Consider the following 63,088-nt stretch of genomic DNA (forward strand, 5'->3'; position numbering starts at 1 on the left):
ATTTATTTATTTTTTATTTTTTACCTTAGATTTGATATTTTGTTTTTCTCTGTTATATATATATTATATTAATAATTTTTCAAAATTCGATTACAAGTACAAGGAATGTACCACTTCCAGTCTTCCTTGTAATCAAACATAGTATCATAGTTGTACTTTCCGGCTTCATTACGGCTTTAATATTTCTCATTAAAAGAACTTCATTTATAACCGACAAAACTCAAATTTATAGAAATTAAGTTAAAGATGAAAAAAAAAAATTATAAAATAGGAAATCATATCGGTAGTCTCATTTTTTTTTTACCATTGTACTTCAATTTTAAATGAAATAATATTTTTAACCTTAACTTTATAACTATATAATTAATTTTTCTTTAACGTTTTCGTCGCTCACTCTCCAATCTTAAACCTTTTTTTTTTTTTTGGGTAAGATTTAAGAGAGAGAGTATATAATGTGTGTGTGTGTGTGTGTGTATTTTTCCTGGAAGATTAGGCAACTGTTTAAAAAATGAGAAGATTATACAATGGGTCTTCGGCCGAAACCCCAGAAATGAAGGTGACAATACAAGCCCAGAAAATGAGCAAAACTAAGGACAAAGTACAAGCCCGGCCCATGAACAAATCAAATTACCTGATTTAATGGACCAAACCTTTATGAAAAGATGGTATTGTCATAAAACAAGAAACATTTTTAATTTTTTATAAATGTTATAAGTTATAACTACATTTAAGAAACATTAATGAATTCATTTAAGTTCTTAACATTTCGTTAAAATAAAAAGAGAAGTGAGTGTAAATAATGTGTAATAGTATAAAAAAGAGGAGAGTGACTATCATCTCTCTAAAATTATTATGCATAATCAAGACTTCGATTGTTTAGATGTAAAATATTTTTTAAAAAATATTTTTTTAACTGTTTGGTTGTCGTGAAATATTTACGAATAAAAAAATATTAAACACTCACAAAAATAATTTACTCATAAATTTTTAGTAAATTATTTTACATGTCCTAAATGATGGACTCGACTGTTTTTGCCGAATACCAAAAAAACAAAAATAAAAAAAATATTTTATTTGAAAATTTTTTTTTTAAAAAAAAAATATTTTAAATCGAAACAAACTAAATAAAGAAACAAATATGATTGTAAGATTATGCCTTAAGGTATTATTATTGATTAGTCCATACTCAACAACTAAACCCCATAAGAAGGGTTCCACGTTCCAAAATCAAAAGTCAACGAAATTAAAATTATTTTGGCTGTGATCATTAATATGTAGAAAGTATGGTACCCTTTATCGTAAAAAAAAATAATAATAAAAAAATAATAAACATGGAAATATGAGATATGTTATAATTGCGATATGCTTTTCGACTTTTGTGTAGTCAAATCATAGTTTACATTTAAGATATTTAAAAAAGGGTAGGCCACGTCTCCTCTTTATCGACATAAACGCATCTTAATAAGGTCAATACAATTAATCAAGCTTGAAGGAAAAAAATTATACAAAAATCCATTTTCATAGGGGTTTTCATTATCGCATTTAATACATTAGCACCATACAATTATTGTGTGTTTTAGAATCCTCAAAGGTGTGTTTTATGGATTTATGAAAGTTCGGATTGAAATGTCAAAATTATACTCTCTCTTTCCAAATTAAATGTTTATTTTTTTAATTTTGAATGTTTCAAAATAAATGTATCATTTAAAAAGTTAAAGTAATATTTTTTTTTTATAACATTATCAATTTAACATTTTTTGCAGTGAACTTATAAAAAGTAAATTATTATATTACGTGGATCCACGATAGAGGTAATAAAGTAAAATTAATAATAAAAGTGTTTTAAGTAACATTATTACCAAATAAATTTAAAAATACTTCAACCATAAAAAGATATTTTATATAATATATTACCAAACGCGTAACTACGCATATGCTCATCATTATATCAAAAACACAAGAACGTTAAATTGGGATATAAAAGTAATTGAATATTGCATGTCAATACAAGGTGGTGTGTGTATAAGAGAGGATCTTGATTCTAATGCTACCCCTATTCATTATTACCTCACCTTATTGTTAGTTTTTCTATATGTTTGATTAATTTTAACAATTTCACCCTCACTTTTTTTAGTCATTATTCCAACTAGTCATACACTTGTGTTATCACCTTTTACTAAAACAATATTCAAACTTTCAACACCGGCTATTACTACCAACACTTAAATCATGAATTTTTAAAAAATACGAAATATGTATTTATTTTATAATTGATTCTTTAATATTCAAATCTAAAGAAGTGATTATTTAATTTAATGTGTTTGATAAGAAAATTTAAATATTACTTAAAAATAATAATAAATCTTACATAAAATGAGATAAAAATTCAAGTGAGTTGAATAATTTTTGATAATCAAATTAGAATTTTATTTTAAATTGATTAAGTAATTATCTAATGAATGGGATTTGATAATCTTATTTGGTATTAATTTATTAAAATAAGTAGCATTTTAAGTGGGAAATTAATGAATACGTTAAAACTTAAAATAATTATCAAATAAGTCATCAATTTACAATAAATACTTACAATTTAACTCTCAAAATTGTTAGTACTCTATTTTGATTTTACCAAACAACACCTGAGTTTCCACCAAAAAAAAAAAAAAAAAAAAATACTCACAAATACTAGTATTAAATTGATTCCTAATTTGCAATGGAGTGCTAAAATTTCAAATTTATCGTGAAGTACAGTTTTAACAGGAACCAAAAACAGCCGGACTCAAATAAAATGCCAGCTCATTCCTACGCCTTCTGGCGTATGCATATTCTTATTATTGGCCCCGATCGGAGGTAATCTTAACTCCTCTACTATTATTTTTCTTAACTGATTGTCGGATGTCTCTCTCTTTCTCTCTCATCAACAATTTTACGATCTATCTCACATAAACTTCAAACGAATTCTTTTCTTTATGTATATATATATATACACACAGTTATACACATATACATATATGATATATATCTTCGTTGTAAAATTTGGCCGTGAGTCTTGAGACACTCTCACGCGCTTGACACTGACATAATTGAAATAGACTCCAAAAATTTAATCTGAATCCCCGATCGGTGGTGATCGGTTTCAATTTCGATTCAACAATCGCTCCGAAGAAGAGTGGCGCTTAATTGGTGCTACTGAGAATGACCTCTAATTCGAAAAAGGTCTGATCATCCAATCATGTGGTTTTCGTTCTGGAGATCCAGAAATCGACTCTCGTTGGATGAACTAAGGTACTGCCTTTTCTTAACTCTTCTGTTTCAGTTTGTAACTTTCTAGGGTTTTGAGAGTTGTTAGGTATAAATTGATGCCAATTCAAGGGCAATTAGATGTTATATGGGACTTGTTGCTTGTGGACGGACTGGAGAGTCAGTTTTGATTTAATTTTTGGATTATTACTCATATTTAAGTTGTTTTTAAATTTTTAATATTTTGATACTGTTTTCTTAACTCTCCGTTTTGTTTAATGAAAAAAGTCTCAAAGAAACCGAATGTATTACTAGTGTATGTCCTACGCGGGGTGTATTAGATATGTTTTTAGGTTTAATGACCGTCAGTGCTCATACAGGCGCAACACTTGCGTATATTGTGTGCCCAGATGATAACATTTGCTTCTTTAATATGAAATATAAATATGCTTTAATAGTAATTTAATTTTTCTCTTGTGCACCTAGCTTTCACTCAGATGCGTGCCTCATCTTGCGCCTAGGCTCCAAAGGACCTCTGGCGCCTTCATATTGTGTGCCCAGATGATAACATTTTACTTCTTTAATATGAAATATAAATATGCTTTAATAGTAATTTAATTTTTCCCTTGTGCACCTAGCTTTCACTCAGGTGCGTGCCTCATCTTGCACTAATTGGATGCAAAATTGATTTGTTGTTGATGTTTATCAGCATTTTTAGCCAAAATATTTTACACATACCCGATGCGGTAATGATATGTTGTTTCAGACTTCCTGTGAATAAGCATTTAAATCTTAATATGATACTCACAAGGATGAATCTTGCATTTTGTACTCGATTATTTTGGTTTGGACTTCTTTATATTAGGTTATGTTTAGATGTATCATTCATCAATGTCCTCTTTGACATATGAATCTCTTTTTCTTCTAATTTTTTGGTGGCAAAGAGGTTGACATATGGTAAAATGCTCCATATTCGTCATTTTTAAAGATTACTTTTTTCAAATACCGAGGAAGATATTTTCCTAATGTCCTCTTGGGGTATTCGTTTAAAAGATGCTGAAGATGTTTTAGTTTAGATTTATATTTTGTAACATGGAGGTCTTGGCATGTTGGAGGAGAAGAAGCTAATCCTGTTGGATCTATTTAGGAGGCTAACAATCAAGCAGGATGTGCCCTTTGATGAGCAGTTGATGGGAGGCTGGGGCTCGGGAAGTTCGCTATTTTACAGATAGTTTATGGTTTTAATCACCTCAAGTTTCTTTAATATTATTGAGGTAACATATAAAATGGTTTTTCCTTCGTTTTTTCAGTGCAATTGTTGATGCATGTATGGAGGTGATATATGGAATTGCTTAAAGATTTTGGTTAGATTGTCTTTTAATGACTTAGTGGGATAAACCTTACCACTGTTTGTGGGTCTAGATTTTATGGAGATAAAAGAGATATACGGTGGTTTATAGATGGAGGAATGTTAAACTAGATGGGTTCTGAAAGCTATAAGTTATTTGATTTATGAAGATTGTTCTGCCAGCAATTGTTGCAATTATTTAGTGTTTGTGGTGATTGGTCTATGCGCTTACAATTTGTTTTGGAAGGGTTCAATCTTTGCACATTGAAGAGAAAGAAAGCTGATTGTGGTTCTTTTGGGTTAAAAGTAAATATGGTGGTACACAGGGTAGGAAAGGAGGGGAACTAATGGTATTAATAGTCTTTGAGAATTTTGTTTTGACACTAACTTGGTTGCTTAGTCTAGAACCAAAGGAAGAAGAAAGTAGGAGACCAAATCGATAAAGTTGGTTTCAGTTTTGATAATGGTATAGAGAAGCTTTGATTAAGTTATGTGCATATAAGAATTAACGCAAAAGGGAAAAATGAGAGATTCAGTGATATTTTAACAGTATCAGCGAATCTTCAGCCTTGTTGATGATGAAGTTTGATTTTTCAATTGATTGAGGGGGTGAAAGGGGATTCTTGGACTCTGGTTTGAGTTTGAGGCTCTCAATGGAGGAGGTCTCATAGTGGTCATTGATTGGCCTTGAGCATTCTGCAAGATGTTTGCCGGTTGGGGCTCGCTGGTACTACGAGTCAGTGAGGGATTCATATAGGGCTCTTACATTCATCTTGGATGAAAGCTTTCGGAAAAGGTGACCTTCATCTCCTTTCCTGAAGGAACCTTATTGTGGCTGGTACATAAGATTTGTAGAATCAAAAACCACGTTTTAGACAACAAACTTATTTACTGGTGGTGGACATGAGTTTGTGGTTGGAAGGGCAGGCTGACATACGTTTTTGCATAGGTAGCTTGGGCTGTGTTTCTGATGTGGATAGAGCTTCTCTTGAGGTTTGAATGAATTCTAATGAGTGAAGTCAAGTGTTGTGAACCCCAAGGGGTTGGCTCAAGTGAGTAAGTCACTTGGCTTGGCCCTGGTGCCTCAGGAAGCATCAGGTTTAAGGTTTGACTACTCTTGGGTGCAAACAATTACGTGGGTGGGGGCCGGAGTACCAAGTTTCCCGGTTTGTTGATTTGGGGTCATAGGAGCGGTGGGTATAGCAGGGTAGGGCCAGGTCATTGCCTGGTTGGTCCCATTAGAGGAGTGGGCTCCCTAATAGATAAAATTTTATGGGAGGAATTTGCTAAAATGAAGGTAGAGAATTCTTGTTATGGATTCAATTTCTCTTACACCCATCAACAACTGTTGATTGTGGGGTCATATTCTCTGTATTCCTTCTGGAAAACTATCAAACGGAAATTTTCTAGTTCTTACATTCAGACTTCTTGCTAATTATAGTCTTTTCTTTTCTCCTCAATGAGGGTTTTGAGATGATAATTTTCTTCCTTGATGTTGGTAGATTCCTCTTCCGACCCACTAACACAGCCACTGAACTTGGAAACAACCACTTCATCCAATTATGTTGGAATTTGAAGAATCTCAAGCATTTAAATTACTTGAACCACCATATTATATTATTATGCTTTATTAGGTATGTTGGAGAAACCCCTGATCAAAATTGTGCTAGGGGTGTGAGTTAATTTACCTATTTTTTAAAGTGAGGAGCTGGCTATCTGTCTGAAAATTGAACTTTTATGATTCAAATGTCTTAGATGAAACTTAATGTTCACTGATGCACCTAAATTATCGGGATTAGAGCATGCCTGTCCAAGTAAGGTTACAAAAGAAGTTTGAATCCACTTCAAGAGGTTAACCCAGACTTCTTTAATTTGTAATTTGTTCATTCATTTGATCTTATATTAAAAAAATTATTTTATTTATTTTATTATTATTTTGCCTTCAATAATTTTCAACCCTAGAGGTCTTGCAAGTGTATTTGTTTCTTTTGTAGCACCTATGGGCATAAGACATGGTGATCGCTACACTGCTTGTGTCCCTTCATAATTTTCAACCCTAAAGGTCTTGTAAGTATATGTCTTTCTTCGGTAGCACCTCTGGGCATAATTCATGGTACTCACTACTACACCATGATTTCTATCTGGTATCATCCAACGTAGCATCCTCATTTATGCTACATGAATGCGTTGTATTTGTGTCTTTCTCAATGCCCAACACTCCGCTCCATACAACATTGCTGGCTTTGGATACGTGATACTTAAAATTTCCCGACCCTTCTTGATTTTAAGATTAATTATTCTTTTATCATGTGTAGATATCTAACTGATCAGCTGACAAAGGTTCAGGTTGTTAATGAGGTTAACAAGGTAAGTGATATCTATTTTTTCATTCTGGTTAGCTGCTGCTTTCATTTGCCATTATTTTGTCCTGTAATTTTTTTTTTTTTGCTATGACTCTTCATTCTGTTCTGAAGGATTTTGTTATTGAGGCATTGAGATCGATTGCAGAGTTGATAATATATGGGGACCAGCATGATCTGAACTTTTTTGAGTGAGACTTCTCAATACTTTTTGTTCCTTACATATGCTAGTATATGTATACATTTCATCAATTTGATGTCATTCTGGCTTTTCTGCAGATATTTCATGGAGAAGCAGGTCATGGGGGAATTTGTACGTATGCTGAAGATTAGTAGAACTGAGACCGTTTCACGTCAGTTACTGCAGACAATGAGCATCATGATTGCAAACCTCAAAAATGAACACTCTATATGTAAGTTGGTGTTGTTAAGTCAACAGCTTTTCAGCAAGCTGTTCTGTTAGATGATCTGATATTCTCTCCTGTGGACAAATTTGCAGATTATCTCTTCAGTAATGAACATATTAACTACCTAATAACTTATTCCTTTGATTTCTGCGATGATGAGCTATTGTCTTACTACATATCATTTTTGAGGTTTGTTGTTTACTACCTTGCTTATTCTCACGTTATTATTTTATTTAATTATATTTATATTTATATTGATTAATTTATTTGAACTTTCTTTTCTGCAATGACCATATTGCATCATCCTTTTTTTTTTGTTGACTGTGATATTCTGATCTTGTTTGTTCTGGTCTTTGAAGAGCAATAAGTGGAAAGTTGAACAAGAATACTATTTCTCTGCTCATCAAGACTCAAAATGTAAGTTTAATCTTCTTCATTTATAGATTTTTACTTAAGTCAGTGCTTTGTTTACATTTTGTTTCCTATCAGATATTTATTTGGTAGATGTGATTTTGTTGCTGGTCGTTCTATTTGTGATTTATAGAAACTAGTCAGATACTTGCATTACCACTTTTAAATTGTGTGCGGTGTTAACAGTCACATTTTGGTGACTGGGCTAATGTTTTTGCTCTCGTGCTTTCCAATTTTTAAAGAAAAGAGAAGCAATTAATTTTATTTTGTACTGATCAGGAAACATTTAATGGTGGAATTTACAGAGTAGTTACTTATTTTCTTTTCTTTTCTTTCTTGAATGTCATATAAATCTTCTTGGTTTCTGTTAGTTTTTGTTTTGCAGTATTACAATCAAATTCTTTGACCAGGTATATGGAAATCAATTTGTCATGACAATCACAAGTTTTAATTCTATATTTACATCTGAAACATAATTCTAAATTTTCTTGCTACCAAACCAGACTTATAGGTGCCACACTTCAAACCTGTTTGATGCATGACAGCCGGTAACAGTTGAATAGGTTTTTATAACTAGACAAGTCAAGCCATCTGCTGGTTTGGTAGTTTCACTTTCCCTTCAAAATGGGACTTGAAACATTTTGTAGCCATCCAATTGGTTCTTCTGAGGCTTTTGTTGGATCATATTCCAATTTTTATGTGTCATGTGGGTATGAGAAGACGAAATGGCTTCCACATTGGAGCCTATGTGGTCAAAGGTTGAGGGCTTTGTTGACTTACTAAAGGGGTCCAAGGAACTCTTTTGATTTCTAAGGTAATCATGGTGTTATGTAATTGAAAATAAATTTAATGCTTCAAAAGGTTATTATTAAAAACAAAAAGAAAATATCTTCCACATTAGAGCCTTTGTGTTCAAAGGTTGAGGGCTTTGTTGACTTAATAAAGGGGTCCAAGGAACTCTTTTGATTTCTAAGGTAATCATAGTTATGTAATTGAAAATAAACTTAATTTTTGAAAAGAAATTATCAAAAGCAAAAAGGTGATATAGGATGTGCTTGTTAGCTTAGAGGTATTTGAAGCTAAGGTATTGGAAGGTCTTAAATGTTGAGATGAGAAGGGAGGGTTTCTTTAATTGGCAGAATAGGAGATGGCTAGGAGTGCCTGAGCCAAGAAGGAATTCACTGGTACCTTTATTGGTAGGTGGTGTTGAATGTGGGGTTTTATATTCATATCCTTTTGTTTTGGTGGCTTATGTTTTGATTGGCTTTGGATGTCCTTTTTGGCTTGGTTGATTTGTGCTGAGAACATGAGAAGTTGAGTCGTAAAGGAGGTCCTCGGCATAGTTATTTGGTGCATATGGGGTGAGAACTTAGAAGGTTTTTGAATATCTTGAACTTCTACTTAGGAATCTCTTATTTTCTGGACCTCGGAGGATTGCATTGCTGGACTTTAGTTGTTTTTATCTGTTGTCTTTCTTTGTTTTATTGGGCTGTTTTTGTTTAATACTGTATCTAGATTGGCTTCGGTCTTTCCCTTTTCCTAAAAAAGTATTTACCTTATAAAAAAAGTATTTACTTTATTCCAGAGAGGAGTTTGGAGAATTCCATAAATGAGGTGGTCTACTATCATGTAATAAAGGTGGCTTTCAACATGCATGATCTTCTTGGTGAAGACTACCATTGGAGTCATTGTTGATAAATGCTCAAGGTGAACTAAGGTGCTAAGGTCTCTTAAAGTCTCTAGGCTCAAGGTGCAACACAAGGTTCCCACCTGATTGAAGCAATGGATGTTGTATCAAACACGCAAAACAAAAAAGAAAAATAAGAAAAAAAATAAAATATAACTGCAAACTTGAAATAGTGGAATTATATAATTATCTAAACTTCGATCATATATTTATAATCACAAACATTAAGATAAAAATCCTGGCATATGCATGGGACGGTTTGCTTCTTCTTATAATTCTTTTTTCTGTACTGTGCGTGTGTGTGTTTCTTCTTCTTATAGTTCTTTTTTCTGCATCCATTTAGGATGAAGTAGTTGCTTTTCCACTGTATGTCGAGGCAATGCGGTTTGCTTTTCATGAAGAGAGATTGATTCGGATTGCAATTCGTACTTTGACACTAAATGTTTATCACGGTGAGTTGCTATCTTTTAATATTTATCTTGGCATATTTTTCCTTCTTTTACTCCTCACAATGCTAAATATGTTGCAAAAGGACCAAATACTAATTTTGCAATATTTCTTGACTGTTTTCTCAGTTGGAGATGAATGTGTGAATAAATATGTTAGCACTGCTCCTCATGCGGATTATTTTTGGAACTTGATTAAATTTTTTCGAGAACAGTGCATCTGGTTTAATGGGTTAGTCTCGGATGCCTCAAAGTAAGAGTTACATTTGTCTTTTTTTTTTTTAATAAGTAAGAGTTACATTTGTCTTTTTAACGTGACAATGTACAAAAAAATTTACTTTCTAAGATCTATCATTTGGTTTACGAGACAGGAACCTTTGCCTGGAATCAACATGTACTATTCATTCTGCTGTAGAGGAAATTGAAGACTATCTCTACTATTTCAGTGATGTCATTTCTGCTGGCATCCCTGATGTTGGGAGGTTAATAACAGACAACATTTTGAAGCTTTTGATATTTCCATTGCTTCTTCCTTCACTGAGGATGGAAGCCATTGCTGTATAAATCTTCGCTCTTCTCTTTCTGTTTTCTTTTTCAAATGTTTTCTTGCTTCATTCTTGGGGGAGGGGTGCTGATTTTTCGAGTTTGTTACTTCAATTGTTCAATTGCCATTATTCAAGAAGCTTGCTTTTTCTGACCTTTCTATCTTGTTAATCCAGGTAACAAGAATTGGTGCTGTCACTTCTCTCTATTTACTTTGTAGCATTTTGCGCATAGTTAAATTGAAAGATTTGGCAAATACTGTTGTTGCTGCTCTTTTCTGGCCTTTAGAAGCCTTTATACCAACATCTGGTGCTAAACTTAATGGCCACGTGTCTGGTTCTGGTTTTACACATGAAGGCCAACAACTAGACCTTGATAATCTTAATTTGGAGGTGGACTCGGGAAGTTTAGGAGTAACAGTTTCAAATGTGTGTAGTTCCACACAAATCCAATCAGAAGATGATATCTTGCAACATGATTGTAATGGTTCACAGTTGGTTTTAAGGTAGCATAACGTCATTACTTGTAGCTAATATCTGATTTTCCTTCCCATGTTGCTATTATACAATTTCTTAGGTTGGACAGTATTACAAGGTCTGCTAGGGACCTGATTTTTCAATGGCATTTCTTACACTATATCAAAGCATGGGTATTGTGCTTTACAAGAAACGCTTTGACTCTACTTCGGTAATTATGCTCCTTCAGACTTGAGTGAGAAGTAGATATTCCCAAACTAATACTCTATTAACATTGGTAATGCATTCAAATTCAATTAGAAAGGGGCAACTTAAGAACTTATTAAGCCTAATAGTTTTAATTTCCACATTATACATATGTTCTAGAACATCTGAAAAAGGAAAGATGGACAAATTCAATATTCAATGATTGTAACATGAAACCTGTAACTAATATCTTGTGTTCTTTGTTCCCTTTTGACTCCAATCTCCCTCTTTTTTATTTTTATTTTAATAATTGCAAAGATCCCTTCTGGCCTTTGTAGAAATTACACTGACCTCCCAAACTAATACTTTATTAACATTGGTAATGCATTCAAATTCAATTAGAAAGGGGCAACTTAAGAACTTATTAAGCCTAATAGTTTTAATTTCCACATTATACATATGTTCTAGAACATCTGAAAAAGGAAAGATGGACAAATTCAATATTCAATGAGTGTAACATGAAACCTATAACTAATATCTTGTGTTCTTAGTTCCCTTTTGACTCCAATGTCCCTCTTTTTATTTTTATTTTAATAATTGCAAAGATCCCTTCTGGCCTTTGTAGAAATTACACTGACCTCCCCCTGTGAAAGTAAAACTAAAAGAACTTTACTTTGTCAATGCACCACCAAATTTAGTAATATTGAATCTGCCACCAATAAGTTTTATTTCAAAATTTGTTCTTGATTTTTATTTTTTATTTATTTTTTTACTTCTAAATGATTGAAATACATTTAGTCTGTGGGACTAGATGTGATGCCTCACAAGAGATGAGGACATTAGTCTGGTTTTTTTCCCTATACGATTCCTGAAATTTACTTTTCTGTATATTTCTGTATTAGCTGGCTATTTATATGTTGGTCTATGATGGGAAATATGTGTCTTTCTCCGTTCTCTTTCTATCCTACTTCCTCTTACGCTCTTATATAAATGTTTTTTTCTTATGGTGATAAATGCATTCCCGGTTCATTGGTTAACATTTTGAGAGCAAATATGCTACGATTCCAGAGCTTGTGGAATATCGAACTGCGAATGCCTTGCACTCAACTTATTTTTTAGTTCTTTTTTAATTTGTGTCCCATCCTAGCCTAGAGCTCTTGCCCCTTTTTTTTTTTCCTAGTTGGTACTCACACACCTCTTCTGAGACTTGAACCCTTGACCTTCCTTTGGGAAGTAAGAGGTTGATACTGCTAAGCTACTGGCCCGTTGGTTTGCCCCACACTCTTGGGACATGAGTGTTGGGCTGTGCAGCCGTCTTGGGCATTACGAATTAAGCCAACCAATAATCAACCTTGTGGGCACACAATAACTTTAGGCGATAGCAAGGACTTGCCTGAACAATATGAGGGCGAAGTTTCCAGTCTTAGAGTAGCCGTTTTGTGCAAAATAATGTGTTAGTTTAGGTCTATAAAGAATCTTTCCCTTCTAGCACCCTACATTGGCGGGACATTCATTGGGTAATGCATCGTGGATGTATATATATTATGATTGACAACAATGAAATTTAAATGTTAATCCCACTCTTCCATTTTAGATGTCCTAGCACTTTTACTAGTACGTGACATTGTGCATTATTGATAGGCAACATTCAAAAGCTTCATCAGTGGAATTATGAAAAAAAAAAGGAAAGAAAAAAGCTTCATAAGTGGTAAGCTTTGACAAGGTACTCACATGGTAGGACAAAAATTTTGTAAGACTGCCATTCCTTACCTTAGCTCTCCAAGCTTTTACTGAAGTAACTAGAGGAAATATGTGTAAAAAAGAAAGTAATTATAGGAATATCACCCTTGCTTGAACTATATAGTACATACAAACTAATTCAGAATTGGCCTAATGTTTTATATTCATAAAATCAAATGCCTTTTTTTCTACCATGTGAAAGAGAGTAATGAATGTCTATTTTTTTTGATGAGCTTGAATATTTTCAACAATTTACATTCTGTTCTGTGTAGGGAGGTCTTGCTTACTTATGTTACCAGTGGGAATGATCTTCAAGTTTTGGGTTCATTGAGTGTGCTGGCTACATTGTTGCAAACAAAAGGTTATATTATTAATTTCATTCATCTTGCTTCTCTACAGCTCATAACTGTTTTCTTACTGAATTTCTCCATCTGCAGAACTGGATGAATCAATGTTGGACGCACTTGGAATTCTACCACAACGGAAACAACATAAGAAACTCTTGCTGGTACGTGGTGATAATCATTTTCCTCATTTTTAAATATTACCTGCAACGTATTTTCTCTTTGGGTGTGTTGGTGGCGGTTACCATTCTTGTACTTGCTTGCTGACAGGATGGGTATAACCCCTGGTGTTTAAGATTACTTTTTTTTTATTATTTTATTTTATCTTTTTCTTTCATTATTTATTAGCTTCCTGGAGAATAAGTTCTCTTGCTTGCTCACTGAAAATTTATATATATAACTAATGGTGGTCCATTTCCTGTGTTTATTCTTCTCACTAGTGTCTCTCTTGAAAATTTTGAATCTTTATGTTTTGTACTGAGACCAGTGTCTGAAAGCCAGAGGTTGGCCCAATAGAAAAAGATTGATACACCCAATAAAATTTGCTTCGTCTTTGCTCTGCAAAGATAAAAATCTTTATGACTATTTGGGATGTCTGTTTTCTCTTTAACGAGGTTTTTAGATTTCTGTGATCCTATTTTATCTCTTGCCCTATTTGATAACACTGGGAACAATTACCTTCTATTGTAACACTGTTATACACTGCATTTCAATTATACCCATTTAGATAATTCTGATTTTTTCCCTTAAATTCTATAAATAAATTCCAAAATGTTTCGAAAGGTTTATGAAAATGAACTATATGAACCTTATTCATGTTCAAAAAAGTGCTCTCACAGCTATTTCCATCATGGTCAGAAATATTTGTCCTAATGGCCCAGACTATGCCACCGATATTAAAAGTGGTTCCACATCGATAATGTGAATCAGACGGAAGCCCAATATAGGCTTGGCAGGCTATTAGGGTGGATGCTTGTGGAAAGAAAGTTTGGAGAACAGCCTGAAACAGAGAAATGGAACGTCTGTAGGCGTAGAATTTGCATTATACAAGCTGAAACACGCTTTCTTCAGTACCCTCCCCCCCCCCCCCCCCCCCCCCCCCCCCCTTTTTTGGTGGCTGTCTCGTAGTTTTCCTTTCATCTTCTGTGGATTGTTTAGAGCAGTTGTGCAATTAGTTTGCATATTTGTTAGTGTTGCCTAACCATTTTTTTTTTTGTTTTTGTTCTCACTATATTTGTCATGATTTAGTTCTAGACTTCTAGACTGTAAGTTACAACTGTGTTCCAAGCATGGCAGAAATATGTCCCAATTGTTCCCTCTTTTTTGGTATGGTTATCCATTACTTAAACTACAAATTGAATGATTCAAGGTTAATCTTGTGTTATTTTCTTTCTTTGTAGTTGAACTATATGCATCACATGATGATTTTGTTGATTAGTTGAAGTATAATGTTTCATTGTTGTGTGGCTACAGCAAGCTTTGGTGGGTGAGGGCTCTGGTGAAGAGCAACTTTTTTCTTCCGAAAGTAGTGCAATGAAAGATGGCCTTAGTTGTGAACTGGATAGCTATCTACAAAAGCTGAAGGTAATTATTCTATTACTGATATTGCTCCACAACACCCCCCCCCCCCCCCCCCCCCCCAACCCAACACACACGTGCACACACTCTCTCTCTTCACTTGAACAGTTGAACATACTATAGCTAAACTCTGATGAATTTATGTTGCAAGTTTATCACTTATGGTACCAGAAAATAGATGTACACAGAAGCCCGAGACAAGCTTTCTACCATATTTTCTTCATTATTATCAAGCTGGAAAAGTTGTGGGCGTAACTGAATTTTTTAGATGAATTGAGATTTTCTTTGACAAGTTTAAGATCAATGGAAGTGATGGCCTTGTGTAGGGTGGGGCTGTTTAATAATAAATCTTTCATAATGGCATTGTGATTGTAACTTCCATAATTCAGTAAGCCATTCATGTTTGAGCAAAATTAACTCATTTATTCTTTGTATACTTCAACTGTTAAATTTCTTGTTCTCTTTTCTTTTTTAATTTGCTTCTAGCAGGATCATTATGGAGTGTCATATTTTTGCCCGGAAGTTGGGGCAAGCCCTCGTGCACATCGATTTCAAGTACTAATCTCTTTCCAAAAACTAGTTCTCTATATTACTTTTTTATTTATTTATCAGTAATTGACATCTCCAACGCTTTCCTCTACCCTTCTCTCTCTATATATCTATCTATCTGTGTATAAATGTACATACAAGTATTCTGTATGTGTGTATATATATGTACATTTTGATCCTCCTGTTGTGGTGCACATCAGTGGGCTCAAATTGGAATATTGAATAGTTAAGTCTCAAGATGCACTTGAGCTACTATGGTTTATTGTCCCATTGGTACATTTCTTTGGTATGCACGCACTTGCAAAAATGATAAAGTCAGGAATGAGTAAAATCTTTCAAGAAATCATTGGAAAATGATTTTGCCTTTTCTTGTGGAAAAGAAGAACTTACTGAAAAGAAGAGTGGAAGGCCAAGAGGATGAGAGATCCTCCAAAACCAAGACCAAGGTGTGAGAAAGGGTAAAAGATGAATAGAAGAAACAAACAGAACATCACAACAGTGGAGGCATATATATGTGAATCTTGTGATTGTCGCATAAAAGTTGTAGATTCATGTGATTCAAAGGGATGAATAATCTCCTTTAGTTTTTTGCTAAGTAACATAGACATGTATATTGGATTTTGACGTGTATGACGTGGATAAGAGGACATCTAAGAAGCACGGAAATGGATACGACTCGACACGGACACGGCAAATCTTAAAAAATTAGGACACGGACATGGACACGGTGGGGCACGACAAATAATAATTATATATATATAATGTTGTACTTTAAGAAATCAAGAGTAGTATTAATTTTTATCAATTTAATAATGAAAAAAAAAAAAGTTTTTTGCATGGAAAAAGAAAGAATGATAGAAAGAGGGTTAAGAAAGAGGAAAAAACAAAGAAACAAGGAGTATTAGGGTTTTGCTAGAAAAAGAATCAGGGCTTAGTTAAAAATAAAGGCGAGAATCCATAAGAGGGAAAAGGAAAAAGAGACGCAAAAAGAATTTTGTTGTGAAAGGAAAAAATATAGAAGAAATATCTAGGGTTTTTGAAAAGAGAGAGTCAAGATGATTGTGCAAGAGTTTGAACTTTGAACTAAAATACAAGCATAAATATCTAATTGTTTTATAAAACAACTTTTAAGTAATTATTATGTAATGACCATCATTTATTGAAAATTATTGAACAACTCATATTTACACTTCAACCTAGCTTTATTTCTGAAACTTTTTAAACATACTCGAGAATGCCTTACTAAAAAAAAAAATCCAAGAATGGGACACGCGTGTTGGACACGTATCTGTGGCGTGTTGGACTTGTGTCCACGGCGTGTGGGTCCACACTGTGTCCGAATATTCAAAAAAATAAAATAAAAAATCACACATTTTTTGCCTTGTCTGACACGTGTCGAAGTGTGTCCGGCGCATGTTTGACACGGATTCTTTCCCTTTTAGGTGTGTCCATGCTTCCTAGGAGGACATGTTAAATCCTAAAAATGGTAGGATACAGACGCAGCATGAAGACCACAATTTATAAATATTAAATATTTCTATTGTACAAGATAACTTATGGCACGTGGACACAACAATATGACAAATTTCTGAAAGAAGGGCACGGATTTTGCAAGGACATGCTTTTGTGTGTGTGTGTGTGAAAATGATTATTTTATTAATGTAATAGAATAATAGTTTGTCATGTTATATATATTATTAATAACCTTTAAAAATATATATATATATATATATATATATATATATATATATAATAAACAAGCTGTGTGTTATATTGCATGAACTTAAAAATAAACTTTGGGACAATGTTGGATATGATACATTCTTAATCATCATATCCATTTAAAAAATAATAATAAATTAAGTAGTTGGAACACCTATAATGCTTTTCCTTTTCCTTTTTTTATTCTTATTTTTTTAAGTCCCTATAATGCTTTTCCTGACAATTATCCTATAATGTTATACTTGTAAAAGTTAATTTTTAGGCTAAAACCTGTTAGACATGAGTCCTAAAGTATATGAGTATCAGATATGTTGCCAGAGCATTTAAAGAAGTATTGGACGCACGTTCGGAATAATTAGAATAAGTTGTTTTCAAATTATAAATACATTTAGGAAACAATTATAAATACATTTAGGAAACATTAGACAGGTGCATGTGAGTGTTTGGGAAGTATTAGTATCCATTACGGGTACAATGTGGATGTCCCCCTTATAGAATTATTGGTGCTTCATAAACACAATCTTAGAACATTGATTAAATTTCTAACTTCTATAGTAAGAATTGCCCAATATGGAATATTAAGTTAGGCAATTAGCCTAAGAATTTCATTTATTTTATTTTATATAAACTACTATCACTCCCGTCACAATATTATTAATCTTATTATATTTCTCGTCCTCTATCAGTGTCCAGTGCATGCTTGAATGGCCATTTTTTTAACGTCAACTTTTTTTAAAGAAAGAAAGGCGGACACTTTGTGGTGTGTTCCCTTGTTTCTAAGAGTGATGGAATTGACTTCTTGTAGTACTACATAAGGTTTGTGTTATGCTCCATTAGGTAGGAGGCATGGAAAAATGTATGGAAGGGAGAGGGGAAGGGATGGATGAGGCATCCCTAGGGAAGGGATGGTGTCTTCCTCACTTTCTGTTTGGTTGGATGGAAGGTGTAATGGAAAGTATGGACAATGTGACATTTTATTTTGTTTGGTTGGAAGGAAGGAAATAAGAGAATTTATAGTTTGTTAGATATAATTGAAAACTAAAATTTATATTTATAGAATTTTTTTTTTTTTTTTTTTAATATTTTCTTCCTGTCTTCCGTCAAATTTTAGTCGGATGAAAAAATGTGGGTCAGGACCTTGCTTCCTTCCTCTCTTCCCTTCCTAGTTCCTTCCAACCAAACAATGGTTACTGTTACCAAATATGATAGCCACGATTTATGGAATGACTTACCGTATTAGCATAGATCTGATTATGCTATAGAATATGCCATAGAATACTCTGTGATTTGATTTAGATTTGATTTTATTTCCTTTCTTTGATTTAGATTTGATTTTATTTCCTTTCTTGTAATATGAGCATGTGCTCTTTTTTATCTATAAATACTAGAGTTGTGAATGAATGATTATATCATTCAAGCCTTTACATATTGATAATCTCATTCAAACCTTTTACATATATCTCTTTTCTTTCTTCTATATTATATTTATACTTGGTATCAGAGCCAGGGTGGTCCGACTGCAATGTGGTCATTGCGAGTTCGGCACCCACCCATTCAGAAACGGTCTGAGGAGACATAGTCACATATTCGTTTCTTTTTTAAAATCTGAGGAGACATTGTTGATTCTTTCTTCTACATTGTTTAAACATATGTATAAAGGGGAATGGTCTGAGGAGACATTGTTGTTTGTTTACGGTCTGAGGAGACATTGTTGTTTGTTTACAGTTTGAGAAGACATATTGTTATTTGTTTACGGTCTGAGGAGACGTGATTGGTTGTTTACGGTCTAAGGAGACATTATTAATTGTTTATTGTCCAAGGAGACATTTTTGGTTTGTTGATTGACATTTTTAATCTAGTCAGATTTTCACTCTGCAACTTGTAGATTCTGAAGAAGGGTGCTAGCAAGACCGTGTTTGTAGCTGCATTGTCCAAGTTGGGCGTCTCAGATATCCACGCACCAACTTGAGGGGGAGTGTTAACAAATATACTAGCCACGATTTATGGAATGACTTACCGTATTAGCATAGATCTGATTATGCTATTGAATATGCCATAGAATATTCTGTGATTTGATTTAGATTTTATTTTATTTCCTTTCTTGTAATATGAGCATGTGCTCTTTTTTATCTATAAATACTAGAGTTGTGAATGAGTGATTATATCATTCAAGCCTTTGTATATTGATAATCTCATCCAAACCTTTTACATATTTCTCTTTTCTTTCATCTATATTATATTTCTACTGTTACTTCTTTTATCCCTCCTGTCTTCCATCCTTCCTCAATCCTTCCTTCCAACCAAACATAGCATTAGGGAATTTCTGTAATGTACCGGCGAGGTGTATGAAATAATGAAATCTATTTTTGAATTATGGTCAATGACAACGCTTCTGATGTTTCGGACACGTCTTGGGAGTTATTGAAGTGTCAATGTGCAATATGCGTTTGATATTACCATTCATTTTTCTAAAGTGCGCTTCTTAGGTTCTTCAACATGATTTTTGTTTCACAAATTTTAGATACAAAAGTAACCTGACCAGCCCTGTGTTGTAACTAAAAAATGTGGTGCCCCTTTATGTGTTTTACCCTTGACCACTGTGTGCATTATATATGCATCTTACTACCATGTGCATTTAAGGGATGAAAATTCAGATTTCCTTTTGGGTTTCAAATTTAGAATCATATTCTCATACGCATATCTTTTTTTTAGGTGCTCGATGCATTGGTCAGTCTTTTGTGCAGGTCAAATATTTCTGCAGAAACATTGTGGAATGGCGGTTGGCTTTTGCGGCAGTTGCTTCCTTATAGTGAGGCAGAATTCAACAGTCATCATCTTAAATTGCTTAAAGTAAGTAATTTTTTAAGACGATTAAAACAAAGGATTGAACAGGCTTATCAAAAAATAAGTAAATAAAAGAAAAAAAAAAAAAAAAAAGGAATGAAAAATGAGAGGATTGAACAATAAGACCAAGTAATAAGAATCATACAATGCATTCTTTAGCCTTTTAAAGTGCATCTCTCAACAACATACTGTTTATCACACTACTAATTTCTTCCTTAAAGCTGGGATAATAAGTAGAGGTGATTGAAATTCTGAATTGATACATGTAGTGATTCCTTGAGGTGGACAACTATTTTAACATTTGAATAGATTTAGTAGTTTCCTAGTGTTTTTCACCTTCCTATCTATGCACCAAGTTACCATAATACATCATTTTATTTTTTGATTATAAAATTGTTTATTTCCTATAGGAATTCAGGAGGATGAAAAAGGCAAATGAAAAAATATATATAGGAAAATTATCCCTTTTTCGTTTTTATTCTGGAAACTAATTATGTTGGAAATAGCTATCTGCTAAGTTTGCAGTCATAGAGCCTGGCTACATGCAGATTTTGCAAGTTGACCTGTTGGCTGCCAGTTGAGCAGAAAGACTTAAACATCTAATGTTGATATGTACATGCTATATTGTTTGTGATGAATATCCTACTGCTATATCAATGCAGTGCTTCTTGCTCCCCCTCTCCCCCCACATTTTTTCAATTGTTTTTGAAAACAAGTGAATTTTGTTTTCTTTCCGTCTTAATTTTTTCCTTTCTCCCTTTGTTTTTTTTTTTTTTTTGTTTTTTTTTTGGGGGGGGGGGGGGGGGGGGGGGCGCGCGAAGTGAACCTTTTCTGTCCATACCAAACATCACATATTTTAGAACTAAATTGACCAAAAAGAAAGAAACTTTAGAATTCCCAATCAAGTGATGTTAAATGGTGAATAAACAAATAATTAGAACATTAGCTATTTTTCCTTTGATCTTGGACACTCAATTTGATTTCTGCCGGGAGGCTAAAATTGAAGTTATTTACCTACTATGGAGACTAAAGAAAGATATAGAGACGAAGGAAGATCTTCACTTTGTTAATAAGTGAAGAAAACCAATAACAAGGTTCTTAGAGATATAGTATTTTGGTTTTAGAAAAGAAAGGAGTCACAATAATAACCGTGAATGTGTTCGAGAATAGCTATGGGAGAAAGTGAGAAACAGTGAATATTGAACTACTATGGACTTATCAAGGATCCACACTGAGCCCGTGTGTTTTGGCCTTAGTCATATGAATGGACTAACAAAACACATTCAGGTTGAGAGTCATGGTGCTTGTTGCTATGTTGATAATGTTATTTGAAAGATGAGTGTTAATAAATGGAGGTTTTCTTGATTTAAGATAAGTACGACTAGTATTGGATATATATGGCTTGTAATATTACCAAAACTAGAAATATATTGAGGTTTAAGTGATACCAGAAAAGTCAAGACTCTTCTTCATCTTGGCTAATGTCAGCTGCGCGTTGAGATTCTTCAGAATTTGTGTATTTTTTTTTCGTGAGAGGAGCCCCCATAAAGTTCAGCATTGCCAGTGATTCACCAAGCTTTGAAGCTGGGTGCTTGAAGGGAGTACTCCGGACGAGGCCAAAAACGTTTATATGATCACATATTTTCGTTGTCCACACAAGTATCTTGTTTCGACCACTGTTCTATTGTTTCCATCAATGAAGTTTGACCTGGTTATCTATGTGGATGAGTCCCACCAAATCGAGGTTTATGCTGATGACATGATTGCCGAGTCTGAGCTTGACATAGACCTCTTAGTGAATATTACAAAGCAGTTTGATCACTTCACCAAGTATTAACTCAAGCCCAATTGAGCCAAGTGTTTGTTTGGGGTTACATCCGCAATTCCGCATGCTTTTGGGATCTATTGTTAGTCGAAGAATGAAAGCAGAATGATTGGGGGTTTCTTCTAACATATTATGTCATGCATCTAAAATGAAAATGAAATTTTATAAAGTATGTATTAGACTGGCATAATTGGTGGAACAAAATGCTGGATGCAGAAAGAACATGAGTGTGGTCAATGTGAACATTGAGTCCGTGTGTGCCTAGACAAGAATGGACGAATAGAAATGTGTACATTTTTTGAGATGGTTGAAGTAGCGACAATGAGAGAAAATGAGAGAAATTTGTTTTAAATGGTTTGACGTGTGCAGCAAAGGCCAATATCTATACAGTGAGGAAGAGAGATGTGGTTCACTAGGAGAAGTGGAAGAGTCATGTGGTCATTGATAGAATGTTTATTCAACTTATGCTGTGTTCTTAGAGAAATTGTGAAACTACACGATCCCAAATCGTTGGTAAAAAAACGCCGTTGATTTGAAATTTATCGTCATTTGGTTCCGCGCGTGGGTGGGTGGGGTGGGGTGGGGGGGCACGCACACACATGTGACAAGGGGTGACAATTGATGGAATTTTATGAAGATAGAGGTAATAATTGTGTTATCATTATTTTTTGGTATGAGACAAAAGGACAGAAAGAAGGGTGCAAATGTGGACAAAAAAAGAGAAAGAAATGCAACACGTATAATGCAACATTTTTTTTTTTTTTTTTTTTTGACGAGTAAAAAATATATTAGAAAAACGTTCAAAAGGGGAACGCGTCCCTAATACACAAAAACGAAAAAGCAAAAGCCAGAACTACGGACCAATATAGTCCAATAGAGCAAAAAAATCATCAATCGAGGAACAAGCGCTGCCTCTAACATAATAGAAAAGAAAGCGAAGAATAAGAAACTTTAGGTTTGCTAAAGACGATTCCTTTCCTTCAAAATTTATGTTATTTCTCTCTCCAAATGCACCACCAAACACAGTGTGGGGCGACCCTCCAAAAATCACGAGCATGACCAAGGCATCTTCTCCAAGCATCAATTAATTGGAAAGAGTGTTTAGGCATTACCCATTGAACACCAAAAATACTGAATATGAGATTCCAACAATCAGATGCAACAGGACAATGCATAAGAAGATGGTCCACAGACTTACCATCAGTTTTATAGAGACAGCACTAGTTAACAATGATATTACCTCTCTTACGTAGATTATCCAATGTTAGATTTTCCCCCAGGTAGCGGTCCAAACAAAGAAGGTGACTCTAAGAGGGGCTTTAGAGCGCCAAATACACTTCCATGGGAAATTATGTCCAATAAAATTAGACAAGCACAAGAACATGGATCGAACTTCATATCTTCCATGAAGAGAGGGGGTCCACAAAATGTCATCACAACCTCTGCTAACATCCTTCTGTCTATACAACATGTCCAAAAAGACGCAAACTTCTGCTATCTCCCAATCCTGAAAAGAACGCCTAAAATGTACATCCCACGTAACTCCACTGTTATCAAGATGATAACAGTCAATTACGTAAGCATGCTTATTCTCGGCAATGCAAAAGAGACGAGGAAAGGAGAGAGACAACAGCTAGTCACCACACCATAAGTCTTCCCAAAATCTAACATTCATGCCATTACGAACCTTGAACCGAATATGGGTGGAAAACACATCCTATCCTTTCCGAATGAACTTCCAAACGCCAACGCCCTCGGTAATAGTAACAGGACGAGAGGACCAACCTCCACTCTCCTCCCCAAAACGACACGAAATAACTTTTCTCCATTGTCAATTACGCTCTTTACTGAACCTCCATAACCACTTCCCCAGTAAGGCTCTATTAAAAGGGACCAACTTTCGAATACCTAAACCGCCAAACTTCAAAGGTTTGCAAACCTGCTCCCAATTAACAAGATGATACTTAAACTTTTGTCCTTTTCCACCCCAAAGAAAATCTCTCTGAATTTTTTCGATCCGTTCAGCAACAGAGCACGGGATTTGAAACAAGGATAAGAAATATGTGGGAAGGGACGAGAGGGTGCTCTTAATAAGAGTGACCTTCCCCCCTTTCGAAAGATACTGTTTTTTCCACCCTGCCAATCTTTTTTCATACCTGTTAATCACCGGATCCTATTAATCTTTTTTCATACTGTTTTAGGGTGATAGTAAGATGAATAAAATTGAAGAAGAGAATGAAAATTAAATTAAATAAGGATACATATCTCAAATTTTAAGCTATTCTTTTCCCCCTTTTCTTTTATTAATTTGCATCTTTGATTCATTTACACGTCCTTTTCTGGATGAACTTATAATACATACTGTATATCGACTTCTGAATTGTAGAATTCTTACAAAAATTGCACTAGTAATCTACTTGCGGAGGCTAGAGGAACCTGGCCTGATCTACTGATAACAGTCCTTTGTGACGAGTGGAGGAAGTGCAAAAGAGGTATTAAACTTCAGTAGTTGTGAATGAAGGATTATATAATTTTGCAACTTGTTAATAGTGAAACTATTACTTGTAGCAATTGAGGCATCATCCCCTCAGATGGAACTGAAGTGCACACTCATGCCATCAAAGAAACGTCTTTTTGAAGGTATGAAGACCTTCTGTGAATTGAATGGTTTTAAATTTAAAATTTTTGAAATGGGTATCTATATGTAATGTATCTCTTCTAAATGCAGAAGTTCCTGGCGAATCATCTTTTATTGCTGCTGAGAGAATGTGCGAATTGGTGAAGGTTGTGTTTGAACTCAATTTTATCAGTTCCTTTTTGTCGAAGCATGATGAAATATCTGATATATGCCGACACTCAGTCCTATATCAGTTTAATTATGCATGAGCGAAAATAAGAAAACTAAAATGTAATCTAACATAACATTCATTCCACATTATTCATGTGCTTATGCTAGAGTGATGCAGTGTTTCAGTACAGTTTGTTTCTGTTACTAATCTTTGCCATCCTCTCCATGTGTTAGGTGTTTGTTGTCCTCCATCAACTCCAAATGTTCTCCCTTGGTAGAGTTTTGCTTGATCAACCCCCAATCCACCCTGCAGTTGATGTTCCTGAAAATTCCCGAGCAAAAACAGCTAACCTGGATGTTTTTGGTCCTAAACCAGGCACTGAGTTAAAACTTGGTTAGTTTTATAACTTGTTCTTATTTGCACTTTTTGTTTCTTTTGGATACAGACATGTATACATACATAAATGGTTCATTTATTGGTTTATCAGTGTTTGTCACCTCTTCAACTTTGAGAAGAAAGAAAATTTTCTCATCTTGTGGATATCTTGACTAAAAAATTTGTGTGGTTTAAGGGTTGTGTAATAAAGTTTTTTTATTCTCTCTCTACTGGTTGCTGTATTCAGCTGATGCAGTGCCTTGTAGAATTGCATTTGAAAGGGGTAAAGAACGACATTTTTTCTTTCTTGCTCTCTCTATGGGAACATCTGGGTGGGTTGTCCTCGCAGAAGAATTACCTTTGAAACAGCATTATGGAGTCATTCGTGTTGCTGCACCTTTGGCAGGCTGTAAGGTACGTATAGCTGTTTTGTGCCTTTTCTTTTCTTTTACGATCTTAATATATCATGTGCTTCACTACGACAAATATAAGAACACATCTTCTCTTCCTTTCTGTACTTCCAGTCATAAGATTGACTTATTATTGATCAAAATTAGTTAAGGCTGCCATTGTTTTACTTCTTGTAGAGAAAATACTCTCAGATGACTTGGGGTCGAGGGAACTTAATGTCTTCCATTGTTGTCATATTTTCCGTACTCTAGTCCTGTTTTGATCTCCACTGTGTTATCTCATTATTTAGAAGAGTTTAACCCCTTCTTGGAACTTTCATAACTGTTTTCTACTACTCAAGTGACCAAATCCATCTCTCTCTCTCTCTCTCTCTGCGCACGCACGCGTCTCTGCCATGTCTACTGCTGTGAAGGTCCCTTCCCATCTAAGATGTTTTCACTATGAAGGTCCCATGCGTGTACAAGTGTTCTGTAGCCTAATTAAGAGCTGTGCTAGGATGATAATAAGTTACAAATAACCAAGTTTTCCTTTTTTGTTTTTTTTGTTGTTTCCTTCAGCCTAGAATAGATGATAAGCATTCAAGATGGTTACACCTTCGAATCCGTCCATCTACTTTGCCCTTTGCTGCCCAAGGAAAAGTTAAGACAAAAGCTTTGGTTGATGGAAGATGGACCCTGGCATTTAGGGATGAAGAATCTTGCAAATCTGCTTTCTCTATGATGCTCGAGGAGATCAGTTTACAAAGCAAGGAGGTGGAAAGAAGAATAACTCCTTTACTCGACCTTGAAACTGCTGTAGATTCATCAAACCCTTCAGAACCTCTAGAAGCTGCCTCTTCAAGAACACCACCTTCAAATTCTTACTGAGTCCTTTGTTGGTTTGAGTTTTATTTTATTTTATAATATTATGCTTTATTTATGGGGTGGGAATATCTTACATCTAGCCACCCTTCTGTATATCTTGATGACGCAACCACATAGTTACAAAAGTGTAAATTAGGAAAAAGTGTAAATTAGAGCCTGCAGTTAGTGCCATTCTTTGTATATTAGCTCACTTTTATTTTCCCTTATTTGTAAGTTTAGCGGCATTTATCGCTCATTCTTTGACAGCTCAGCTCAACCCAGGATTTCCTTCTCTGGAAGATGTGTAACAGTAATGTATACGGTATACTTGAGCTGATGCTAATGTAATTTTGCTGTGAGTTTTTTTGCGTCTCATTTGTAATAACCACAGAGACGCCGCCTAATGTATGCTTCTTTGACAAAATTACTTTGTTCCTTTTCCTACTTTTTTTTTTCCTTGTATTTTTATTGTATTCTTATTGTGTCAGATTTGTTATAGCAGAAGAATCAGTAGGCAATTGATTTATCCACATATTTCTCGTGGTTTGCAAGATAATTTTATCTGTGGAGGGTCAAGTCACACAGAGCGAGTGCTCTCTCAAGAGTCCAGTAATGGCAAAATCTAAGTCATACAGCAGGAGAGGAAGCGCGTGTGGAGCTTAAAAGCAAAATCTAAGTTATACAGCAGGAGAGGAAGCGCGTGTGGAGCGTAAAAGCGATATCCATTCAAAAGAATTGTGTGTGACAGAAAATCTAAGTCCCTCTCTAAGTGTATTTTTGTTTTCCATGTTGAAAAAACACTCTTGCCCAACATAGAGAGAGAGGTTTTACACCAAGCGTCTAAGTACTATATATTGGTTTAAATAGGAGTGCTAGGGGCCGTTGTTAATACTAGTTATCGGAAAATTTGGAGCATATATAAGGTGATTCTCAGATATTTTATGGACCGTTTTTATTATACATACTTGAAATTTTGTTTATGCCCAAACTTGCGTTTTACCCTGTTCAAGGCAAAATCAACTAGACAAAGTTCATCTGCCAAAATAAGTTTGAAGAGTAATAATATTGAAAAGTAAAATAGCAAAAGAGAATTAGGAACATGACTACATGAGCAGTTAGACAGGTACATTTTGGTCATTTTCATTTTGCAAAGTGAACCTTGTCTTTCTAAATTATACAAGATCTAAAGCTCGTATTTTCATTCCCGCCAATTTAAAACAATCTGTCAACTATACCCCCAGACCCAATGTAACGACTCTTCAATTAAACGACCTAAAATACCCAACGATCCTGTCAGTTTCGCCACTCTAATCACTTGAAATTGAGCTAAGCTCTCCAACGCTGCCTCTGTTTACCTCATCTTGATCCGGTCTGATGTTCAGATCAATGGTGTTGGAGCTCAGTTGCCTAGTAAACTCTTTCTCGCTGTTCCCACAATCAGCAGCAATCGAAGAGGCCTCGTCCCTCTCGTCGATTCTAGGGCTCTTGGCTTTGCCTGCCAAATCCCACTCGGCTTTCCTCTTGTGATCCAAGCTGTCTCTCCCCAAATTTGGAATCGTGACCTGCAATTTCATCAGCATTACAGAATTCGGGTTTTTCTTGTCACCTTCATTGCTCTTAGGATCACCCTTTGTTAGAATAAATATTGCCCGGCATGAACTCTCCTCCTCTTTGCTTAATTCTCCCAATTTTCCAGTTTCAAATCCACCCGCGAGAAATTTTACCAACCGGGTATCAGAAAAATCAACATCTTCCATGACAACGACAAGTTTTTCGTGATTCCTCAAGGCACTTTGGAGATTTTCAGAGCTTGTACTACTATAATCTCCATTTTTCATGTTCATGTAGAACAACAGAAAATCAGCAGACCCAAACATCGATTCTCCAATTTCACTAGCCAATCTTCTTTTTTCTACCGAGTCATTACCCTCAATCAGAAACCACCTATCCTTCTTGATTGATCTGGAGTTGATCAAATCTTCTATTATTGAAGGAACGACTTCTGAATGCCACGACGCGTCTCGTTCTAGCTCACATACTTTCCCATGTTGGACAATCTTCTCATTCCCTAGTGCTGCAAACTTTTCTCTATTTAAGAACACAGAATTGCCGAATGCAAGCGTGATCTTTACTTCTCCGGCTTCTGTGTTCTCGAAACAATTCAGGTTTGGATCTGTCAACCGACATTTTTGGTTGCCATTACTGAAATTTAGTCCATTGTGACATGACTCGTGATGTTGGAAACGAGGCAGAGAATTCACACATTGGTCGGGTTTCATAGTCGAATTCATCTGGTGGAAGCTATGGCACATTCTGTTCCATTTTCTCCTCAACTCTGCCAAATCATCCTGAAATTCAAAGAGAATGTAAGAATTTCTTAAAGAGTTGAGAATTTCCAATTATAAACTATTTTACGTATAACAATAATTCATTGCGTATAGATTGACATTCACTAGAATCATATAGAAACTGGTTTCGTATCAATCTTCTTACCTTTTGCTGTGGTCTAATGTTGTGTGATTGCAGCCAATAAGGCAATGGGGTTGAACATTCGTCGAATTCCTTCGTGTTACAAGAGCTTAGGCACAGTGAAGAAGGTGTTTGATGATGGCTTGATTTGAATAGTCTAGCTTCTTTTTCATAATTGGAGGTGCATTCTGCACAGCAAACAAGTTTATCTTGTTCGTCGTCGTTGATAAATGGCTTTGTTTCCGGCATTTGAGACAGGTTCTGTGAGAAGTTTATCCTTGACTCATGTACACTGCAAAACATGAGTACAATAAATTCAATTAGTGCAAATTATATATATATATAAACAAATAAATAACAAGCTAAATATATGGATTGGCTATGAAGTTTTAAAAAGAAAACAAAGAAAAATACAAAAAAGGTCCTACTAAAACAATACTCTGAACCAAAATCCATATCTAAAAGGTCAAAACATTGAATAATTTTTTCTAGCTATGTATATCTATACAGCATATATAATCAGAAATGGAGCATATGTATACCTATACAGCATATATAATCGTGGAAATTGATATTCAATAAAAAGAGAGAGAATAATATAGACTAATTCACCTGGTAGAATGCAGACTCAAACCAAGCCCACCAGAGGGAACAGAAACAGCTTGAAGAGCCCATTGAATCTCAAGAGAGGGTTGCTTCATCTGGCACTTCATGTAAGTCTGATAACTTGCAATCCCCATCAACCAAACATTCATGGTGCTTGAGCTGCTGCTATACTCACACACCAACCTTCCTATCTCTGCAACCAAATGCTCAACCACCCTATAAACAGAGGACCCTCCTCCCTCTTTCTCATAATCAGTCCTATCAAGTGTCCATTTCAAGTCTCCTATATATATAATGACTCTCATTCCTCTTGATACAACGGAATCCACCTTCCTTTTCAGGTCTAAAAGGTTCATTTCCACTTCCTCCCTCTTCATGAATCTCAACGGTAGCGATGAAAACTGAAATCTGATCAAATGGGCTGATTTCAATTCCTCTGGAACTTCTTTTCTCTCCACTCTACTCATTAGTTCTTCAACAAGACCTTCAGTTCTGACTTCAGAATCTCCAACTATCACAGTGTTCCTTCTCTTCTTCCTCAACACCACCTCCAAAACCAACTTGATATCTTCCTCCACAGAAGCTGAATCAGTGATGAGGCTGTTTGGGTGTTTGTTTTGATGGAAAAAGCGAAATGGGGTTGGCTCAAAACTACTATAGGACTCTAGATTGTTCTTCACTGCAATGCTTGAGAACCCAACCTCTCTCAGGACCCTACTAACACTAGGGTCATCTAAGATGGACAAAATGAGCTGTTTCAACTCCACTTTCATGGACAGAAGAGGCTGCTGTTGCCTCTGTTCAACGAAGCCCCTTCTCTGGTGCGCTTGTGCTCTCTTGAGCGCCGCGATCAGAGCGTTGGAGAGCGAGGGTTGAGTGTGGAGGTGTTGATAAGGGGTTGTGGGAAGCCTGTTGAGAGCCACATTGAAGCTGAGCTCGAGAGCTCTGCAGTGGAGTGGATAATGTGGCGTTTGGTGAGGCTGAGATTTGAGACAAGCCCTCCTTAAGTGAACACTGGTTTTCGAGGTCAGTAAAGTGGCGGCGACATGGAGGGGAGTGAGCTGTGCATGGCCTCTCCTCCTTGCCCAGCTGAGAGAGTGCTTCAAGATTGAAGCAGCCTCTAGTGTGAAGGTCTGGTGCACTGTATTAGCTCCTGTGCGCATTACTTGGCCAATATCCACCCCCCAAACACCCCCTTATGTGAGAAACACTCGTCTTCTTGAGGACTTTTCAACTTCTCTCTTATCTTGTGTTTTTCTCTTTCTTTGAAACCACCCCAACACTGTTTTCTCTCTGTTTCTCTCTGTGTCAAGGTTTAAATGACACCAAACCAACTCACATGGCAATAAATAGAATGATTTTGGAGGCTCGCTAAAAAAAAATGAAATTGAAATAAGAAAAAGGGGGAAAAAAAGGGATTTTTTTTTTTTTTTTTTTTTTTTGTGGGAGTACTTTGGAGAACTTGGAAGTGCTTTAAAGAAACTGTTTTTGCTGTTCACTGCTTTTTCATTGTTCTCTCTCTATAGTCCTTGTTTACATTAGAGTGCAGCATACATCCATAGCTCCCTCATATCTGTCATAATTTGTTTAAAGATCATTAGTATTTGAAACAAATTGCAAAAAACAATGGTTAGTACTACATATTTTGTTCTAGAGTAATTTGAATAGTAATCAGAAACGTGTTTGATAACGTTAATTTGTTATAAGATTTTTTGAAGCAAAAATATGAAAACATGTTTGGTAAAAAGTGTTGCAAGTTTGAAAAATATGATTAGTTCATCGCTAGAGTACTCCCGTTGCTACAGTGTTGAAACATGTAAAAACACCAAATTTAGGTTTTTGATTTTTTGCCATTATTCACAAAACGTTTCACCACTGTGCAAAACAAAACATTTTTTACCAAACTTATTTTTTACACTGTCCATTGTTACAGTACACGACAAAAACAAAAACACCAAAAACAAAATGCGCACGGCCCTAAATATCATATTGTGTTTGAAAGCACGGAATTTAGTTCAAAATTTACATTCAATTTTTTTCAATTCCAAATTCAATGCAGTTAACATAATTTTTGTGGCTGGTATTAATTCATTAGTTGAATTCTCTCTCTGGATGAAGAAAAGCTGCCAAAAATGCCCCCGCGGCTTGGCTGAGATGGGAGGGGGCTTGGCTTGGGCTATCCCTGGCCCATGTTCGAGTCTCTTCCCCCTCCTTTATTAATCCGATTAAAATTGTTGCTGAGGTGTAGAGTCATCGATAGCATTTTCGGTTTGTAACTTGGGGTGGGTATCTAAGGGGCCCTATCCAAGGGAGTTCCGGTGCCAGAAAAAAAAAAAATAAAAAAAAAATATTGCTGCCAAAAATAATTTCAATCAAACACCTATTCCTTTTTTTATCTAATTCAATTGGATACAGTAATAAGCATGCAGATGATAAAAAAAAAAATAAGAACAAAGTTGAAAAATCATTGTGGAGTAATGTCTTGGCAGTATTATTGTCAACTTTCCTACCAAGTTCCTTTTTGATGCAAATGAAATTCAGAAAAAGGGCTTCGTATTTGGGACCCACCACCCAAAACTTTTACTCAGAGAAGTTGCCTGCTTTTTTCCTCATCAATCTTGAAAAGGAGAGACAAAGTGCTGCACAAATTCAAATAAAGTAGTAAAGGTAAAAGGTGGAATGAAGCTAAAGTGTGATGAAAGATGAAAAAGAGAAAATGTCCCCACCCTTTTTTTTTTTTGTTTTTGTTTTACCTTTCTCATGTTTATGCTTTTGCTTTGTTCTCTGTATGTAAATAAATGCAGTACTTGTAAAGGTTTGTTTTCCAGAGTGAGAAAAAGAAAAGAAAACCTTCACGCCAATCCTTATATAGAGACAGCGTTTTGTTCCCAAGTACCCAAAAAAAGACAAAAAAAAAAAAAAAAAAAAAAAACAGTGTGTTATTTTTTTGGAACACAGTGTGTACTACATAGCATTATTGGTTCTTTTTCAGCTTCTCTTTGTCTCTCTCTGTGCTTGCAAAAACATTTTGTCTTGTAAAATCTCATCTTATTCCAACTACCCACTTGAAAACTTTTTTTTTTCAAATTTTTTTTTTTTTTTTTCAGGTTTTGGTAGACAATAATTGGGTTTTTAATTGATTAACAAAGGTTTAAATACTTGAAACCAGTTTGAATATTTAATATGTCTGGATTTATATCACCTATTAGCAATATGATGGTAACTACTACCATTTGTTTTTTATGGCATTCTTTACATGTTTTATGTGAGATGTTTGAGTACACATGTAGGACATTTTCAACCCTCTTTTTTCAGATAATCATAATATTTAGATGCTATTACATCCTAACGCATAAATTCACGTCATGCTTAACCAAGAAAAATTAGGATTGAGTAACCATTTAAATAATACTTTGTGTTTAGTATTCTTGATGACAAATTATTACATGATTCTGAGATTACGGAAAATCAACTAATGATTTGGTCAGAATTAACGGTTCGAATTTATAGTTTGAATGATATATATTTGTATCTTTCGAATTTTTAAAAGTCAAACAAATTAACCAAGTATGATGTGCTTTGCACCGAATACACATATGTTTTTAGTAAAAAAGGACTTTTTGGTTTTTCAAAAAGTAGTAAGCATGCATCAAAATAGGGTTTTCATGCAAAAGCTAACCTTTTGATCAGCTGGAATATTTGAATTATAGCAACTTTTGCAGTCAAAGTCATATAAATCGTCTAGTTTACCTTTTGCCATTAACCTTTCCTAGAATCAAATAGCCGAAAAGAATTTAGTTAGTGCGCGAATAAGTGCTACTTTAACTTTTTTCAATTTGACAAAAGTATCTCTTTTCATTCAAAAATAGCTTTATAAAAATTTCAAAATTTTTGTTCAAGAATAGGCTAGATCTGACCAGCTATATTTTTTCCGCTATAACTAGAAAAGAAATGTGCATGATTTCGCGAATTACTTCGGAATAAATTAAGAAATCATATGTAAAAATTGTAGCATTTCGTAATTTATTTGGTAAATCTACTTTAATTTTCTATCAATTAAACATGGTTAAAGTTAAGCTGTTTGAAGTCTTGACGCAATATAGTACTCTTTCTACCACTATGTTAACAGAGAAATGATTTCAAAATGAATATTATTATTATTATTATTATTATTATTTATTTATTTTTTTTTTTTTTGGTGTATAGAACACTCATATCGATAAAATGAAGTATTGAAAAAAAAAAAAAAAAAAAAAAAAAACCTTTTATTAGGGATGGGATGTGGATTGCTCTAAAAGGGTGGGGCCCAAATTATTGGAACATTATATTATGAGGTTTAAAGGTGAGAATAAATGTTCCTCTAGTTGGAATAAACAGTATGACTTTATGAATTAATAGATTGGCATGGCTGAGTTTAAAGAGATTTGGTTTTTTTTTTCTTGTTTGGATGTTGGTTAACAAAATGTGGAATGATGAAAATCAAAACCACCAAAAAAGAGACATTTAGGGCCCCCACCAAGGTAAACATGATTTAATCATGATACTTAATTTTGTTCACTGATCATTCAATAATTCTTCTATTTTTGTCTTTTCTTTTAGCCCCACTTCATTTCTTCCTTTCACACTACTATGTAATGAGTACATTCTTACATCGGACAAGACCAATCAATACACTTTAATAAATTAAAGCAAAATGTAAAGCTGAGTTTTATAAAAAGGTCAACATTTAATTTTAAAGCAGATAACGACCTGAATGTTTAACAGAGGAAAGTCTCCTTTCATAATTAAATAAAAAATTAATTAAATGTAAAATAACTATATTATTATTATTATTATTATTATTGAGTTTCTTCTTCGTTATCACTGCTGCATATCTAAACTATCAACAGTAAAACAGCGATGACAACTTGATATGTCTTGCGGCGATGTTCTTATTAACGAAGACAGTAACTTACATGCATCTGTTCAATGTGTGTGTATATATATATATATTTAAGAATAATACATATAAGGGCATTATCAGAAGAGATAATGGCATTTTTGAAATTTCATATCTTAACAGTGAATTCAAGCCTTCTTTGTTCATTTTTTAAAATTTAATGGAGGGAATTTAATTTAATAGAGTTGACATGGACTTAAGGGCGACCCTTGGTGCAACTTTAACATTGTTTACTTTCTGAAAAAAAAATAATAATAATAATAAAATAAAATTTAATGTTGTTTTAATATTACAATTTGAAGATTACGAGTTTGAAGAAAACAACTTCTCTATGTATGGAGGTGACTCTTTCTAAATCTCATAATCACGGAGCCCAATGAATTTGTCCTTGAAAGCTATAAGGACTTAATGACTAAGAGGAACGAAATTTTCATTTTTTTACCTTTTTTTTTATCCATTCTCTCCTATGTTATCTCCCTAAATGTAAGAATCAAGGAGTGAAATTATTCTTTTTCTTCTACTTTCTTTCTTCCTGGACATTAGGCCAAATACGACCATTTTCTTTTCCATATAATATTTTTTTAAAATAAAAATAATATGTTTGGCAGAGATTAATGACAAAAAAATCCAAATAATTGAAAACTGAGCCTTATTTCTTGTGATGTAGTTGTAATGCAGAGGTGGTCCTGTTTGTCCCATTCCACTGCACTCTCTCATTACTGGTATGACTCGACGAAAGCTTACAAACTCACCTCATAATTCATACACATTCCAGACTAGTAGTATTCACCTTTTACTACAATTTTTTTTTTTTGAATTTTTTTATTGGGCCTCTTCCACCATGGAATTCATGTACACGAGCCCACCCTCGAAACGTTTACTTTGATTACTGCTTGGATTATACATATTGATATATATATATATATACACACACACACATGCTGACAGGCTGCTCAGCATGCCTTTGTGTGGTTGTTGGATTTAGAATAGACTCATCGCCACCAAATGAAAACATAATGCACAAGGGCAGGCTGGGAGACATGTCATCCATCAATAGATTAAGGTACGTGTGTGTATATATATATATATACACACACACGTAAATCCTATGATTAATTATCTAATTATTTTATCATATCATTTTATCATATCTGTTACTGTCGGTTCTTAACAACAAATGGTTAAAATTATAGAATATAATTTAGGTACTCATTTAGTCTTTTATTAATCTTAATCTTAATCAGACCATATATATATATATAATGCTGTATCACAAGTGCTCCAATGTGTGGCGTCAAATAGAGGTTTGAAGCCTCACAGTGTATTCAGGGTGGAATAGGTGTTTGTAAGCTAATTACTATTCAAAATAAAATTAAAATATTTTTACCCAACAGTACTAAAACATCTTTTAAGCTTTCATTTTATGGAATTACTAACTAAAATCATCGATTTTGATGAACCAATCTACAAAAGTTTTTACCGTATCTAATATATATTCATTTATTTGAGGATTGATTGGACTCCTCACTCCTTATTAAACTCTCTCACACCAGACACAATGACACTAAAGTTTATTCGCTGTCTTCAAATTCTCTCTCTTATCCTTTTCAGTCTCCCAACATGGATTCTTTTTGCTGGCGCAAACCCTATCACTTCTTTTTTTATTATTAAAATAATGATAAAAATCAATAATTAAAACCTATTACGTTTTTTCAAGAGATAGTACTAGATTCTATTATTTATCCTGTCATTAATTTAATGTTTTTAGATATATACAAAATAGAGGGATTTTATATTGGCTTACTTGAAATTTGCATGGAGTTGCATGCTTGGTGGATTACATGAGAGATTGCTTTCTTAGTCATTTTCATCCTATGCTTCTTTTGTTTCCTATTATCATTCCTACAACAATTTCACATCGCTTATACAATAATTATGCTACATTATTATTTAATAATATTTCATTTCATGCTGATACACTACGATATAACGCGCTACATTAGAAATACAAGATGGAAGTACGAGAATCCCTCCACACGAGAGATTCAAAATTCATTATCTAACAACAATTTTGACTATTTTTTTTTTTTTTTTTCATAGTTGGTACTCAGACACATGCCTCTATTAAGACTTGAACCTTTGAAATCATCATTTAGCAACAAAATCAATTCCAACAATCACATAACGACTCACCTCAAATATCGCGATTAATTGTGTTCAACTTCTTCACTGAAATAGCCAAAGCAGCTCGATCGGAAGCGTTGAGTGCTCTGATATTAGTGTTGGAAGCACCTGCTTAACTCGAGCTACCAGGTAATTTTGGCATAACAATGAAAAATACATTGATGTTGCAGTAGTAAGATTGATTTACAAAGAAGTTGGCAAAAGTTTTCCGTAACTAATTGTTCAGGTTCCACAGAGTGATCTAACAGAATCCAATCATCATTTAGACTCTTGAATTAAGCTGTACAACTATTTAAATGTGGTCCGTTGATTGTACTTGCAGAAAATTCGTTCACAGGAGCACAGCAACAAAGTTAGCAACATGTTTGGATACTAACCTCTGAGTCAACATTACGATCAGAACACGTCAGCCCTCTTTTATACCAATTAGCTTTCTTTTAAGGACCTCATTCTCCTTCCTTAGCTTCATAATCTTCTGCTTGAGTGTTTCAACATTTCGATTTGAAGTCAGGTCTCGGTGGTGTTCAACCAGCTTCGTTCTGCTAATAAGCACTGCAATGTACCAGAAAAAGAATAAGGGCATTCCTATAAGATCAATAGTGTTTCTATCTAAACGAGCTTATTAATTATTGAACATTTTAATTCTAGTCTCTAGATGTGTACTGGAATTGCATAAACTTGTTGATCCGGTAATGAGGAAAGTAAATACATGATAAAAGATAACAGCAGTCTGCATTGATATTGAACTCACATTCCTTTTCCAGATTTTGGAGCTTCTTGCTTAATTCATTCTTCTCTTCTTGTTCAATCAGGAGACAGTCCTTCAAATCCTGAATCTCATGTTGATCTGTCACAAAATAACAACAGATCGATTTATTCACAGTTCCAATAGAATAAAATGTCGTTTGAGATTTTGAGAATTCAAAATAAGCTTCCTTGAGATCTCACATCTGCATTCCATATCAAACTGAACTCCTTCCAACCTGCACCTTAAAGTTTCAACTTGGGTCTTATGAGCAGCTAAATCTTGGTGGAGCTGATTTATGGTAGATTCATTTGCTGCTTTTTGAAGCAGAAATCCTCTGACACGAGACAAATTTGAGCTTAGCATGAGAATATATTAAAAGAGCGACATTTTCCACCATTGGAAACTGACCTGATCTGAGTCTCCAAGTCTTTAATCTTTGCTGCTTGAACTTGTTTGAGTGATTCCATTGCATTTGTGTGTTCCTGCTTGCAAATTGTAACTTTTCTTCAGCGCAGCAACTACAATATAATGAGACAATAATTGCTAGTGCACTCGATCATACCACATATTTTCATCCTCAATAGATAATACTTCACATTCACCAACCAAAAATTATGAAAGGATTCGTCTTTTCCTCTCTCTTATCTTTTCCTTCATTTGAATCCTCAACGCCTTTCCTAGTGTGAGACACATACATGCATGCACCAAATCCTTCCATTATATTACAGAAGGACTTACATTTGCTTTGCTGAGTTGTTCATCTCTAACTCTCTCCAGTTCCCCTTTCAAGCTTTGGTAACTTGTATGGCAGACAAGCTGTTATCTCATGGAAATGATTCAACAAAACTGAATAAAATAAGAATACGAATGTAGAAGGCCATGACAAAAGTGGGTCTTAGCTAATTTTATACTTTAACTATTTGATAAAAAAATTATGTCTAGGATTAGAAAGAAAAGGAAAGAGCTCATCATTCATTGCAAACCTGATCAGCCAGTTTGTTAAGTGATTCTATGTACAGCTTTGTCAGCCGCTCATTGTCTACATATAACGATATATTCTATATTAGTTTGGAAATGTAAGCTGCGGGTAAGCAAGCAAAATGAAGACAAAGTAGGTGCTTTCTTTTTCCAGAAAATATATTTTGGGTGTAGTAACAATAGAAATGGATAAAAAATTGTTTCCACTGTATAAGACGTCTGCCTGTCTGCAAATAGACTAAGAAAAGATGTGCTGCTCAAAAGAAAGAATAATGGTGCCAGATTTTCCAAAGGCCAAAACTTATAAAAATATCACTGTAAGAGCAAGAAAAGGCCAAAACTGGTGAAAATATATATGTCACAGCAAGCAAACAATCAGTGGTCTAAGCATCGAATGACCCTCCATCAAAACTTAAATTGGAGCTCACAGCAATGTTGAGGGTTCATAAAAAGAATACTCCATCCCAAAATGACTAACAAAAGCACAAATTCAATTCAGGCATTCACAATCTACCAATTTGCAATTTTGTTTCCAAAAAATGCACTCCCATCGTTTCACACTAGAGTTCCAGAGAAGTACAAATATAAAGAAAAGCAGAAATGCTAGAAGGCATTGTGTATTCAGCAACAGTATGGAATAGCCAAGAAAGAAAAGGACAGTGCTGTGAACGGAAGGGATTGCGTGTTTGTGTGTGGGTGTGCTTCTGTTTGGAGAGAAGGGAGACTTAGAATATACATGCTGCAAAACTTCATCACTTGTTTATAGGGCTCACAATTTTCCAATCCTAGTGCTGACCTACATGTCGCTATCCATATGGTGTTCCAAATTGAAGTTTTTCTTTTCGATGTGTTCCAAATTGAAATTGTGTATTTATAATTGTAAAAGAAATCAAATAGATGGTTATATGTATCAGATCAACTAAATATATGGGATGATTGATAAATATGCTAAGAATATCTAATCCAAGAATGTCTATGTTCATCTAATAAACGAGTTCGATAGGTGTCCTTATATGTGCTATCGAACTCGTTTATTAGAGATTCATAATATATATTTTACACATCTATTTTTTATATATATAAATATATATATATATATGTAAGTATATGTATCTGAATTTATTTAATTCCATTTTGCACAGATCTTGATATGTTCAAAATCATTAAGAAATTTGATTCACTTAAATCCTTCAAAAAAAAAATTTGATTATAATACAATGCACTACACTTTTTAGTTAAAACTTTTGTCACAAATGTCGGATTATCGGAATCTGCAAAACTGTGTTTGTTCACTGTGCTTGAAAGAAACGATTGCAAAGTAAACTTGATGGAATATTTTCAAATAAATCCATCCATCTGCTACAATTCTAATAGTTGATGTTAAAAATTCTATCATGAGAGTTCTTCCCAATTTTATGCTGTTCAAATGATAAAACAACCTCTATATTTCAAAACATTACTTATCATTTAATGACTAAATTCCGCACTGAATCATTGGTTAAAACCTCATCATCATCAGAGTATTCAAACTAGCTTCTGCAAACAAAAATTGATGGGATTTGAATAGCAAAATGAAATATCCTACAGTAATGCTCTTCTTTTGGAAGCCGAAAATATGTAAAACGGAAAAGAATTAAAATCTAACATTTCTGCTGTTATATGGATTATGGAACATGCCCTACATAACCTATATACATCATATTTGGCTATAAGTGAATCAACTTTTTTCACTTGCATAGCAAAACAACACGAGCAACAAGACTCACAACATGTTTCATCATACTATTATAGCCCTTTAGATGATAATTTATCATTGGAATTCACAGAGCACCAATCCTCTGGTTAGGAAGAAAACTAAGGAAAGAAAATATAATGATAGATTTCAGCTTCACCTAAACTTAATAGTTGTTGCGCTAGGCTAATTTAATTGTGAAAATTAATGATATTTCGTCCAAAATTACGAAAAATCTTTTCACATTTAAAAATAATAATAAAAAATAGTTTTCCTTTTTCCGACCTTTTTTTCTCGGGAACCAAACGGATAACAATGCAGATGCAATTAGACAAGCCTAAGTGATAAAGATAAATTCAAACAGGTGTACTGACCTGATTTGAGGCTGTTAGCAGTGAATTCAAGTACTTCTCGGTTCTTAATTTCGGCATTACAGTTCGATTGCAACAATTGGATCTGCGTGATTCCAATCTTGAAATCCTGATTTGAGAATTGATTTTTTATATTATCAGGGTGAAATGATGGAGAGAAATCATGAAAGGAAGCATATACATATATACATATATATATATATACATACATTTACATATATTACATACGTCGTATATCTGATCGAAGCTGGAGAGCAGCGACTCCATTTCTTCATCGCTTGTTGCCACCATTTCGTATTCTTTCCACACTCTCTTCCCTCTCGAATAATAGTCTAAAATGAAAGGCAAATGTAAAATTATTTGTAGGCCCAAATCTGAGGGGTTTCTATCTTTGATGCAATGAATGGGACTATATTTAAATTTATCCACTATTTATTACATATTAGTTATGAGTAATATTAACTATTTTGATTTTTGTAAATTTGTAAGAAACGCAATTATATTATGTATCAAATTCAAGTTACTGATTTGATGCATTAGTATATTTTGTTTGATAAAATTTTTAAAAAGAAAATCAAGTTTAACCAGTAATAAAAATAATAATTTTATGTTTTTTTTTTTAATTTGAAGTGTTTAGCACTAGAGACAAGTGATTTAATAATCTCTTAAAATTTTATACAATTCCAAATCCGTGCTTAAATTTTGAAGTTATATACAAATTTCATTATTAAACATATTTAAATAGATTAGCATTTGATGCATTTAAAAATTAACTGAATTTGTGTTACAAAGAAGAGGATTGATTTGTCGTCAGAGAGAAAAATTAAAAATGAGCAATACAAGTAGGGGAGGGAATCAACTGGTTAATCATAGTAAATGCACTCCTTTTCCTTTCTTTTTTTTCTTTCTTTTTTTTAAAAAAAAAAAAAAAAACGTAAATGACAAATATATTCCTAATAAATATTTTTCATATTTATGTGTTAGAGGTACTTATATCATTTTATTTTAATTGAATAAATTTACTTGGAATGGGAGTGTCAATATTTGCTCCTATAAATATAAATATTATATTATATTATGTTTGAAAGTACCGAATTCGTAATTGAATTAAATTTCTTTCAATCTCAAATTCAATAATTATAAAATAAGTTTTATTACTTTTATTAATTGTAAGAGTATGATAACTTTTTATACTTTTATGGGCCTGCCCCAGGGGCGTAGGGGAGTTGGTAGAAATTTAGGAGGTAAGTCCTTAAGGTCTCGTTTTCGAATCGCACTCCTGACTTTAATTTTGCGTGCATTATGAAGCCCATACGTGGCCTCTGAGACACCTAAAAAAGAAAAAAAAAACACTTTTATGGGCCTAGCTGTTAATGGGCCTGCAGGCTGCCCGATGGGCATTTTATTTAAAAGAAATGGACTATACGGACGGTCTCCTCTTATCTGGGCTTTCATATATTTGTTTGGATTTTTTTCTTTTTTCTTTTTTCTTTTTTCATATTCGTTCGGATTAGAAAAACATACCTAGGCTTTTGTTTTTTGAAGGTTAGGTAGAAAAACATACCATTGCGATTGGCGATTGGCGATTTGCTACATCTTTATATTTAATAAATAAAAAGACAAATAAAGAAAATGGTTTGCTTACCCAACAGGAGTGACCTTACTAATAAATATAGCTGACTCACCAAATACTGAGATCACATATTTGATTATTAAAAGACTAAAATATTAAGAGAAATCCAAATTGTGTATCACTTAGATGTCCACTGTGACAGCTTGGGTTCAATAAATGAGCTAACTAGATCTGTATCAGACAAGTTAATCCATTAATTAGTGGCATAACTGAACTCTGAAGTAGTCTTTGTCAATAATCCCAAGTTTGCCCCCATATGAAGATGCATTAGATAATGAAAATCTATTTTGTTTTGGTATGATATACTGCTAACTTTCTATATATAATATAAAGTTTTGTGTTTGTGTGTTAGCTCAAATGTCACAGTTTTTTTAAAAAATAATGAATTAGTGTGGAAAATGAGGGTTCTACATACTTTTATTTAATTCATAGGTCAATTTGTACTAAATCTTCTTATACTATCAAAAAGTTATAAAACATCCTCTTAGCAATAGGCATTATCATTTTGTTAAAAGCTGCAAACTATTCTCTGAGAGCCGAACGTTAGAATTATAGTATTAAAGTGGTCACCATGCAAGCAGGAGTGGAGTCCGTGTGTGTCCAAGGGCACAATATATAATTAATTTTTCTTTTATTCTTATATATATATATATATATATATAATGCCTGCTAAAATTCGGCCCTAATTGAAATCCTGACTCTACTTCTGTGAGCAAGCCAACCAGATGTGCAACGCATGAACTTATTGTTTTGATGAAAATACCCTTGTGCTTGCACTTTTATCACTGACAATTAATTTTATAAGAGTAATGATAGGGGAATCGAAAAGAAATTATCGAATTTGATGTGGTTAATCATTCTTATCACGTGTTAAAATATTATTTTTGAAAACTGTTTAAATAGATGATGTGGACAAAAACACGTCAAATTCGATACTTATTCGGGGTTGCAAGCCAACCAGATGTGCAACGCATGAACTTATTGTTTTGATGAAAATACCCTTGTGCTTGCACTTTTATCACTGACAATTAATTTTATAAGAGTAATGATAGGGGAATCGAAAAGAAATTATCGAATTTGATGTGGTTAATCATTCTTATCACGTGTTAAAATATTATTTTTGAAAACTGTTTAAATAGATGATGTGGACAAAAACACGTCAAATTCGATACTTATTCGGGGTTAATTCATCAGTCTCCTTATCATTATTCATTTTATAAATAAATGAGACATTTAAGAAAGTGTTTGTTGCACAACTAAAAAAAAAAAAAAAAGCTTATGTTGCCACGTGTAACGCACGTGATTACTTTAATACTATATTTCACTACTCAACTAGTAATTTACAACTTTTGAAAAATTGAAAGTGTCCTAACATGCGAGGCACCTGGAAACATTACCAACATGTCACATAGTAACCCACATGCTAATTGTGTGCTTCACGTGCGCAAAAACACACACATACATTAATCATGTACTTATTCACTATTCTAATTGTCTTTTACAAATTAAGTGGAAAGCCAACGAGAAACTATGATTAATTAACACTTTAAGCCAAAAAGAAATCGTTTCTTCAGCTAGTGAATCATTGAAGTAACGAAAAAAATCTGTGCAAATTGGAATTAACGAGATATTTTGAAACTTTTCGTGCAAGTCGACCAAATTTATATAATATCTTCTTTGCCTCTCTCGTCAATCAATTCCAATTTGCACAGTTTTCTTCGTGCATTCAATGAGCATTTTAGTTTATTGGTCATGTATTTATTCTGCCCCCAGTTGAAATCCTGGCTCCGAATCTGTGTGCAAGCTAGCCAGATGTGCAACAAATCAACTTATTGCTTTTATGAAAATATCCTTGTGCTTGCAATTTTAACTTTGACACTTGTTTTTATAAATAAATCAGACGTTTAAGATAGTATCTGTTGAATGGGTAAGGGAAAAAAAAATCATGACGTGTAACACACCTGACTATTTATACATGACTATTTTAATACTAAAATTTCAACGAAGTAATTTACAACTTTTGATAAATTAAAAGTGTTTGTTTTTAAAAATAAATAAATAAATAAAAATTGTATAGGAGTATATTTTGAAACTTTTTGTGCAATTTGACCAAATTTAAATAATATCTTCTTTGTCTCTCTCGTTAATTCCAATTTGCTCAGTTGCTTTCGTTCCTTCAATGATTCACTAGCTAAAGAAACAGTTTCTTTTTTTCTGAAAGTGTTAATTGATCATAGTTTGTCATTGGCTTTCCCACTTATGCTCAATTTGTTTCGATGTAAAATATTTATTTTGAATTTTTTTTTTTTCAGTTAAAATATTTTTTATTTTTTATTTTTTAATGTTTAACAAATATTTACATCAAGTTTCAGGTCGAGTCCATCGAATAATGCAGGTAAAATAATTTATCGAAAATTAGTGAATAAATTATTTTTGTTAAATTTTAATATTTTTTTTCTTTATATATTTTACGACAATTAAACACTTAAAAATAAAAAAATATTTTATATCTAAACCAACACAACCTAATTGGTAAAAGATTAATATTAGTAGTTGATTAATGAATGTGTGTGTTTTTGCCCACGTGAAGCACACAATTAGAATGTGGGTTACTATGTGATCTTTTGATGATGTTTCCAGGTGCATCACATATTAGGACACGTGGCTCCAACCATGCAAAACTTTGACTTGCGCGTGCATTCATTATACGCCATTACTGGATTGTGTTCAACGCATATGAGGAGTCGTCGTACTCGTCTCCAAACACTACAAATTTTAATTGTCGGACTCTGTTCCCACGCAGACCTGTAACCCCACAAATTAGCCAAACCAAACTTTGATTTGTTTAGGTTTGAGCTGAATAATCAAATTCAAAAACTTTTTATTTTGATATTTCTTGTAAGTTTCGATCCTAGTTATTATTATTATATATATATATATTTTTTAACACCAATTTCAAATTCAAACTAAGGTTGAATAATTCAAACTTGGGAATAGGATAAAATAAAAAGAAAGTCAAGTAATCTATATCACCATTTTTGTTGGTAAGTTTAGACAACCGACCATATAGGCACTTTCTTACAAAATTATTATTCAAAATATATTGATTCATTTATTAAACGAGTTAAAAATAAAATTGAACACGATTCTATTATTTAACATAAAAATTAATGAACAAGATTTGTCTATTCACCAGTGAGTGTGTCAGTCCTACTAACCACTTATGTCGTTTAATCACAAATATACAAATAGTCTAATTACAAAATCTGAAAAATGATAAATAAGGAAATTTGAGATAGTGACTGAATTTATTATTAAAAAAAAAAAAAGTTATTTTGCAATTATAGATTATTTATGTATTTGTGATTGGATCAGATCAGCGGTCAATAGAAATGACGTATTCACCAACGAGTAAGCAAATCTTGTACAAAGTTAATTTATAGCGAGGTTTAATCACGTCGATTTCTTTAAAGTTCTTTCAAGGTGTTTGAGGTTCTCCGTTGAGGTGATTTGGCATTTTGTGTTACTGTATTAACTATTTCTAATTCACGTGAATAATGAACTTTTGCCTTGTGATTTGATAAATTAATTTCGCGTTGATAGTTCGTATTCTACACACGTAAAAAAAGAGAAGATATTGAGTGAGATAGATAAACCATCTCATTGGTATGCCTTGACAATTAACATATTGTTAGATGATGTGGCCATAAATTGTTTTTAGTACACTCATTTGCATCGTTTAACATTATAATCAGAAATATTTTTTTTCTATTAAATTGCATTAGGCATTAACATATGCCATAATTGATGGAGGCTTGACTTGGGAAAGTTCATTAAAAAACAATATATATATATATATATATATATATATATATATATAGAGCCCTAACGTTACTTCAATGGTAACCTAAAACTAAGTATAAATGCAAGTAATTCGAGAAAAAAATTAGTCCATTTGAATGTGAAAGCCGAAATAGCAAAACTTGTTCAATCGACCTTTATATGTTCGATCAATACAAGTCTCTCTATCTCCTTCTTTTTGAAAAATTCTTTTCAATTGAATATATTTTCAGTATGTGGGACCAATGCATGTACCATTTTAGTTGAGTAAGAGTGATTTTTACGCGTAAATAAGACCAATTTAAATGATGTATGACATTACTAAAAGATCGATATATATATTAATTTATAATATTTTTCAAATATCAAACTACTAGAGAAAATATATATACACACATCTATGTATACTTAGGCATTATGCAATAAGGCAGGTAGTGGGAAAAACAAATATATGTATATATATATATATATATCTCTTTCACATTAATGTGTGAGATAGGGATATTATATTTGGTCGGTAACCAATTTCAATGATGTAGGATATTGCTAAAAGATTAATATATATATAATTTTTTAAAAATATCAAACTACTAGGGAAAATATATATACACACACATCTATGTATATATAGGCATTACCCAATAACGCGGGTAATGAAAAAAAAAAAAAATGAAAATTCTTTCACATTAATGTGTTAGATAGTGGGAGATAGGGATATTATTTTTGGTCGGTGCTGGTGACCCAATTGTGTTCGAGGATTTGTTGACAGTCAATTCAAGCAAATGGCGATGTAGTCAACCCGTCGTAGTACTGTACAGTCTGTACACATGATCTATGTTGTGAAATTAGCACCAAATCATGAAACTTCCTAAATCTTTTGTACATTTTACACCGCATTGACCAGGTCGAGAGTAATCAACCAATCACATTGCATGCAATTCTTCTTACTCATGAATCATGATCCACGAGACTATTGACCATAACAACAAATCAGCTCTCTCTCTCTCTAAATATAATATATATATATGTATACATATATATTCCGTCACACCCAAGTCTACAATGCGAGTGTAGACGGGTGGACGCATAGTCGCGCCGCAGAAGGAAGTGAATGTGTTTATGTGTGTGAGAGAGACTGAGAGGTGTGTGTGTGAGAGAGAGAGAGAGAGGGGTCTCTATTAGAACATCTCCAATGCAAAAATGTCAAATTCGAATGCCAAATCTATATTTTGACAGTGTTACAGTATCAAAATGCTACATTTTAGCAATTCTGCTCCAATGATGAAAATGTTATTTTTTAACACAACCACTATTTTTTTTCAACTACCATTCCCGCCATATATATTTGCATCAGTAATGTTAATATTAAACACATTCCAAATCAAGTTGTAGACAGTAAAAGGAAACTAAAATTAAACTTAATTAAAAAGAATTAAAAATTTAAAATATTTGGTAAAAAAAGGACCCAAAAAAATATATATATATATGTGTGTGTGTGTGTGTGTAAATTTTATTTATTTGATTATATTATTATATATTTTTTATATACATAATTCTTTTTTCTTTTTAGGAAATTTATATATATATATATATATATATATATATATATATTTGATTATATTATTATTAAAAATATATATATATTTAGGGCAAATCATTTCAGCCTCCCAAATAACAATATATATTTTTAGGGCAAATCATTTCAACCTCCGCAATCGCCTCCATCTCTATTCTCGTTCTCAGCTCTGAAATTGCCCTCTCTCGCTGTTTCAGTTCAAGTTCGTCGTTCGCAAGCTTCAGTTGTTGGCTCTCAACTCTCAAGCTTGCCTCCCTCTCTCTCTCTGCAACTGCTAACTTGTATGTATGGATTTTGATTTAATTTTTTTTCTAAATCAACTAATGAAGCTCTGTAATTTTCTGTAATTATTTTCTAAATCAACTAATCCATGGCAGGGGCGACCTCTGCTCTCTTCCTTCTTGACATCAAAGGCCGAGAATCTCTTCACCAAACCCATTGAGAAAGAGGTTCGATTTTTGTTTACTTTTTTTAATCAAGGTCTGTCATTCTTGTTTTGCAAACTAAATATTATTTGGTGAAATTTTTTTATGATCTTTTTAAAAATATATATATATATATGTGCCAAATCTGAGAACCCCACCCTCCCTCTTTTTCTCTCTCTCTCTCTCTCTGAAATAGCAATAGCTATTTCTTATGTTACAATTGACAAAATTTTTGGCAAAGTTAAAAATTAGCAGCCCTTTTAACATTATATTGAAGAGCCCCTTTTGAAGCCTCCTTGTTATATTCTAGAAATGACATGCCTTTTAGTTTTGGATTGAAGATGCTCCTAACGCGGTGTTATTGATTACGAATGAGTTCACCTTTAGCGTGTGATTGATGAAGTAAGTAAGAGTTTGAACGATGACGTCACGGAAAAGGACAAAAATAAATAAATAAATAAAATGAATTTCCGATAATTTGCGTGGATTGGTTCCTCACCTGAGTCTTTTGCCAATTTTTTCAGGTGATGCCTCAACATTGAAGTAATTTAAATTGGAAAGTTGACATTGGCCTGTCCTTTTATTATTAGTTTTTTAATTATTGATGACCTTTGTACGTCAAAAAGAGAGGAATAGAAGACGAGAAAATTGAGGAAATTATAGTATTTGGCATTTTCGTGACAGAAAAAGTACAGAGGAAGAAAATATTTCTCTCCCGCCATATTGGACTAATGAGGTGGAAAGTATTCGGTTTTCATTTATTCTTCAAATAATGCATTTGTTTGAATATATGAGATTATTAATTACAAAGTTTTTTTTTTTTTTTTTTTTTTTTTTTCAACTTCTTAGTGATCTTCAATATACTTCAATATTTCATCAAGATAATATTTTTTATTGTTGAGAAATATTTTAATAAAATTAAATAAATATATTAAATTATATATTAAGTAATATATTATTAAATACTATTAAATAATAATTTATTATATTTATATTGCTAAAATAATTATATTTAAAATTTCTAATTATGTTGTCATAACCGTTACACTTTTTACATTATAAAAAGGTTAGATATTTATCATTCTATACATTTAAGTGTGGAGAGATACATATAAGTGTGAGTGAGAATCTTCAAAAAAAAAAAAAAAAAAAAAAAAAAAAAAAAAAAAACTTTCTATCTTCTTCATTTTACTTTTCATATAAGTATGTGTATAGTTTAATTTAGAGTAATTTAGATTTTGAATTTATGGGCAACAAGACACATGTATAATTGGACCTATCCATCATGTGGTCGTGCACGTGAAGGAGACGTCGTTGCGAGCTAATTAAGTTCTATATTAGAGCTCAATATCCACACAAATGAGAGAACTATCAATTTTAGGTTGATGTGTTTACACGTACCTGTACAACTAGGCTAACACTTTCTTACCTATTTTACTATTGTCATTTTTCTTCTTAATTTTTATTATTATATTAATTATTTATTGCTAAATTATTTATATTGTTAAATTATTGCTCATCGTTAAATTCATGTTGTGTATTATTCAGTTAATGAAAGAATTATTATTTAATTATTTATTTGTATAGTTGTTTATTGTCTTGTGTTTGCAGTTGTCTCCATAGCCCAGTAGATTAGTACTTCCCGTAGATCTTGAAGTGTCAGATTTTGATTATGTGCATCTACTAATTTAACATCTAACAATTCTTGCCTTGTAAAAAAAAAAAAAAATTGTGAAATTTTCACAACATTTATCATTCTATTTTTATTTTCAATTTTACATTCTTTTATAATATACTCTCTCTGTCCTAATATAAGTGTCCTATTTTAGGAACTGTCAAGACGCTTATTTTGGGTCGGAGGGAGTAGATTGTAAACATTAAGAGCTACAAGTGGAATATATCTACAAAAAATGGTAATATATTATTATTTATATTATATTATATACATTAGTTTTTTATTTTTTTCATGAGCAAGAACATACTCTTTTTCTTCTTCTTCTTCTTTTCTTTTATATTTTTTTTATTTTTTTACCCTCGCAATGGTTAGAGAGTTAGGAGATAATGGGGCTAGGAGGAAGGTAATTCGAACTAAGAACATAAGATGAGAGGCACTTAAGACCTGTTTTTTTTACTGCTCGAGCAACACACACACAATTTTTTTTACCACACTCAAACTAAAATTCCTATCCTCCTCTTTAAAAATGAAGAGGTTATACCATTAACCTAGATACCCCTATATCACCACTTTAAGTGGTAAAATTTCATTAATTTTTACTCACAAATAAAAAAAATGAAATTCACTAATTAAATTGGTAGAAATTAAAAGTGCCAACATTTTATGGTAAACGTAATAAAGTTACAAACCAAGGTAAGGTGAAAATATATATATATATATATATATATATATATATTAGAGATTAATTTGATTCCTTGAACTGTTTACCACAATAATTGCAGTGACAAAGGATACCACATATTCATCTGCTAAACTTTTGGCATAAAGGTTACATGACTTTTGAGAATAAAATTTGTAGTAATTTGCAAGAGATTTAGAAATAGAGAATAGTATTTGTGAACCACGTAGATATGGGTAGGGGTGGCAAATGGGCGGGTTGAACCGGGTTTGGATTGGGTTTAAAATAGGTGAGTCAATATGGGTCAAGACCTATATTTAACCCGTTCAGAACGGGTTAAAAATGAGTATGGTCAACCCGTTATGACCCGTGGACCCATTAATTATTATTTTTTAATTTTTAATTTTTTATTATTAAATATTAACATGATTTAACATATATTATATGTTTGGTTATTCATCACGTGTGTCTTAAGAAAACGCAACTTAATTATTTCAAAAATAAAATAAAACTTAACTGTGGAGCTAATATGCATTTATACCACTTTTTTTTTTTTCAGCCCGATCATGTTGACTTGATGTCTTCATCCTTTGTTTTGTTCAATTAATTGTCGGTTCCAACATTTTTACTCCTAGAGTGAACATTCCTCTTCCGTTAGAAACGAAACATTGTGAATTCAGTGCTCTTCAAGTTGTTATGTAATTAATATATAGTACAAGAAATTATATGTAATGCAGTATACCAATTATATAAGAGGTAAAGTGAAAAAAAAAAAAAAAAAAATTTATTATTATATATAAAATGTGCAGAAGAAACTCATATGATTTTGAAAAAAAAATCCACAATTTTTAAAATTGCGCAAATAAAAATAGTTTCTCAATTTGAAAACTGACAATTGAAATTTGATGGACTTATAGCAAGTTGGTGGATTGGAGTTCATGTGGTGAAATTATTATTCCATGGATTTTTTTTTTTTTTTAACCAATTATTCCATGGACTGAAATGTACGAAACTTATAAGAAAAAAGAAGAAGGCATTATTATTGTAAAAAAATTAAAAAATCTAAATTATCTTATGTTTTTTTAAAAAAAAAAATAATGAAAATTTAATTAGTTATAAAAATTATTATTAAAAACTTAATTTCCTCCTATCTAAACTCTTGAAATGTCGGACATTACCCAGTGTCTTTGGTAGAGTGTACCAAAAAAAAAAAAAACAAAAAAAAAAAAAACCTATGAAATGTGTAAAATTGTAGTATCATATTCAATTATTTATGTTTTTTGTGACACCGAAAGAAAGGTTGACGTAATGAATAATGTGAGAGAGCAGAGGAGTAGGAGGAAGGTGGGAATGGGACCACCCAACACTATAATAGTAATTTTTTAATTTTTTTTATAAAAAAAATTAGTTATTTTTTATTTTTAAATTATTTTTAGAAAATTTTTCAATTATTTTTTATTTTTAAATTATTTTTTTTGAAAGGTTTTAAAATTTTTTATTTTTTATTTTTTAAAATTTATTTTTTTTAGAAGAAGTTTTTAGAGTGAAAAACTTAGAGAGAGGGGATTGATAAGAGACAAATTTAGAGAGAGGAGATTGTGAGAGAGAATTTTAGAGAGAGAAATGAGTTAGGTGCAATTATGTAATTGATGAAATATGGGTTGAATATGGTTAATCATATTCAATCTTTCTTGCCCCTCAAATTAAGTGGTTAAAAATTATTCAACCTATCTTGAATTCGAATTAAACATGATTCACCCTTAATTATTAAAAGGCGAACGAATATGAACAGGTTGATGATCCCTGACCCATTTTGTCATCCTAGATTGATTCTTCACCTGAGTCTTCACGAATCATCTCAATACGAGCGAGCTATCAATGACATAATTGGCAATCCCAAAGTTGTACATTTGTGTCTAGGTAATTTTGACTACTTGTATTCCATTCAAACTCCAATACAAGAAAAAATGGAATCCAGAAACATGGTAAGTTCTTATAACTAGGACAAAAAAGACAAACCAAAACACCAATAATTGAACTAATTTCTTTTTTTAGTAAAAATATTTTAATCCAAGATTTCAACCAATCACAATACATTGAACACAAAAAAACACCAATTTTGGGTCCAGTCTTCCATTAATGATTTCGACTCAAATAATTCGAAATCAGCACAGCATATTCTCACACAATCCATATCAGCACGGTTTAATCATATCAGCACGGTTTAATCTAAATGAATGACGGTTTGGTACCGATCGAGTACACGATCGAGTTAGTAATCGATCACTTGTAATTTTTAAAAATAAAACCTCAAATTTTTATATAATTATAAAAAAGAAAAAAAATTATTTCCAATTAAAATTTAATATAGTTATTATTTTTCATTAAATATATAATTAAAATTTAAATTAAAAATATGTATTCATTATATATATATAATTTTTTACACATCAAAAAATGGGTGTTCGAAATCAAAACAAAAATAGTTTTTAGGTTAAAATGCAGAAAACACCCATATAGTATACTTAAAGTGCGTATAACACCTCTCATGTTTTATTTTGGGAAAAAAAAAAAACACCTCTAATATTTGTATCCATTTTCGTTATTTTATAAAATATGTATTTTTAAATAATACGTAAAATGTGTATATAATGAAAATTTTGGCAAACTCTACCTTAATTGGGTCAGGAGGGACCTATTAGCATAAATTAAAATTTTGGGGGTGTTTTCTGTACATGAAATGTATAATACGTACAATAAGCATATTATAAATATGTTTTATGCACTTGACCATTCTTTTAAGATATATTTAAAATTGAGAGCTTTAGAGTACGTCTTCGAATCCGTTAATGACAGATTTTGTCACAATTCAAATCAGCATAATATCTTAAAGATTAGTGATAATCGAGATGGACAACGATTTGGTGCAAATCGAATACACTTGGACGATCAGGTTAGTAATCAATCATTTGTATATTAGAAAAGAGTACTTGTAATTTCGAGTGAGATTTCAAAAGACATTATTCTCCTTATCAAGATGCAGTCAATGGTTCATTATTTGGTTATCTAAATAACAAGAGCAACCAAGAAAACGTGTCTGGCCGATTATATATACTCATGAGGCTGATTTGTCTGTGCAAATTGATAATAATTTGGATGAGGTTTGACAATTACGATGAGTCACAACACTTGCTCGATATGGAATGTGGACTATGTTGAGGCGGAAATCAATGATGACCTGGCTTAAATTGGGAGACAATAACTCTTCTTACTTCCATAAATCTCTCTCTTCAAGGAACAATAAAAAGAAAATTATCTCTCTCACCACAGACACTGGGCAAGTGATCACAGATATGGATGAAATCAAGGCTGAAGTGGTGGCTCATTTCCAAAATCTACTTGGATGTTCCCTTCCCATAACTCACTGCATTAATGATCTCAAGCAACATATCACCAAAAGGATCCATGTTCATCTCCACTCTATCCTAGATGAGACTCCATCACTTATGGAGATTCAAGCTTGTATGTTTAAGCTTAGCAAAGAGAAAGCCCCTGGACCTGATGGATACAGTGCTTCCTTCTTTCACAAAACTTGGGGAATTGTGGGCAGATCTGTCACTAAGGCAATCCATGAGTTTTTCAGGAATGGGAAAATGTTAACTGAAGCCAACAACACTTATATAGCACTGGTTCCAAAATGCCCCAACCCGTCCTCCATGCATGATTATCGACCTATCTCCTGTTGCAACACTGTCTACAAGTGTATTGCCAAGCTACTTGCTATCAAATTGCAATCCACACTTCCACATTTCATTAACAGATCACAAGCAACCTTCATACATGGAAGAAGGATTACAGACCCCATCCTACTTGCTCATGAGCTGCTTAGAGGATATCACAAGGAATCTTCCCCTGCAAGATGTGCCATCAAGGTTGACTTAAGGAAAGCCTTTGATTCAGTGAAGTGGGACTTCATTTTAAGCTGTCTCTCTCTTTTCAACTTTCCACCCAAATTCATCACTCTAATACAGGCATGCATATCCACACCATCATTCACCATTGCACTAAATGGGGAATTCCAAGGTTACTTTAAAGGTAAAAGGGGATTGAGACAAGGGGACCCTATTTCCCTTTTCTCTTTGTGATTGTAATAGATGCTTTGTCTTGCATTATAAATGACTATGTGGGAAGAGTCCATACATATAAATACCACTGGAGATGTGGAGCTTTGAAGATCACCTACTTTTCCTATGCTGATGACCTCCTCCTCCTATGCCATGCAGATATTACTTTTGTCTCCATTTTGAAATCAGCATTGGATCATTTTTGCAGCATGTCTGGTCTTGATATCAATTTTTCCAAGAGTAATGTTTTCTTCTCGGGAACTCAGCCTCACATTGAAGAACAAATCTCATCCTTGCTTGGCATTGCATCTGGCTCACTCCCAGTCAAGTACCTGGGAGTTCCATTTATCTCTACAAATCTTAAGGCACAGCACTGCAGTATTCTTATAGAGAAGATCACCAATAGAATCACACATTGGTCAGCTAGGACTCTATCCTATGCAGGAAGACTTCAGCTCATTAAAGTAGTTTTGGTGTCAACACAAATCTACTGGTCAAGCTTATTCATCCTCCCAAAGGTAGTCATCAATGAGCTCAACAAAATATTTCGATCATTCCTTTGGTCTGGACCAGAGATGAAGTCAAGGAGAGCTAAAGTAACTTGGGGGAAGGTATGTAAACCTAAAAAGGAAGGTAGCCTGGGCATTCCAAACTTAGAGCTCACCAATAAAGCAGCCATCCTTAAGTATATTTAGGATTTACAACAGATGATAACAACAGGCTGTGGATCACTTGGTGTAACACACATCTCATTAAGTCAAGGAATTTTTGGACCCTCAAGATCCCTCAACCTTACTCTTGGAGCTGGAGGAAGATTCTACAGCTCAGACATCCTGCAAAGCTTCTCATCCAACACAAAATTGGGAATGGATTAGCTACTTCCTTTTGGTGGGACAATTGGATCTCTGGAAGGCCTCTCAGCACAAGATATCCATTTAGAACTCTCATTGATGCGGGATTCAATGATACAGTCACAGTAAATACCTTCATCTTGAATTTATCTTGGTCCTTTCCCATTAGCCTCACAAATGCCATTCCAGAGTTACTATCACTTCCCTCTCCATGTCCCTTAAGGAATGATAAAAAAACTCTGGATTGCTTCACCAAATGGCACCTATAGCCTCAAATACACTGCAAGTCATCTAGCAGAGCATTCTCCTGAAGTCCATTGGTACAATTTGGTATGGAGATCTCCATCAATACCCAGGATGAAATTCAACTTATGGCTTGCAGTCCAATCCAGACTCCCTACTCTTGACTGTAAGTCAATGTCCCGCCATGAAAATATATGTGCTCTCTGCGAAAGCCACCAAGAATCACACCAGCACTTATTCTTCAATTGCAGCTTCATCTCCCCAATATGGCGTTTCATCAAATCCAAATGCAGATTCAACACTACAATCAGAAATTGGGAGGACTTGATCCTCTCCATAAGCACCCTTTGGAAAAGGGATTCTCCCAAGAATCTGCTGAGGAAAGTATGTCTCTCCTCCATGATTTACCATACTTATGAAGAACGAAATGAAAGGATATTCAAAAGGAAAAAATCATCACAGAGAGTGGTTCTTGCAAAGATTACCTTCACAGTCACAGCTCTGCTCAAATTGGGGTTTTTGGAAGACAATCTATCCTCGAGACAAATTCTCAGGGATTGGAATCTGTTGCCTGCACATTGTCGTCCTCCTCCAAGGCCGACGGATAGTTCTCTTGGATGATGAGGATCACTCATCGTCCTCAGCTAGGGTTCACCAGATTGTTTCTAATAACCTCACTTAACGGCTAATCAACCGTTAATTGCGGTTATTAGTTGGTTCTTGGCTGAGCTTTCCTTGTTGGGCTGTTTGTTGGGCTTTCCTTGTTGGGCTGTTTGCTCTTTTTTTGAGTTGGTTTGTTTCCCTCCTGGGTTTATTTTGTATTGGCCTAATGGCCCTCCTATGTAACTATTTTAAATTTATACAATTTGCTTCATTTTCCTAAAAAAAAAAAAAAAAAAAATGTGGACTATACAGCTCCATATTACAAATTAAGGTCGGTGGTTTTTAATTTTCATAGAGAATAAATAGTGGAGCAAAGATCCAAAATTGAATAATATATATATTTTTTTGTCATTGCGTGAAGGAATACAAACTTGAATTTGGTGCCACAATTCACTAAAATAATTCTGGTTTCTAGAAATAAAATTATTATGATTTGTTAGCAAGTAGTAACCAAATAAATGTCAAAGAAAATGACAACTCAAATTATGAGTCAACGCGAATCCACTAATTTCAAGCGTTCAAAGTTCAAACAGTACCAAACAAATTTAACAAAGAAAAACAAGAAAAGAAAAAAAAATGGACAAATCGATTAATGAATTAACTCATCGGGCAGTGACATGAAAGTTATATACTAAACAATTATAGTCCTCATTTTTTTTTTTTAATCAACACACAATTTCATGTTGTACTATGTTGTAGGTATATAATACAATTAAATGTAACATAATTAAATCGAAGATGTAGAAATATTAAATTAAAAATAAATGTCATTAAATTAAATTTTTAATACCATTATTTTGAGGACGTTACACTCCAAAATAATGATATTTTATTTTCAATTTAATCACATTGCATCTTCGTTTCGACAGCGTTACATCTTTTGCATAATACTTAATATCTCAAAAAAAAAAAAAAAAAAAAAAAAAAAAAAAAAAAAAGGGTACGGCAAAGAATTCAGATCCATATAAATATTCTTATGGGAATAAAGAGAGGTAACGGCTTATATTTAAACGTTATTTAGTTTGAAAAGAATTGGATCGTATATATTCGAATAATACATTGAATTTTATGTATCCATAAACATTCTTAATATGGATGTATTTATTTGGGGATATTCTAAATAAATTTTTTAACTAAATTTCGAGTGATATGACATAAAGTATGTCTTTTTAATATACATATTAAATTAAAAAATAATGCTACTCATACTGAAAAAAAAAAAAATTCAGTAAAGTATAAAAGTAGCCAATAAACTTGGAAAAATTCAAACATAGAATTTCACCGCTTTACATCCACATAATTCAAATTTCACCGCTTTGCATCATGTGAATGCAAAACCATTTGCCTAGCCAAAGACTTCAGCTGATTGACTTTAGTCGAAGTCTTCGCCCCATGTTGTAGATTCATAAATATATTCATGTGTACTTCACGTGATATTTTTTTGTTATCATAATTAACTATGGCGGACATTATTTACTTGATTATTTTTTTCACTTTAAGTAGAAAATTTTAAAATAAAATTAGAGGGCACTTGAGATTTTTTCTTTTTTCTGTTTTTATTTTAAGTGAAATACAATTTTCTATGTACTATACTTGCATTTCCAAATTTGCATATTTGTATTTGTAATTATGAATAATGTGGCCTTGGACAGGAAGGAAACAAGAGAGAAAGAGACCAAAAAAAAACAAAAGGAATTTAAAGAAAAATAAAACTGCAGGTCCCACTGGACAACGTTGTATGTACAGTTGTCTTAAAGCCACATGCCATTAGGAGAGTCAACTACACGCGCCGTGAAAAAGATTCGTCCATTGAAATCATGTACATTCACGCGGCCAAGTAGACAATTTGTAGGAAATTTCCGAAAAAAAAGGTAGACTGTTCATAAGACGGACGTGATCCTTCCAAGTGGCAGCACCAAAAATAAATACAGATAACCCCCACCTGGTGGTCCAAATCCCTAAACTACCCTTTTAATTCACACTCTGTCCCCCTCTCCCCCCCTATAAAACCCCCGGCACTCCCTCCACAAAACACCCCATTTCTCTCTCCACAAACACACCCCAACACACACACACACAAACAATGGACAACATATGTGATGAACACTACTGGGAAAACATGTTACACTATAGTGAAGAATTCGACAGGTATGTATATAATTATATGTATATGTGTGTGTGTGTGTGTGTATATTTATGTATGTATGTATGTAAGCAATTTGTTAATGAATAAAGTCTAAATAACTAATTGGATTGATTTGATCAGCTGGGGTTTGGATGAGCCCTTTTCCACGTACTACGATTCGAGCTCGCCGGACGGAACGCAGTCGTCGTCACCGGCGTCTAAAAACATTGTGTCGGAACGAAACAGAAGGAAGAAGCTCAATGAAAGGCTATTTGCTCTAAGAGCAGTTGTGCCCAACATTAGCAAGGTGTGTGATTCAATCAACAATTAAAAAAAAACCATAATTTTTGTCCTCTGCCAATAAATTATTAGACTTTTAGTACTGCAAATAATAATAATAAACGTTAGACATGTGTTCATTTTATTTTATTTTTGTTTTGTTTTGTGTGTGACTAATTATTGATTTATTTTTTGTTGAGTTTGATGTGAGTACTAATTAATTTGATTATATGGTATTTATGGAAAATTAATTAGATGGACAAGGCGTCAATAATCAAAGACGCAATAGATTATATCCAAGAATTGCATGACCAAGAAAGGAGAATTCAATCAGAGATATCGGAACTGGAATCCGGGAACGTGAAGAACAATTTGGTGTTTGATTTTGATCGTGAGATGCCGGCGTTGACGAGATTGAAGAAGAAAAGGGTTGATCATAACTATGATTCTGGGAGTACAAGGATATCGCCAATTGAAGTTCTTGAAGTGGGTCACTTTTTCTCTCTCTAGAATTTGATCAAATAATTTGACTTAATTTACTATTATTATTATTATTATTATTTGTGATTCATTACTAATTAATTAATTGATTGATTTATTACAGCTAAGGGTGTCATATATGGGAGAAAAAACAGTTGTAGTGAGCCTCACATGCAGTAAACGAACAGACACCATGGTGAAGCTGTGCCAGGTTTTTGAATCTCTGAAACTACGGATCATTACAGCAAACATCACAGCTTTTTCTGGCAGACTTTTGAAGACAGTATTCGTTGAGGTCACTCTCTCTCTGTACATATATATATCCATATATATATATATATATATATATACTATCGTTCAAGGTTATATTAATAATAACCATATTGATTTCATTTCCCATCGAAGCCCGACACTTCATATGTAGCAGGGCTCCAGTATTAAATTGCCTCAACCACCTATTTTAGTATCTCCTCTAGCGAATTTTATCTCGTAAGGGTACGGTCCGAATAACTCACACGTGTGAATATCCAATTTAATGTATCATACGGTTGGAATAACTCACACATATGAATACCCAATTCAATACAGTACGCGTATTGTACTGTCAATTATTCGAACTCTTTTTAATCACTCGAGGGAGGGAATTAGAGCGTTCCAGTCATTTAAATAGAGGCGATAGTTATAATAATAAGTTTATTAAATTGGCACAAGAATCTTATATTGGAAAATATTTTAAACAAAAGTTGGAGAAATTTGTGGCTGATATGAAGATATATATATAGATGGGGTCATGGGTGATCCAAAAATGACTCTGATTGTGGGGTCTATGAAGTAAAAGCCAATAGACAGACTTTAATAAAGCCGATCACTAATTCACTGCAATTATGAACATCACTTTCGATTTCATCGTGAGAATCAATTTAAAAAAAAAAAAAAAATTTCACAAATTTATTTATAAAAAGTAAAGTACATTTATGAAATGTTACGGGTATAAAATATTGCCTTCATGGTAAGATAACAATAAGTTTTGTACGACTTTGTGCACGGAATTAGTTTATGATATATAAATTTTGATTAATGATTTGACTGTTGTTGGATGGGATGAATTAGTTGTTTCATTAAAACTTAAAAGACATTTGCACTCTAGCTTTCAAATAATTCATGTTCATTAAATGATACACTAATTCCAATAGACTAGCTTCCAAAAAATCCAATTTAATTACTCAATTATAGTAGTAGTAAACATAAATAAAATGCATAAAAACAAATTTGTGTATAAGCAAATCTTAAGTTTGAAGTTTCAATACAGGTTTGACAATTAACTTTTTCAGGAATACCAAATTTGACCCTCTTTTTTTTTTTTTTTTCTTTTTCTTCAGGCTGATGAGGAGGAGAAAGATCATTTGAGGATAAAGATTGAAAATGCCATAGCAGCTCTAAATGATCCAGAAAGCCCTATGAGCATCTAATGATCACCACCAGAATTGGATCCATCAAATGATTTTTCATTATGAGCTCTCATGTAATTGTGTTGAGGTTCTTACTATTATTTTTTTACCCTTTTTAATGATAATTTTTAGCTTCTTGTTTTCCTTGATGAAGAATCTGTAGTTTTGTATTGTAAGAAAATTCCAATAAATGAAAATTTGTATTTTTCGGGTAATGGACAAATTTAGTCACAGAGAGAGAATCATTTTCAGTCACCTGTTGGAACGCTAAAATCAATCCAGCAGCATGCTAGTTTGCTGTCGAGTTGCTCCTAACCTGTACAATGTGCTCGGGTTGATTTCAAATTCAATTATAAGTCAACAGTAATACAATCTGTCAATAATAATACAATTCGGATAAAAACAAACAACAACGTATAAACATTTATGGAAAATTAAACACCCAATTTTTTTTTTTGAAAAGCGTACAAATAACACCTTTGTTGTTCAAAAGTAATTTCAAAATAGTACAAATAAGGATTTTTTGTCAGAAGGGTAAGTAAATATACGAAAACACCCTCCAATATTCTTTATACAATAATATTAAAAATTTGCTATAAGTTGAAATTACCCAAATATACACTCCTTTAAACGGCGTCGTTTTAGATATTAGGTAACGAAATCTTATTTCTCTCAATTTTAATTGTTTTTTTTGGTGAATTTCTCTCTCCTCTCTTAACTCGCGGTGTTCATGGTATATTATTATGCCAAACTACAATTCCAGGACAATTTTGTTGAGGGTTTCAGCGACGCATGTTGAGAATCGAGGCTTTTGGCCTCAGAGAAGCGATTTGGATGTAGAGTTGGGAGTGTTCTGTTGTGGGTCTTTGGGGATTTTGAGATTGAGCAGTCTTGGACCAAAATTAAATCTGAACACTGAAACTTCCCACACACTCTCTATAGTCCACACTTGTGAATCTCTTTTCCTCACACTAACCTTGACTCTGTTCTTCCAGAACAAGCAGCGGCAGCTCCTTGCTAGTTGCTATGCACAAATAACACACACATTTACACACACATATAGAGAGAGAAACTAACACAAAGTGCTTTACCTTAAAAAAAAAAAAAAAAAAAAAATTACACTAATACAAAGTGGACAATGGGGTGAAAGGGCAATTGGAGACAAATTTGATTCAAGTGTGTGCGCTTTCGCGGATGTGACGATGCATGATTGCACTTGTCTCCTACCATTTTAACTTATTAATTTTCTGGTTCAATTATTTTTCTTAATTGTTGGAGGATAAAGTGTGATAAGAGTGAAACTAGAACAAAAATTTAAGTCTTATTTGATTTAATTTTTTTTATTTGACATGAAAATGAGTTAGATTTGACAGTTTCCTAAAAATTAAGTGTCAATTTTAGATATCAAACTTTTATATCACTACAAAAAGTATTTAAATTTTATATCACTCCAAAAATTATTTTCAAATAATTGGATTTCACAAATTTTCTTGAAAGATTTTTGTTAGTATATTACGAGATTATGAACGTAACTACGTTAAATTTGATTTCCGACAAATAAGTCCAAAACGAGAATTTTTCCATAACAAATTTTTTTTTAATACAAATGGAGTAAATCATTAGTATTATTTTTTTTTTTTTAACTATTTAAAAAGTTAAACGAATCTTATTTTTTCATTATGTTTTATCATGGTATCAGTCAAAAATCATTTTGAGATAATGCCTAACTCTTGAAAATAATTGAAAGCTACAATCCTTAATTATTTCGTAAATAAAGAAAAAAATAAGAAAAGAAATATTATATTATATTATATCATATTGAGAGAAGAAAATAAATAAAGAATACAAATATAAAAAGAAAAACCTTAGTGAGAAAGAAAAAATAAATAAAATACATAAATATGAGTATTATATATAGAAATGAGGGATATAATATAAATAGGAGAAATATAAATAGGAGAGAAATAATAGAAATATGAATATAATGAGTATTATATATATATATATGTATGTGTGTGTATTATATATAGATTATTTATAGAAAGAAAATTATATATATAGAAATGTGAGTATTATATATAGAAATGAGGGATAAAATATAAATAGGAGAGAGAAATATAAATATAATGAGTAATATATATACAAAATAGGAGAAAATAACAAAATAAAAAAATTATTTTCATGTTTTCAATAAACCCACCTGTATTTTCAAAAGTGTGCAAAAAACCCCCTATGTTTTCAAAGGGGTATTTTGGATAGTGCAAAAGGGTAATTTTAGTATTAAAGGCCAATTTTTTGTCACATGCACGACACATGCCAATTTTCTTAGTTATTTGCACTATTTTAAAACTACAGGAGTATCTTTTGAATAATAGGGATGTTATTTGCACTTTTCTAAAAGAATAGGAGTATTTTTTGCACTTACCCCCTCTCTTTAACTAACAAACTGTTTTGGAATTTTTTGAAAAAGTCTCACACGTCACACTGACGGTTTTCATATGAAGATACCTGTTGGTATTTTTGGATAGAATCGGCTTTCAGGAGTAATATGCAAAATGTTCATAGTTTAGGAGTTTTTTCGTAATTAACACTTCTTTAGATTTGTAAGTTGAATATTATTCAAATTGTTCATTAATGGGAAAAAAAAACATATATTTTTTAATTGTTTGGCTAAGAAAGTTCTTAGATATGCTAATAGATGTCACGTCAAATAAATACCGAAAGTGCAAAACACAGTTGTAGAATTCAAATTCAATTTTTATTTATTTAAGTATTTTTCATATTCAATTTTTATTTATTTATTTTTCAAATTCAGTATAGAATCCAATGGCATGCTGAAAGGGAAATAAGATGGGCAAAAGGATTTCAGTTGTGAAAACGTTACATTTTAATATATA

The 63,088-nt window shown here is 33.0% G+C and overlaps 4 protein-coding genes across 8 annotated transcripts; 2 read left to right on the forward strand and 2 right to left on the reverse strand.

Moving 5' to 3' along the window:
* The first annotated feature begins 2,801 nt into the window (after positions 1 to 2,801).
* Positions 2,802 to 26,547, forward strand: LOC132279518 (protein TRANSPARENT TESTA 9). 5 transcript variants are annotated; one of them, XM_059781512.1, is made up of 21 exons: positions 2,802 to 3,285; positions 6,904 to 6,955; positions 7,063 to 7,139; positions 7,228 to 7,361; positions 7,448 to 7,544; positions 7,715 to 7,772; positions 9,797 to 9,905; positions 10,029 to 10,152; positions 10,271 to 10,457; positions 10,619 to 10,947; positions 13,117 to 13,205; positions 13,282 to 13,352; positions 14,662 to 14,772; positions 15,253 to 15,321; positions 19,750 to 19,887; positions 24,093 to 24,198; positions 24,275 to 24,346; positions 24,438 to 24,490; positions 24,729 to 24,888; positions 25,118 to 25,284; positions 25,839 to 26,547. In XM_059781512.1, exons 1-21 carry the CDS (start codon positions 3,233 to 3,235, stop codon positions 26,145 to 26,147), a joined length of 2,565 nt encoding a protein of 854 aa, XP_059637495.1. In that variant the 5' UTR covers positions 2,802 to 3,232; the 3' UTR covers positions 26,148 to 26,547. The 5 variants fall into 5 exon arrangements, with proteins under 5 accessions (XP_059637495.1, XP_059637492.1, XP_059637493.1 ...); XM_059781509.1 differs by having other exon boundaries at positions 2,803 to 3,285; positions 24,435 to 24,490; XM_059781510.1 differs by having other exon boundaries at positions 2,804 to 3,285; positions 15,256 to 15,321; positions 24,435 to 24,490.
* Positions 26,548 to 27,201: 654 nt separating this feature from the next.
* Positions 27,202 to 30,768, reverse strand: LOC132279519 (protein SMAX1-LIKE 4-like). The gene is made up of 3 exons (XM_059781515.1): positions 29,205 to 30,768; positions 28,617 to 28,884; positions 27,202 to 28,471 (listed from the first exon to the last, which is right to left on the reverse strand). Exons 1-3 carry the CDS (start codon positions 30,359 to 30,361, stop codon positions 27,431 to 27,433), a joined length of 2,466 nt encoding a protein of 821 aa, XP_059637498.1. The 5' UTR covers positions 30,362 to 30,768; the 3' UTR covers positions 27,202 to 27,430.
* A 4,986-nt stretch (positions 30,769 to 35,754) lies between these two features.
* On the reverse strand, positions 35,755 to 40,475 carry LOC132278709 (protein At-4/1). Its single transcript, XM_059780567.1, has 8 exons — positions 40,379 to 40,475; positions 40,154 to 40,259; positions 38,053 to 38,108; positions 37,808 to 37,885; positions 37,478 to 37,551; positions 37,270 to 37,403; positions 37,073 to 37,168; positions 35,755 to 36,873 (listed from the first exon to the last, which is right to left on the reverse strand). Exons 1-8 carry the CDS (start codon positions 40,439 to 40,441, stop codon positions 36,728 to 36,730), a joined length of 753 nt encoding a protein of 250 aa, XP_059636550.1. The 5' UTR covers positions 40,442 to 40,475; the 3' UTR covers positions 35,755 to 36,727.
* A 17,407-nt stretch (positions 40,476 to 57,882) lies between these two features.
* On the forward strand, positions 57,883 to 60,406 carry LOC132279523 (transcription factor bHLH35-like). The gene is made up of 5 exons (XM_059781518.1): positions 57,883 to 58,007; positions 58,126 to 58,291; positions 58,519 to 58,749; positions 58,868 to 59,038; positions 60,123 to 60,406. The coding sequence occupies exons 1-5, from the start codon at positions 57,943 to 57,945 to the stop codon at positions 60,210 to 60,212; spliced, it is 723 nt and encodes a 240-aa protein (XP_059637501.1). The 5' UTR covers positions 57,883 to 57,942; the 3' UTR covers positions 60,213 to 60,406.
* The last annotated feature ends 2,682 nt before the right edge of the window (positions 60,407 to 63,088 follow it).

This window comes from Cornus florida, unplaced genomic scaffold (genome assembly GCF_030987335.1).
Source record: "Cornus florida cultivar Cherokee Brave unplaced genomic scaffold, ASM3098733v1 CherokeeBrave_3.0.0_Hap2_Chr10, whole genome shotgun sequence".
Lineage (NCBI taxonomy): Eukaryota > Viridiplantae > Streptophyta > Magnoliopsida > Cornales > Cornaceae > Cornus > Cornus florida.

Coding starts and splice junctions, on each gene's coding strand:
- LOC132279518 (XM_059781509.1), top strand. CDS start 3,233: ATGTGGTTTTCGTTCTGGAGATCCAGAAATCGACTCTCGTTGGATGAA. Junction 3,286..6,903: donor CTCTCGTTGGATGAACTAAG/GTACTGCCTTTT, acceptor TATCATGTGTAG/ATATCTAACTGATCAGCTGA. Junction 10,458..10,618: donor TGAGGATGGAAGCCATTGCT/GTATAAATCTTC, acceptor TTGTTAATCCAG/GTAACAAGAATTGGTGCTGT.
- LOC132279519 (XM_059781515.1), bottom strand. CDS start 30,361: ATGCGCACAGGAGCTAATACAGTGCACCAGACCTTCACACTAGAGGCT. Junction 28,885..29,204: donor TTGAGTCTGCATTCTACCAG/GTGAATTAGTCT, acceptor CATGTTTTGCAG/TGTACATGAGTCAAGGATAA. Junction 28,472..28,616: donor ACATTAGACCACAGCAAAAG/GTAAGAAGATTG, acceptor TTTGAATTTCAG/GATGATTTGGCAGAGTTGAG.
- LOC132278709 (XM_059780567.1), bottom strand. CDS start 40,441: ATGGTGGCAACAAGCGATGAAGAAATGGAGTCGCTGCTCTCCAGCTTC. Junction 37,886..38,052: donor TTAACAAACTGGCTGATCAG/GTTTGCAATGAA, acceptor ATGAGATAACAG/CTTGTCTGCCATACAAGTTA. Junction 36,874..37,072: donor CCAAAATCTGGAAAAGGAAT/GTGAGTTCAATA, acceptor GGTACATTGCAG/TGCTTATTAGCAGAACGAAG.
- LOC132279523 (XM_059781518.1), top strand. CDS start 57,943: ATGGACAACATATGTGATGAACACTACTGGGAAAACATGTTACACTAT. Junction 58,292..58,518: donor TTGTGCCCAACATTAGCAAG/GTGTGTGATTCA, acceptor AAAATTAATTAG/ATGGACAAGGCGTCAATAAT. Junction 59,039..60,122: donor TGAAGACAGTATTCGTTGAG/GTCACTCTCTCT, acceptor CTTTTTCTTCAG/GCTGATGAGGAGGAGAAAGA.